This window comes from Ambystoma mexicanum, chromosome 4q, assembly GCF_040938575.1.
Source record: "Ambystoma mexicanum isolate Mex_15411 chromosome 4q, UKY_AmexF1_1, whole genome shotgun sequence".
In the NCBI taxonomy this organism is placed as follows: Eukaryota; Metazoa; Chordata; class Amphibia; order Caudata; family Ambystomatidae; genus Ambystoma; species Ambystoma mexicanum.
In genome coordinates this window covers 781721673-781793761 of record NC_090928.1, presented here as the reverse complement: position 1 = coordinate 781793761, position 72089 = coordinate 781721673, and positions in this window count along the sequence as shown.

The window sequence follows — 72089 nt, the reverse complement described above, 5'->3', positions numbered from 1 at the left end:
GAGCCAAGATGCAGTGGCTGCGGCTGCCCCTCAACAACCGGCTGCTCCTGCACCACAGCCACCACCCATCCTGCCGCCAAAGCCGTTGCTGAAGCCACCTGGGGTCCTACAACCAATGCCTGAGTTTGATGTCTCAGGCACGCCATCAAGTCTGGGACCGAGGTGGAGGATGTGGATAGACTCGAGATGTACTTCAGGGCCACAATGGAGACTAGTGATGACAGTAAGTTGGCCACCCTCCTGTACTCTGCAGGCCCTGCGGTACATGAGATATTCTTATCCCTGCAACCTGCGGATGGGTCCTTTGCGGCGGCGAAGGATGCGCTCCACAACCATTTTCTGCCGATGGCAAATGCAGATTATGAACGTTTCCTCATGGGGGCGGCGCGTCAAAAGGATGATGAGACCCTTGATGTCTTCTATGGGAGGTTGCGCAGACTGGCGGTGCCGTGTGCGTGGAATGACCCAGACACCATGATTCACAACCAACTCATACAAGGGTGTGTGTCTGGCAAACTGCGGTGCCAAATCCTGCGAGAGCTTGGCATCACCCTTCCCCGCATCCTAGAACTTGGCAGATGCCATGAGCTATCCGAACTGCGAACAACCAGAATGGAGGCCGGACTGCGCCCCAGCAAGTCGGATGACATCTGCGCGGTCGGCAGAGGCCGTGGGCTTAGACGCCCCGCAAGTGGCCAAGGACCTAGAGTGCCAGCAGGGAATAACTCCTGCATGAAATGCGGATGCAATCTTCCGCACCCAGCCATGGGTGTGAAGTGTGGCCGGTGTGGGGGTGCGGACCACTACACCAGGATGTGTAGGACCACAGCTCCGAAGGTGGTTCCCAGAGGACCTGTCCGGGCTGGTTTCTTCCGCCCCCAGAGGTCGTCGAATGTCGCCCAGCTGGACCAGGGTGATGATGGTGCCCCTCAGGAGGGTGACGAGGAGGAGGAGGACGAGGAAAACATGTTTTTTGTGTCCAGCATTGGCGTCCTGAGAAACCACTCCAAGAGACAGCCCAGGTGCAACGTGCTGGTCAACGGGGACTCAATACCAATGTTAGTAGACACTGGGGCATCCGTGAATGTGATGGCCAGACAACACTATGACTCGATGCAGAGCCCTCTGGCTCTGACGAGGCCGAAGGCACGTATCTTCACTTTTGGGGGCGACCAGCCAATCCCCCTGGACGGCGTGTTTGTGGCAGGAGTCAAGTACGGCAACACATCACTCCGAGCCAGGTTCTACGTCACACTGGTAAGCAACAACACACTGCTATGCTGTGCGGCGGCCGAGGCCCTTGGAATTGTGACATTTGCATACTCAGTATACCTGGACGACATACAGGTATTGCTGGGCAAGCACGCTTCCCTGTTTGAAGGAATTGGACAGATGTTGGGTGAACCTGTAAGGCTACACATAGATGATCCAGCCAGTGGTGCTCAAGCATCGACGGGTGCCATTCCACCTTAGAGAGCTGGTGGACCAGGAGCTGGACAACCTTGTCGGTTTGGGCATCATTGAAAAGGTGGAAGGCCCCAACCCGTGGGTGTCCCCCATTGTAATCGCCCGCAAGCCCAAACAACCAGATGCGGTGAGAATCTGCGTGGACATGTGTCTCCCCAACAAGGCCATAAAGAGGGAGCGGCACCTGACCCCCACCATTGATGACATCATAACGGAACTGCAAGGGGCAAGGTTCTTCTCTAAGCTGGATCTAAGAGCAGGATATCATCAGGTGGCCCTGCACCCCGAGCCCCGCTATATAACAACATTCACCACTCATCGGGGGTTGTACAGATATAAAAGGCTGAGCTTTGGGGTCTCATCGGCGGCGGAGGTGTTCCAGAACATCATCAGAGGGGCGTTGGCAGACCTGGATGGAGTCCTTAACATCAGCGTCGACATCCTGGTGTACGCCAAGTCTGAGGCGGAACATCTGGCGTTCCTCGCCAAGACATTTGGTCGCCTTCGCTTACTGGGACTCACGCTGCATAGACACAAATGCGAGTTTCTCAAAACGACCATTGAGTTTTTCGGATTTGTTTTCAAGGCGGACAGCGTGTCCCCTGACCCCCGCAAGGTGAGGGACATAAAGGAGGCCAGACCACCGGAGAACGTAGCTGATGTGAGGAGTTTTCTGGGCATGGTCACGTATTGTGGCCGTTTCATCCGGAACTTGGCATCCCGCTCAGAGCCATTGAGGGCACTAATGAAGAAGGACACCGTCTGGCAGTGGGGGCCGCTTGAACAGGCAGCCTTCGATGACATCAAAAGCGCTCTGGCTGCCGAGGACACCATGGCGTTTTTCGATCCGAGCCTACAGACTGAGATCGTTGTGGATGCCAGCCCCTATGGGTCCTCACCCAAGTCGGGAGTGATCAGGAGATCCGCCCGATATCATACACCAGCAAGGCGCTCTCCGACACCGAGCAACGGTATTCACAAATCGAGCGAGAGGCCCTGGCGGTGCTGTGGGGCTGCAGACATTTTCCCCTGTACATCTTGGGGCGAGCAGTGACTGTGGTTACGGACCACAAGCCTTTATTGCCCATCATAGCTGGGTCCTCATCGAAGCCACCAGTGAGGATAGAGCGCTGGATGCTCGCGCTACTCGAGTATGGAGTTTCGCTGATCTATCGTCCGGGAAGTAACAACGCTGCTGACTATCTCTCCAGACATCCAAGAGGGGGCTCCCAGGTGTCCACGTCGGCAGAGGAAGCAGATGAACATGTTCGGCTTGTCATTGAAACGGCAACCCCAAACTTGATGCAGGTGGAGGAGTTGGAGCAGGTGTCTAAAAATGATGAGTGTTTTGAAATACTGAAGACGGCCATGGGGCAAGGTGCCTGGAAGACTGTGTTGGAAGTTTTGGGCCGAAGAACAAATGAGGCCAAAGTAGCGCTGGAGCAACTCTGGCGGGTGCGCGAAGAATTGACATTCTCGGAGTCTGGGCTCCTGCTGAGAGGAGACAGGATTGTGGTCCCCAGGCCAAGGTTCAGCAAATCATCGCCTTGGCGCACCAGGGTCATCAAGGCGCCCCCAAAACAAAGGCTTGTCTCTGCCAAAAGGTGTGGTTCCCGGAGCTGGAAAGGAGAGTGGAGGAGTTTGTGTCGTCTTGTGTGTGGTGCCAGGCTGCTTCACCAGCCCAGCGCGAACCATCCATCGAAACGATGCCCCGAGGGACCAGGCCATGGGAAGTGGTTCATGCTGACTGTGGGTCCATGACCAGGGGCACTCACTTCATAGTGGTGGTGGACGAGTGGTCTCGGTACCCCGAGGTCGAGTTTGTGGAGTCGGTGGCGTTCGACAAGGTGGTGATAGCACTGGAGAAAATCTTTGCCACCCACGGCCTACCCACTGTCCTGTGCTCCGACAATGGGGCGCCCTTCCAAGGAGAGAGCTTTGCAGACCTCATGAGGGACTATGGCATCCATTATAGAAAGGTCACTCCACTCTGGCCTCGGGCCAACGGGGAGGCAGAGCTCATGATGCGCACACTGAACAAAGTGTTTAGGATCGCTCAAGGAAAGGGCGAGTGCCTGCAAAGGGCGCTGTATGTGTTCCTACGAGGATACCGGACGACACCCCACTTCTCTACGGGAGGCACTGTTCCAGCGTTGCCCGAGAGACATTATACCTGAAGTGGGGGTGCGAGAGCCGGCTGTCATTGACAATGATCAGGTGGAAGAGGAGAGAAGGGCAAGGACTGAAATGGAAAACAACAGAAGAGGTCTGAGACCCCCACGGATTGCTCCTGGAGATGAAGTGCTGGTGCGGAATCGTCACCCACAGGGCAAATTGTCTCTCACGTATGAACCAGCTCCTTTGGACGTGGTGGCGGTCAAGGGGTGCACGGTGACTGCATCCGATGGAACAGCATCAGTGACTAGGAATGTCAGCTTCTTTAAGAGACTGGGTGAGCCGAGGGCAGAGGCCATGGAGGACATGGACCTCGAAGAAGCACCGGACGAAGGAGGGGGTCGAGCCCCCACAGTGGACTCTCCGGCCCATGGGGGGCCAAGCGAAGGGACACCGACCAGAGAGGCTGGCAGGAGGTACCCCCTGAGAACAGGGCATGGGAAACCTGCCCGCCTTTCAGACTATGTGACAGACTGAGATGGGAAGGCTGGTCGGTAGATATGCCCAGGCCTTTGGGCAAAGTGCCATCGGGGGATCCAGGGTGGCTGCCAATAAACGGGGGACGTGTGGGTGTTCTAATGTATGCTGTTAAATGTGTGATAGTTTAGACCATCCTTTTTCAAGTTTTGTTGTTATGGAAAAGGAGGAGTGTGGTGCTGGCCCTTTAAGGGCGCGCACGTGACGCGGTGATGTTCACTCCGTCGCGTGCGCTGTATAAATAAAAGGGGCATTCCCGGCGGCCGCAGAGCCACCGAGGAGCCCACACGAAGCACATCCAGTCTCCGTGTCATGGTGTATGCGAGTGGGGGGCTCACGGGCGGGCACTCTGGGTAACTCCTAACACTGGGCACCATATTTTGATGTACCTTGGACATTAACAGAAGACAGCCACAATGCTCTGTAAAATGATATTATCAGTAAGTTGAATACTATAGACATTTCAAGAGTAAATAAAAAGCACTGTTGCTGCGATATGAATACAGAACGGCACTGTTTCTAATCGTGTTTCAATAATGGTGCATATTGTGCTTAATTTTATCTTATGCATATATGATTCACAATTTGGGGATACAGCTGTGTTTTCAAACAACATATAATTGCTGGGAAAGAATTATTGCACAGAAGTTTCACTGTCTGTATCATTCCAAGATGGCCGATGCTTTTGTAGCTTGTAGGTCAGCTTGTTTTCTGGAGTTAGCGTTACCGTGGTAACTAACAAACATTGGTAAACATTGGCATGACAGCACCGACTTTCATTGCTGTGACTGTCATGTAACATGCAGAGATGCTCCCTCTAACATGGTAAGCAAAGATATACCATAGTTTCAAGGATTTGACTAGACACAGTGATGACTCTGATCATCATGTTGTTTTACAGATTTACAGAGGGACACACGGTAACTTCTAGCGAGAATGCTCTCCACAGGTCAGTGTCTTGCGGTACCTTAATTGTAAGCCTTCTAGACACCATAGTTGATCAATAATATAATTTACTGTATCACAATTGTCATATACACACAGCATGTATTTGAACTTTTCTGAACATAATGTTCAGCAATATACATCACGAGTTGATATATAATAATTATGCACACATCACGATCTCACATGGATCACGGGACTAACTTTAGATAAATATCACTAACTACACAGGATTCTCTATCAGTGGCGTATATACATTGTGGTGGTGCTTTTTGAAACAGTATTCACTTGAGATATAAATATGGTGAGTTAACCAACAAATGAAAAAAACAGCAGGAGCCACACTCTCCCGTCCCCTGCACACCCAATTTATGTTGTGTATGCAACCAAACATTCAGTTACTTGCATACTCAATTTTGTAACAATTTTCACACTAGATCTTTCCTAAAAAACAGTTTTATATAAACATAGAATCAATTTGTACTTCAAAGTGTAAAGCACCTTACAACTTGATCCTGTGTCAATTTTCTCATTTTATATCAGCATTGAGTTTGTAGCATAAACCAATACATGTAAGTTTTCAAGTTTCAATATTACAACATTGGTAGACAATTTTAACTCCAAGGATTTCCAACAGTCACTAAGTGCCCGATTTAACAAAATACTTGTTATATAGGTGGAATGTTCAATCCTTGTATGTTTTCTCTACACGTTTCAGGGTCTGTATTCCCCTTCTTCAGGAGCTGTCTACCCAGTTTTCTGATATCTACAAAGGATGATCAATAATCAAACTTTAGTAATCCTTAAATAAATAATTCCATTAATACTCTGTCATTATTCTGTATTTTATAATCACCTGTATGTATCTCATCCACATGTCACCTCCAACAGTGTTTATCATCTTCTCTTCTATCTGTGTCCTATGGGTTTGGTGTCTGATTCTCCCTAAAAAGATCCAAAAAAGATCCAAAATAGATGTTTAAACACCTCTACCTCCTAATCAGGTAATAGATATTCTAAAGATTCATATCTTTAGCATTTAGTTCTATTGTGGCAAAAGTATTTTATTACCTGAACAATCTTTCTGAGAATTCTTCACTCCCCAACCGTGCGGAGTGGTTTGTGCATCCAACTCCCTCAATTATTTTCGGGCCTTTGTGAGAGTAACCTCACTAGTGGAACAGCGCCTGTAGATGTAAATATGCTTTCATGAGTTGTTATCATATCCCCTCTATGGGTACATTCTATCATATATGTTGATACAACTACCAATATTTCAGATCTTACCCTTATGTTGTATTGGTGGTCAGGCTTCAAGCAGCAAAATATTTCCTACGGTATTCTAGGTGGGTCTCCTTTCATTCGCCTGTAGGTTTGGCAAAAAGGTTTATCAGAGTCTATATGCTATTTGTTAGTTACATGCATGTTTGAGCTAAAACATTAGTGCAATATTCGGGGGTCCCTGCTCTGGATGTGTGGTGCTATCCTGAGTAGGCCCTAACAAAGACATAATGCCCACAAGTTTGGAAATATTTACCTGACTGTATCTATCTGTTCTCTCTAATTTTATGTTATATGTGATGATGTGTGGGCGCCCTGTTAATTCATGTTAACTTATGTGGATATCTAAAATGAAAACTACACGTGTTTTGGGACATGTAATGACGATGGAATACTTCATATTATATGGATGGTATTTTCAGTTTATTTGTGTATATTATCCAGATGTTGAAAAGCATGGGCATGTGGCCCTGTTGAAGGACAGTCAGTCCCAAATGCATAGGCCTATCCTTGCCCTGTGCTAGGAGATGAGTACCTAGGTTTGGTACTTTTAAAGGATTAAATATCAGTTAATCACAACAAATGAGATCGAATGCTTTTTCTTCGACTTTGCATCATTGAAGTGTTACAAAAAAGAAAGAAAGAAAAACTAACCTCTTCTTTCTGGGCACCAGGGTGTGAGGCCCACACCGAAGGCTCATTAGCCTTGGTCTCCTTTTTCGCTAGCACTTATAAGTACCCTGCACGGTGGTACTTGCTAGTGGGCTGCACCCCACGGAAATCAACACCTTAACTACATAACAGATATTTGTTGAAAATAAAACAGCAGTGCCAGCTCACTGGTATAAATCATATTTCCACTCTCACCCATCACCCCGTCCCCATTTCCAATAAGTACTGGGGTGAGGAAGAAGCGACCAGGAGCAATAAAGATTACCCATAGAAACAACTTAGGGATACAAAGGGAGGCCTACCATCTAACACCTTTGAATTGTCCCACTAATAGAGTCAGGCAAGGTCAAGCACATTTCCCCAATTGGCTCTCACATGCAATATAAAAAGGGTGGTTCTGGCAGAGTCAGAAAGCGAGCTGGGGAAGCTGACTGCAACAGAGGAGCCAAGGAGAAGAAGGCTGAGGAAAGGGCAGCCCAGTTGGACTGGTGGAGTGCGGGACACCAAGACGATGGTCCAGTGTTTGTAAGGGGCTGCAGTGTAGCGTGGGCGCTGTGTCTCCAAGAAGCCGGAGTGGGACGAAAGGCAGTCTGTTGGCCTTGTTCAGACCAGTGCTCGTTTGCTCGTTCCCCTGGGATGTGTGCCGGTCCGGGTGCTGTCCGACGGGTAAGTGGTGAGACCCTGACCTCGACCCAAGAACAAGTTTACCTGCTCGCCATAGCCGTGCTACTATTGGTGAGTTTTGTGAGCCAGAATGCGGGTGGCTGGAGCAGGAGCGTTGAGAAACCGAACAGCCCGTGAGTGAAAGCAGGCTGAGAACAGTGAACAGCCCAGTGAGTGAAAGCGGGAAAAAGAAAAGCAAAGCCAGAAAAGGGAAAAAGGCTAAGCAAAGTAAGCGAAGAAAGCACAGCAAGCGAAAGCTGAAAAGTGGGAAAAAAGCAAAGCAGAGTAATAGAAATGGGTGCCAGAGGCACAGAAACAGGGAGGGACAAAACAAGTGCGCTGGTGGCACGGAAACATCAAAGAGTGGGTGCGAATGACCCAAAAGTGAGGAAAAGGGATGCAAGTGACCTGAAACCGCAAAAGACAGTAAAGAAACAGAGAGAAAGAAACCGGACAGCTAAAAGAGGGTGCAAGCAAACTAAAATAAATGCAGAGAGCGCAAGAGGCACGTAAATGAAAAACTGAAGGTGCAAGAGAGCACAATGAGAAAATGAAGGTGCAAGAGAACATGACGAAAAACAAAGAGAAGTGTGCAAGAGGCACAAGAAGGTGAAAAATAAGTAGGAGTGTGTAAAAGGCCCGGAAAGGTGAAAAGAAGGTGCAAGTGTGCACAAAAGGAAAGAAGGTGTGCTGGAAGCACAGTAAAGAGGAAAAGGACAGAGTGGAAGAGGCACAGAAGAAGAAGAGGTGCCAAAGAATGAGAGTGGTTGGAGGTCGCGCATGGGAAGATAAAAGAACCCGGTGCTCTCGAAAGTCTCTGATACTACCCCATGAAAGAACTGTACAGTGAAAGGTACATCCTTACAAAAGGAACGTGTTATTTGTTTGTTGAACTGCATAAAGAGGGGCCTCGGCTTGGCGAAGGGAACCCTAAAAGGCCCACTGAAGACATTTCTGAACTTTGTGAAAAGAGGCCTAGACTTGGGCAAGACTTGGGCAAGGGAAACCTGAGAGGCCTAACATGAACTGTGTTTTTGTGTTTGTAACTGAAAGGATCAAAGCTTGGGGAATGGAACCCAAAGAGAGCCAGAGACTTTGTGAACTATATTGACTTGCTGCAAGAGCCCTCTGTGGAAGGTTACATGGGCACCCTGTTGAATTGAACTAATTGGAACTGGCAGAACTATGCCTATGGGTAAGGCTACCTGAAACCAGCTGCGTTTTACATTCCTTTCGGATGACCATTTTTCCTTTAGCAATTTTTGTCACATTTAATTTAAGAGTGAGGGCGAGTATAGGTTTCGACACAGATGAACTTTGGTTTTGGATTTACGGATATCGAGGACCCTTAGAAGCATCAGTTGAGAGATCAATCCTCTTAGAGGTAGGGCAGGTAGGCATTACACAAACCCCACAAAGTCTGATTATAAAGGTTTCCAAACTGTTATTTTTGAGTTTGTGCCTTTCTTGATACCGTGCCTGTCTCACAGCTGTCTAATGTTTTTTTATTTCCAAAGATATCACTCCCAATAAATGGAGTGAACAGTCTAGTCTCTCACCGTACTTGACTGTCCCAGATAAACACAAAACTGCAAAGGGAAACTGAAAGAGAGAGAGACATTTTCCTGCAAGGACGTCTGGGAGACCCCTACTCGGCTTGCAGGAAACCGCAGCAGGGGACACCGAACACAGAGGCGAATGGGAGCAGGAAAGCAGTCAGAGGTCAGAGGAGCTCCTATGCACGCTGCCCGAACAAACCACTTAGCGTCCCCAAGCCTGTGCAGTTGCCGGGAGCAAAGCCCCATTCCGAGAAGGCAAAAGAGACTGGCGGGGCGACCACCAACGAGAAGGGATAATCAAACGAAGATTGATTGGTGGCTACACCGCTGACCGCAGAGAATGCCCAACCGCTGCCAGAGCCTAAGAGGAAAGCACCGCTGCCCGAAAACTGCTCACCAGAGAAGCAGGTGCGGGCAGAGCAAAAGGTGCTGGAGGTCTGGGAAGTCTCAGGGAGGACCCTTAGAAGAGGAATAAGAGGGTCTGGGACCCTGAAAGAAGTGGAAAGAGTGCATAAGGGAGCATATGCTTCTTAGAAGGAGTGTAAACCAAGCTATTGCACCAGAATACTGCGAGTCTGGGCCCCTCACCCAAATGAAAAAAGAGAACAAGATTATCTGGGACCATAAAAGAAGCAGAGAGAGTGCAGGAGGAAGAATATGCTTGTCAGGAAGGTAAACCAAGCTATTGCAACAGAACAGTGTGAGTCTGGGATCCGCACCATTATGACAACTAGCGAATAAGAGGGTCTGGGAAACTGAATAAAATAGAGACAATACAGAAGGGAGCATATGTTTGGCAGGAGGATAGATCAAGTCATTGCAACAGGGCATTGCGAGCCTGGAACCCGCACCCACATACAAGTCGAAGAATAAGAGCGTCTGGGACCCTGAGAGAAACAGAGATAGTCCACTAGAGGATATACGCTTGGCAGAAGAGTAAACCAAGCTATTGCAATCACACATCACAAGTCTGGGACCCGCACCCAAACGAGAGCCAAAGAATAAGAGGGTCTGGGACCCTGAGAGAAACAGAGATAGTCCACTAGAGGATATACGCTTGCCAGAACAGTAAACCAAGCTATTGCAATCACACATCACAAGTCTGGGACTCGCACCCACATGAGAGTTTAAGAATAGGAGGGTCAAGGACCCTGGAAGTAAAAGTGACTAATCAGAAGAAAAGCCACGCTTGGCAGGGAAGTATGCCAAGCTGGTATGATAAAGAACTGCAAGTCTGGGACTTGCACCCTTCTGAAAATATAAAAGCACAGTGACATTTACCTAAGAATGTACAGGGTCTGGAACCCAAAGAAAGGAAAGTAGAACCAGAAGGAATCCAGGGGAAAGGAGCAAAAACCCTAATACTTAGAGTTATACATTGTGGGGCATTTCTTTTGTCATTTTGATTAACCCAAGACTTTTCTGTTGGCCAGAGTTATCATGAACACTTTACTTTGGGAAGAGAACACCCTTGCACAGTTTATTTAGGTTATTAATATCAGGGACAGAAGAAGGCTTTTGAGGACACAACAGTAAATTACTTTTTATGTTGACATCCTGACGTATTCACTTTGAGGCAGGGAAATCCCTCCTATCTTTAGGAACAGCAAGACATTTTCTCAACCCTTTACTGGTTAATAAAAGATTATATCCAAACACTTACCACGTTCGTGTCTGAGCCTTACTTCTGCACCCTTACACTTCACAAAAGAACATTGCCTTTGGCCTTGTTCCTGTATATTGTTGCAGAACTCTTCAATGGATTGAAATGTAACGGAGTAAGTAGATTTCATCCCTTGCACATATCCATGTGCTGTTTATTGAGAGAGAGAGAGAGAGAGAGAGAGAGAGAGAGAGAGAGAGAGAGAGAGAGAGAGAGAGAGAGAGAGAGAGAGAGAGAGACACCAAGGGCCCGATTTACAAAAAAGATTTCTATGGGAATTGCCCATGTTAAACATTTTTGTAAATCAGGCCCTGATATTCTCATCAATCAAATGAAGCTCTGATTCATTATTAATGTATTTCCAGTGGAACAGGTTTACCATTCTGAACCGAACTATCTTTCATTGAGCTAACATTAGACTGTGCATTCATTGAATTCAGAAAGATGTGCTGGTGTGCCAAAGCAGAAAACCAAGTTAATATGCATGAATGATCAGCACTCAGTTATTTGCAAGTCGAAATCTGCCCCTGTAAGAGCAGAGCTGCTTCATAATATTTGGTTCACCCTGGAGGAGTTCCTTAACCGGAGAGAGCCCCACTGTTTGCCAATCCCTTTTTAAAGCTTGCTCAGCCATTAAAATATGTTCTTCCAATTTACCTGAGACCTCTTCTAAATGTGCATTAAGTGAATAGTTATGAGACGTTATTACTCTATCCTGGGTGGACTTCCTAGATTTGCTACCCAACACAGACTTGCATAAAGTAGTAGCTTTCCTTTTACCCATCTTGAAGGTAAAAGAATAGAAGCCATGTTTACAATATTGAATTTATCGTAGGGAGGTAAACATTCTCACACTCGTGTTCTCAATACAATCCTACAATCTTGCAATCATATAATTTAATGCCATTCATCAAATTCAATAGATTCATCCAAATCCACATTCATAAATATGCACAAAAAATTAATGAAACATTCTTAGAGGTTCTTAGAGGCCATGCGATATTTAACAATATTTAAAAGTGAAATGAATTTAAAAAATCCACACTATATACAGTTCTAAGATCAGGCAATCAGTAATAAAGCAATGGCTCAGTCACCAAGCCCACAGTCACCGTTGCGACATGTCATGCAGCACGCATTGCGGAACGATGGCTCAGAAGCAAAATGCCGGCAGGCACCACCATAAAATGTAAATGATATGGTAGACTTAAAGGTTCGAAGAAAATTTCCAAAGAAGAACCCAAAAAGAAAAAAACGATAGTCTTACTTCAAATAGAAAAAAGTAGACAGTGGTGAGACCCAGAGGGCACTAATTGAAAGGGTGTCTTGCGCTACCTTGAGCACTATTAGCCTCACAACCCAGAGCCTGACTGCCCGACTTCCCTTAGGCCATGCTTTCCTGTGCCTTCACTGGTCCTAGGACTTTATAAGGAAGAACAGGGGTGCAGCACATGGCCGCTCTCAGGCTCCTCTCCGGGTCTTACATCCAGCAAGACAGCCTCCAATGGGACAAGAGTCTTATGCCCTCCACTATCCAACTGCTCTTAGGCTGCAGTTTATCATGCAATGTTGAGACTATTGTCTAACGACTTCCCAGACAACCAACAGAGTTTTTAGGCCATAACAACAGCAATTATTCACTTCACAAATGTCACATAACATAAGATGGCAATATGTGATATGATATTACTAACTGGGCATGTGAGAAAAGCACCAAGCAAATGGTGGTGATCAATGGTATATGATGTATGCACCTGGCAATATTATTGCAATTTTGGGAAGATTACTGTGATGATTGGTGCTTAAATATCAAAACATGCCATAGGGCTTATGTACCTGGGCATATGATGGTAACACCTGGGAAATAGAGTACCTCTGCATATGATGTCAATACTTTGTCAATGGTGTCAGTGCCTGGCCAGCTAATAGCAATACATTGTATATGATATCAACACCTTCCATATCATTAGATTATCTAAACATATTGTGGCTATACTAGTTGTATGATGGCAGAAAAGGACTGTGAGACTTGTCCTTGTGCTCAAGCCCAGCAATCGTATATCTCCAGCACTGAAATCTCTGCATTGGCTCCCAGTGGCTGCTGCAAGCATTCAGTTCAAGCCCCTCTGCATTGTCCACAAGGACTTCTGGGGCCTGGGTCCTCAAAACCTCCAACTCTCTCTTCGTAAATACCTTCCTACTCGAGCTCTTCGCTCCTCCACCCCCCAACTCCCTCAGGGGCAGTCGCTTCTCCAAGCAACAAGTTGGTGGTAGATCTCTTTCTTCGGCTGGGGCCTCCCACTGGGACAGCCTCCCTGCCTCTCTGAAACTCGAGGAGAACCATCACCGGTACCCGAAGCACCTTAAGATCTTCCTCTTTGCTTTTGCCTTCTCTCTTCATCTCCCCTGCTGATTTCCTGTCTGATACTGCACTAGTAACTTGGCACCCTCCGATTTCAGGCCCAGGTCCCTACCCACCCAGTTGCACAACCGCACTGACTCCTGGTAACCGTTGCACTTGGGTCTGTATCTGTAACCCTGCAGTCCCCCTACCTGCACTTTTGGACACCTGCTGTTTGCACTTAACCACCTGTCACCTGCTGGCCGCACTTCTTGTTATTGTTTTGATCCCATGTACAGCACTGCTCCCTACCCTTTCCCCTGGCACTTTTCCAGTTCCCCCTCCCCTGCATTTACGCGATCTCAATGTCACTTGGCCTAGTAAGATCTTTGTCTCTGCCCTCCCTCTGTTCCCCCTTCCTTGCCTAGTCGCGCCTTGAAACACTTGTGTATAGGCGTGTACAAATGCCATATTATTTCATACCCAAGTGGTTTTTTTATGCTGTAAAGACAGATGTATTTTGCATTATGATGTTGGCCTAAGCACATACACATTGAACCACACCATCGCGGTTTTCCGAAAATGCCATCTTGGCTGCTTTGCTCTCATTTCCGAGTTTTCATTCTGAAACGTAGCTAATCTGTAAATTAGGTGCCATCCTGTCTTCATTGACAGTCTTGTTTTCCGCATCTAATTGTGAATATGAAATCCAGACAAATAAAGCGAAGCACAATTCAAATAAAGCGAAGCACAATTCACAGCAAATTCTGTTTCTGAATGGTCAAGCTACTGAGTAGAAATACAGACCTACCTTTTAGTCTATCAATAACATAGATAAAGTAGCGCGAGGAATGTTACCTTTTGCTGGAGAACACAATATCCTCCTACACCCCTCTCTGCTTTGCTTCCCAGACAGTAAATAGTCTGCAGGGTGACATGGAGTGTTCGAGCACATGTTATCATGGTAAGATGCCCACGTCCATAGGTCTGTAGGTCACAAGCCATTATCACGTGATGAGCTAACCCAAATCAGTCATGGTATTCAATAGGTGCATAAAACACATGTACTCCCACATGTTTTTGCTCACCTTTCCAATGCCTGTATGCCATGCATTGTCAAAGTCCAGTCCGCTCAAGTGTGAATAAACTGCTGTTTATGTATTTGTTCCTCGTGACTGGTGTGTCTTAATTTCTTTGCAGTAGCCTCCTATTTTTGGACTAACAGGATGGCCCCTGGAACATGGACTCTTACGATCAGGACCCATCGCTTGGCGGGGACGGCGTGGACGGACTGAGATCGGAGTATCGGGGGACCCTGCACATCTTGAGATGCGACTCTTTAGCAAATTGCTGCTTGCGATCTCTGGATGCCATGCTTCACCCAGAGGTCCTGACGGTAAGATACCCGGAGTAGAGGCTTTTTGGGAAGACGGCCATTCACGACGATTGATTGCATTGATGGGAGGAGATCTCTCTTTTTGATTGGAATCAGGTGAGTCTGTTTCAAACCGACAGTGCTGACTGATGTTGATTTGAAATATTTGAACGCGTGCAAATATTGGCCTGGTAGAACTGTTTGTTCAGACATGCCAGACTTCAGTAAGTTGTCATCCTGTTGGGCAACACTTTGTTGAAGGGGAAGACAACTGAATGATTTGGAACATAGTCAACCGGCGCCACCGCCAGGGTCACCAGCGTATGATATGTTTAAGTATGGTGTAGGAGCTGTAGTATTCAATAGTATTTGGCATCGTCAATCCAAACATGAACCAGAATTTCAGTGGCTGAAATTGGAGAGTTTTGAGATAGCGAAAATTGGTCATTTGGAAATTGTACTGTTGCAAAAGAAAGCGAGACTGGCAGCATTTGACGCAGTCAGGGATTGACGGAAGGAAGCCACCCAATGTCTCAGAAGCAGAGAGAAACATGCACGTAGACACATTAGACAAGCTGGTAAAGCCTTAGCATATGAGCAGCAAAAAGCGGAAGAGGCCATGAGAAAAATGGATAGGGTTTTCCAATTAGAAGTACAGAAAATATACCCGTCAAAAGATTTGCATGAATCTGATGAATTGATAAATTGTTAAATGAAAGGAGAATGTCTCCTACCGCACCGCCTCCATATGTACAGCCACAGCCACAAGCACCACAAGTGCAACCAGCATTCTGATAGTTTTCCTGGTGCACAGGACTAAGTCTTACTTTCATTACCGGCTACTTCTAGCACTCCACTACTGACAGATGATGATAGTGCTAGCGATCAAAGGATTGTAACTCGTAGCACCATGTCGCCTGCGCGATAGAGGTAATTACAAGATTTGGCATAAAAGTATATAGAAGGGGGTGATGAAGCAGCGACTTCGCATTTGCTATCAGACCATGGGGTTATTGCTGAACAAAATATATTGATAGAACAAATGGGTCTATACTTAGCAGAGATTTGGGGTGATTTAACTGATTCGACAGTACCACAGGAATTGCGGGATTTGAATTTTTTGTCTCATACTAGAGATACTGCACTAAAATTGTGTAACCATGTGTTGAAACTGTTTTTCTTAAACATGAATTAGATCGTTTACACCAAATATCATTAGACGAAGGCACACGAATGCCATCGTATGTGCAGAAAAGGTTTTTACCGCCGCCATCAAAAACAGCAAAGAAACGCGCATATGTACAAGAGACGCTCTTAGATGGATTTGAGACGTCTCTATTGCACCTATTGAAGTACATGACACGTTTAGCCGTCTATCCAGAGAAAGGTATTACAAGTTATGGTAGAGTATTTACAGGATTAATGTTTGAAAAAGAATTTGTGTTGTCCTGCCGACATTATGGTAATTTATAATCATGCGTTTTCTGCTGACACCACACTAACTTCATCGTCACTCGATTTGGCTTTACTCCTTAATAAACGTTCGGATTTTCCCACTATGCAATTGCCTAAGAGACAGGTTCCTCCAACCCTTGTCCCGAAGGTAGAGATCCCTGCTGTAGGGGGAGCACCTGCCACAACTATTCCATCCCATTATATTTCACAATTTGTTCATGTTCCTTTTTCACAACAGGAAGTAAATACCCTTAAGCAATTGATTCCAGATATTAGAAAGAATCCTACAAAATTCTACAAAGAAATAGAGTCAGTCCTGAATTTGTCGGTTTTCACTTTAGATGACATCGATTTACTGTTCCCAGTAATTTTACAGACAGATTCATGGAAGCAAATTAGGACCATAGACGATCAAACTGCCTTGGGAGATACTTGAGTTGCTCTGGAATTAGCTGATAGATCTAGAAACGCTCGAGAAAAACCGCTGCAGAGTATATTAATGTCACCAAACCATATAGTAACTACACTTAAAACCTTAGTGCCTGAAAAGAGAATCATTTGGTACAAATTGACTGTGTGTATGCAAGAAAAGACAGAGGGAGCAACTGGGTTTTTTAATAGGTTTGAACAAGTTTTTTCAGACTTTAGTGGTCAAGACGGAACCTGGGAAGAGATTATTTGTTGACAAGTTTGTGCGACGATTATTGCCAGACATTCATTCGCAGATCACTGCTTCTGAAATTGCATGGCAGGCAAAATCCCAATCAGAAGTTTTACCTATGGCTCAGAGCTATGAGAATAGAGTAAATAATGAGAAAGAGAAAATAAAGAAGAAGAAAGGGGATTTGAAAACTAGGGTACTTCTACAACAGATTGCGAGACGAGCATGGGGTGGGAATAATGAGAATACACAATCAAGAAGCCAGTTCATGCCACAAACAGGGTCAGTGCATGCAAACCAATGTGCCTATTGTAGGCAAGAAGGTGGGCACAAGAAGGAGGGCACAGTGTCCAAACCTCCAGCAGAGAGCAGCAAATGGAGCAATCAGTAGAAGATCGAGAGCACGGAATGGCATGCCCAATCTGAGTAGGAATCAGTTTACTCAGAATCATCAGAACCAGCCACAGGATAATAATGCAGGTAATCAGGGAGGTCAACAACAGAATACTGGCAATGCAAACATTTTTGACACCAATTCACACTCCTATTTCACTAAAGATTTCACATCTGATGATGTTTTATTTCGCTAGGACAGCCCGAAGCAGAGTCTGGAACCTATTTCTATTCGCGTAGATCAGAAAGGACCCTACATAGAAATTAAAGTTGGGAATAGAGAGCATGTTTTTCTAGTAGAGACCGGAGCACAGAAGTGTTCCATTGACCATCTGCAGGTTCCAGATATCCCACTGTCAGGGCAAAATAATGTTTCCACAGGGTTCTCTTGTACTCCAGTAGTAAGTCTGGTTTCTCGTTTGGTACTTATAGCTTTGGGTCCATTCACTGACTCATGTCCATTTCTATTGACTACGAATTGTGGTGAGAATCTTCTGGGATTAAATCTGTTGAAGAAATTGAATGCAGTGATTTACTGCTCGCCAGATGGAGCGTATTTGACCAGTTCAACCCAGCTGAATTCCACTTCACAGTTTGTGACTTTGCCTTTACCGAGTGAATTACAACAAGCGCCTACGCATTTATGGGCAGTAAATGACAATGATGTAGAGATACTGAATGTTGAACCTGTATAGATAGTATCAAAATCCGGTATTACATTGCCAGGTGCTTAAACATATTGTTTCCGATTTAATACATCAAGGTGTTACTGTAGAGATTTCTGGTAGTACATGTAATAGTCCGGTTCTGCCTGTCTCTATGAAAGGTGATAATGCTTTACCCTACCATTTTGTCATTGATCTTCGCGCAATTAACAAGGTAGTAGCACCACAGTTTCCTATTGTACCTGACATCACCACCACCTTAACTATGATTCCTGCTATGGCTACACATTTTTCTGTAATCGATTTGAAAAATGTATTTTTTAGCATACCTATTCATCCAGACAGTAGATACTTGTTTGCATTTTCTCTGGGAGGATGCTCCTTTACTTTTACACGCATACCACTGGGATACACTGAGAGTCCTAGTATTTATAGCAGAGCACTTAAAGAACAACTCAATATGCTTAAATTGCCTTCCACTTGCATATTGATACAGCACATTGATGACCTACTTATAGCTGCAGATTCCGAGGACGTTTGCAAGGAGGGCACTGTCTTATTGTTGAAGCATCTAGCTGAGCATGGTCATAAAGCATCCTTAAAAAAGTTCCAATATTGTCAACATGAGGTCGCCTATTTAGGCTACCTCCTGTCGAAGGAGGGTAGAAGGCTTCCACCTGAACGCATACAAAGCATCTCTGATATGACTGTTCCAAATACTCAGAAAGAAGTCAGGGCTTTTTGTCTGCATGGCTTTGTATTGCAGACAATGGATTCTGAATTTTTCACTTTTTATTTAGCCAATGTTGGATTTAACTAGAAATTATGTAGCTGTACCATTACCTTGGGATACGGATTGTCAGGAAGCTTTTGATCTGCTCAAGACCGCGTTATGTTCAACGTCAGTTCTGGACAGATCGTGCAGGTATTTTTCCTCCGCGTTGGGCCCTGTCGCATGTGCTTTGCCGAAATGTCTCAGGGCTGCAGCTGCTGCTGCCGCCTCAGTGAAACAAAGTGAGGGTATGGTCTTGGGTCACTCCTTGACTGTAAAGGTACCCGACTCAGTAGATGTTCTGTTAAATAGAACACAGACTCAGCATCTCACATCTGCTTGACTGACGAGTTATGAATTGATTATATTTGCACCTCATATCAAAATTAAGAGATGCTGTTCTTTGAATCCAACTGAACTATAGCCTCCTTTGAACGAGGTTTGCACTGATAATGCATCCCATGACTGTCTGTACATTACTGAACAGGATACGAAAGGCAGAATCGATCTAAGCTATATACCATTGACATCGAAAGAAGGAGAGCTGTTTTGTGACAGCTCTTGTTTTAAACTACCTAATGGTACCTCTACTGCTGCCTATGCAATCACTACTTTAGATAACATTATTGAAAGTAAAAGAATTCCACACAACTCCGCCCAGGCTGTGGAGATAGCTGCCCTGACTAGAGCTTGTGAGATATCCCGAGGGCTTAGCGTTAACATATACACTGACAGTCAGTATGCCTTTGGAGTCGCTCACAATTTTGGTAGATTGTGGGCTGAAAGGGGATTTTTAACATCTGATGGTACAAAAATTCAGCATGGTCCCATGATAGTGCAGCTGTTGTCTGCATAAGCTCTTCCCAAACAACTAGCTATAATGAAATGGGCAGCACACCAGAGGGTGACTGACGACATTGGAAAAGGAAATGCATTTGCCAATAAAATAGCTAAACAAACTGCTACTGACCCACACTCACAAATGTATGTGTTACATTCTGCTAAATGGTTTGCTGAAACTGGGATGATGGAGGAGGGTGTTAGTAGTGTGAAAGAGATCCAGGCGGAGGCCCACAAGGAGGAGATTGAATCTTGTGCTTCAGGACCTGCAGTGTTAGACAAGGAGGGATGTTGGGTACATCGTGAAGAACAAAGATGGATGCTGCCCAATGCTTACGTAACAGCGATAGTTACTATGGCACAGGAGCCAGCACACATTAATGCAAAGAGCATTTGTAAGCACTTAGACGCAGTTTGGTATACCAATAACATTCCCAAAGCTGCAGAGCAATTAGTTCAGAATTGTATGATTTGTTTACAACATAACATTGGTAAGGGTACACCAGCAACCAGAGGTAGTTTTGGACCTCCTGCCATGCCATTTGAAGTGATGCACTTTGACTTCATTGAGATGGAGCGGTGCCAAAACTACAAGTATGTGTTGATGGAAATATGTGCCTTTAGTAAATGGGTCGAAGCATTCCCTCTGAAGGATAACACTGCCATGTCAACTGCAAACGTAATGCTAAAAGAGTGTTTCCCTAGATTTGGACTACCCAGAGTAATTTGGTCCGATAATGGACCGCATTTTGTAGCGGATATCATACTACAGGTATGCAAGGCGCTACAAATAGATAAGAGATTTTATTCAGCGAGGCATCCACAGAGAGCCGGCTTTGTGAAACGTCATAACGGTATCCTTAAGAATAAACTAGCAAAAGTATGGTCGCACTTAGGGACTGTTTCTATATCCCTACAGTCCCACTACCAGCACTTGACATCTAATGTCTGCACTTACCCTTGCACTTGCCACCTGCTGGCCGTAATTTTACCTATTGTTATTTGTTCCTTTATCCCATGTACTACACTGTCCCCCCGCCCCCTCGCACTTACCCACTTCCCCTTCCCATGCACTTGCGTGATCAGATTGATACCTGGCCTACTAGTATCGTTGTCTGTCTTCCCTCTGTTCCCCCTCCCTTGCCTCATCACGCCTTGAAACAATTGTGTATAGGCGCGTTATAAATGCCATATCATATCATATATCATGTGCACATACCAAATGGAAATGGTCCGATGCTTTACCGTTAGCCTTACTGTCAATGAGGACAGTGGCACAGTCTAGAATAAGACTGTCTCTTTATGACATTGTCATGGGGAGACCTGCTAATATATGGAATGCACCTAGACCTAATAAATTAAGTGAAATAGAGTATGCGCTATTAACAGATTACTGTGACCAATTTACCCCAAACCTGCATTTGATTCACCAACAGGTTTGAGCTGCTTTTCCTGAGAAAAACGAAGGACCTGATCATCACATTCGACCTGGAGACTTATTTTTGGGTAAGGACTTCGAGAGGAAGTCCTGCCTTGCAGCTTGTTGGAAAGGACCATATCAGGTGTTACTGGCTACTCAGACGGCTGTTCGAGTTGAAGGAAAACGCCATTGGATTCATGCAGCGTACCTGAAATGAATGCCTTGCCTTTACCATGCGACAAATGGATTAAGGAGGGTTTGATGATCCCGACTGCAAAGATGTGCCTGTGAACAAGGGCACCCATTCTGATCATGGACAGATTTTTGAGCCCAAAGAACTCGAGAATTCTTCACTTTTTTCAGATCATGTTTCTCTATTCATTGATCAGACTGTACCTGGAGTTACGAGGTATAACCTTCGACCACGGAAATAGTTAGGGAATTACATTTTGATAGATTAGGAAAGTGTAGTTTGTATACTGCACCCACAAGAAACCAATGGCCTCCCTCCAATCCCCCTAAAGACGGTCCAAGGAGTTCCAGAGGGGGACAGGGCAAGAAGAAGACTACAAGCAAGATCGGCCACGTGGTCAAGTGCCACCTACGGATGAACTTATAGAGCCTGCTTCAGTGAGGCTTCTTAATAGACACTGAAAACTATGCCTATCTTTGGGGCACGTAGAAATGAGGACATGGATAGCATTGCCACTGGAAAGCCCATATCTAGAGGGCTATGGTCAACGAAAGAGAGATTAATAATACTCACACTTACAGCCTGTGTTGTGATCATATTAATACCTGTATTATAGAACTTGGAGAATTCACATCCACTTAGTACACTACTGCCTACTGCTAGCACCACTTTGTCTCCTCAATATGTGCATTCTCACACTCTTCGTCCGCTTGATTTACAACATCAAGGAGGATACCATTATAACATGCTAATACAGATTATGAATGCTACACATGCGATCTTGAACAAGACTAATTGCTGGGTATGTTCTCACTTACCACAACACAGTGAGAAAGGGTTGGGATGGTATATCTATCCGCTTCCACTATCGACTTCTTCCTATGCATCCTTTAGAGCCCTTTTCTTTGGGAAATGGAACAATGGTGCCACTGGTAACTTCGATGGGACAAACATCAATGAATTTGATTGATTAGTATTGCTACCCTTAGGATGTACTGTCTTCGCAAATAAGAGTACGACAAATATTGCCTCCACTGGAAACACTGATAAACATGCTAGACCCCACCAATCCATGATTTAATTTAAAATGGCACTAGTAGGAAACAGAGAAGCAATTCCTCCATCTTACACCATTAATCATGAACCAGATATTGTCATGATGCCTACCCCCGGAGCACCAGGCCAGGCCCAGCACCCCAGGAAGCAGGCATCATGCCCTCGGGTAAAAGCCCAGCGGCCCCTTATAGGGGCTCTTTGGACTCAGTCCTGGCGCCTTTGGCGCCAGGCTCATGTTGGACATCAGTCCTGGTGCCATAGGTGCCAGGCTCATAAAGGGAGGTGTTTTGTGCACTTACCTGATGCAGACCATGCTGCACGCTTCAGGCCTCCCTCAGACCTGAAAGGGACTATTTTCTCATAGGGACTATTTTTTCACTCGGGCGTGGCCAGGGAAGGATACATACCTAGTTGGGGAAGGATACATACCTGGGACTTCTTTGGAGGCTATTTAAGCCACGCCCAGACAGCAGCTCATGCTTCGCGTTGTTCTGCTTCCTGCAGCTTAACGCTCACCGTGTCTGCTCCTGCTCCTGGACTCCAGCCACGCCCGCCTCGAACCTGGAAGACCTGCAAGGAAGGAAGAGAAGAGAAAGGTGAAAACCAAGGACTATTTCAAACTTCTTACCTGCATCCGGAATCTTATCGCCAGCATCCCTGAAGATCTCCCGGCTCCATCGCAGCTGTCAGCATCTGACGCCACATCTCTGCACCTAGGGGAGAGAGAAAGAAACAAAAGGTGAGCAGAAGGAACACAGAAGGAAAGCCTGATTAACAGCCATAATACTTACCGGCTTTTCTTCCACATTTCGGGTCGGCGCCGCCCCGTTGGCAGGTACCATACCCCGGCCCCTATGGGGAAAGGACAAGAGACATTTCTGGGGAATGATAAGGACATTTAGAGGGATCGCCCTCATCACTACTCACCTCGGCAGTTTAACCCCTCGGCGCATCACCTTCATTCTGCACCTGAAATAAAAGACAGATCACAGGTTAGAAAGACAACATAAAGGGGGCCTCACTTGAACTTTGAACTTTCATACTTACGGCGCATCGCTCAGGAAAGTCAAGTGGATTTTGCCAGCGCCATTCTGAAAACCAGTGAAGTAACTGGACGAACATGCGCCCCTGCACCAGAAGCAGGATGGAGAGTTCATCCTTCCAAACCATAAGGTGAGCTTAAACCGGGGTTTGGAGGAAGTTAGAGAGGAACAAAGGGGGAAGGGGAGAGCTAGCACACTATTCTGCAGACTGTTAATCCCCTTTCTCATCTGCAGAAGGATATTCCTACGGGCCAGGCAAGTACGATTTGGAGGTCCTGTCCAATCGGTGTTCCGGGTCCTGCGCATCACGCTAGAAGAGGCCACAGCAATCCAGACTAGACCAGCGCCCCCGTGGGAACCAGGTGAGCGTTACAGAACGCGAAGCCTTCCTACAAATTCCCACCCAGGTGCTATGGAAACTTCAGAAACTGACCAGTTGGCCCAATTACTGGGGGAATTACGTGCCGAAGTACACACCGCTCATCAAGAGACTAGTGCCCTCAGGAGGGAAGTGATTGTAATAATGGATAGAGCTGATGACCTGGCTAGACAGCTTTTGCAAGGTCAAGCTGGACAAACTCCTTTACCCGGTTCCGGGGGGAACCCCGCTCCTGTGGTTTCCAGTAACCCGGTGCAGATTAATCTACCTGGAAACATGCCGCTGGCCCCACCTGAACGCTTTGCTGGGGACCCCAAACGATTCGCCGTATTCATGAATCAGTGTCGTTTGCACTTCCTATGCAGACCTGGGGCCTTCCCTAATGATCAGACCAAGGTAGCCTTTGTGTTGTCATATCTCAGAGGCTGTGCTGCCGATTGGTCAGTCCCACTGTAACTCAAGATGACCCGATTCTTCGTGATTTTCAAGGATTTCAAAAAAGCATGGAAAGGTTATTTGCTCAACACTCCCAGGGACAGGCTCTGGATGACGAACTTCTATCTCTGCGACAGGGCAATCAAGACCTTCTATCCTACATTGCAACCTTCAATAGACTAATTGTGGAAACTGGTTAGCCAGAGGATAAAAGAATCACGTTATTCTATCGAGGTCTACGCGGAGAACTTAAAGATGTCCTGGCACAAGTTGAAAATCCGCCCCAAGAATGCAATGAATATATAGACTTAGTGGTCCAATTGGATCACAGGCTGCAAAACAGAAAAGCAGATTGGTCCAAGTTTGAAACCCGGGTGTTGGCCAAGACCCACGCTAACCCCAAGGGGGCTGATGCCTCGGAGCCTATGCAAATCGGAGGTGTTAAAGGACCCCTAACTCAAAAAGAACGGGAAAGAAGACGACAGATGCAATTATGCCTTTATTGTGGGTCCTCTGGACACTTTCTACGAGATTGCCCGGTTAAGCCGCCCAAGAAGGTGGTAGGAGCCGCTGATAAAATCCATGGAAACTCTGTATCGGGAAACGACCACGCCCGGCAAGCGTAGGGGTTCGCTTGCCGATCTTGAAAACTAACTCTCAGACCTCGCATTTCATTGTGCCAATGGTCCTCGTAGATCCGGAACAGCCTAAACGGTTGCATGCTATAAAGGCATACATCGATAGCGGGGCTATAGGAAACTATGTGGATCGAGAATTGGTCTCTAGGATAAACCTCCCTCTGCGTCCTAAAACCAACAAAGAAGTCATCACCACAGTAGATGGAACCGAAATTGCCTCTGGACCGATAACACATTCCACTGCTGAGGTGACACTTGTAGGTCCGGATGGCCATTGGGAGGCAGTTGTGTTTGATGTAATCAAGGCTCCACAGTTTCAGCTTATTCTCGGAATCCCTTGGTTAGAGACACATAATCCTCGAATTGATTGGCGAGCGAAGAGAATAACCTTCCCGGATTGTGCACAAACTTGCTACCCAGAAAATCCAAAGATTAATCTAGCATCAGTAACCTCTGTCCCCGTGCAACTACCTCCAGAGTACCAAGACTTTCAGGACGTCTTCCAAAAGGAACAGGCCAACACGTTACCTCCCCACAGACCGTACGATTGCCAAATCGATTTGGTACCCGGTGCACAACCCCCTTGTAGCAGGATTTACGCCCTTACTGAACCAGAGAATCTGCATTTGAGACAATATTTAGATCAATACCTCGCCAATGCTTTCATTCGCCCATCAAAGTCCCCGGCATCCTCAGCTTTGTTCTTCGTGCCTAAAAAAGAAGGCGACCTTAGAACTTGTATCGATTACCGCGCATTGAACCAGATAACTGTTAAAAATTGTTACCCTCTGCCTCTGATCCCTGAACTCCTTGACCAGGTGAAGGACGCTTGCGTATACACCAAGTTAGATCTCCGGGGGGCTTATCATCTGGTACGAGTAAAAGAAGGCGACGAATGGAAAACGGCCTTCCGTACAAAATGTGGACTATTCGAATAGCAGGTGATGCCTTTCGGGTTGTGCAACGCGCCTGCAGCCTTCCAATTCTTCATGAACGATGTCCTTCGGGAACTCATCGATGTCTGTGTTGTCGTGTATATCGATGACATTCTTGTGTACTCCTCTTCGGAATCTGATCACAGAAAGCATGTCGGGGCCGTCCTAGAGAAACTGCGCCAGCACAAACTGTTTGCCAAGCTGGAAAAATGTGTTTTCCATACCACCGAGGTTGAGTTTCTCGGATTCATCCTGACACCTAAAGGGGTCCGAATGGATTCACGGAAAGTGGATGCCATCCTCAAATGGCCATCACCTAGTTCGTGAAAGGTGTCCAAAGCATGCTTGGTTTTGCCAACTTTTATCGCAGGTTTATCCCGGAGTTTTCACGTGTGGTGCAACCCATCACTGCACTCTTGCGAAAAAATAAACGTTTTGAATGGACCGAGGAAGCCGAACAGGCCTTTCAGGAGTTGAAAGCTAAGTTCACGTCCGCACCTATTTTGAAGCACCCGCGTCCCGATCTCCCATATATAGTCGAAACCGACGCGTCCAGCTTAGCCATGGGAGCTGTCCTGTCTCAGAGAGACCCTGAAACCAACCAACTGCACCCCGTAGCATTTTGGTCCAGAAAGTTCTCGCCGCCGGAGATAAATTATGCGATCACTGATAAGGAACTATTAGCCATTAAGTCCGCCTTCAAGGCTTGGCGGCATTATCTCCTCGGCGCCCGGCATACCATCACCGTGATCACTGATCACCGAAATTTACAATATTTAAAAACTGCCAAGGCTCAATCGTCTCGACAGCTCCGATGGGCTTTGTTCTTTGCTGAGTTCGATTTTGTAATCACCTACCGCCCCGGCTATACGAATGGTAAGGCGGACGCTCTATCCCGAATTGGAATGGAAGAAATAGACACAAACTCAGAACCTGTGCCGATAATTCCCGAACAAAGAATTTTGGGCATAACCACTTTACAAACCCTTGAAGACATTCAAGCACGAGTGAAACAATTCTGGACTCTTCAGCCTTGCAGGATTGGATCAAAAGGGGGTCTAACTTTTCAGTCAAGGATGGCTTACCTTACTTCCAAGGACGCTTATTTTTGCCAGAAAAGGAATTGCAAGAACTGGTTATTTCCCGTCATCATGATACCCTGATGGAAGGACATCCTGGCATTGCCAAAACAGAGGAAAAGGTTAAACGACAATTCTGGTGGCCTTCCTGGCGAAAGGATATTATGAGGGTAATTCATAGAATTTCGCAGAAAAGTGTCGCAAGCGGCTGGCGCAGAGTGTCCGCGTGCGATTGTCTGCGCCAGGCACGTGCGCTAAAACCGATTTCCGCGCACAGCGTATTCATGGATTTTAGGCTCCCAAACCAGCCGTGGCGCAGAGTATCGCAGCGACCCTGCAGCAGCGCCAGTAACGCCCCCAAGAACGCCCTCGCGCAAGGAAAAGCCATCAAAATCGCTAACTCATCGCAAAGGGCTGCGCTAACCCTGGACCAGTTTACAGGGCTGCCAAACAAGGAACGCAAAGCGGGTAACGTACATATCAGGGGTACGCGGGAAGTTGTACACGCGATTAGCCAGGGTACGTGTATTACAGGGGTACGCGGGAAGTTTAACACGCGATTGGCCAGGGTACGTGTATTAGAGGGGTACGCGTGAAGTTTTACACGCGATTTGCCAGGGCACGTCTATTACAGGGGTACGCGGGAAGTTTAACACGCGATTGGCCAGGGTACGTGTATTAGAGGGGTACGCGTGAAGTTTTACACGTGATTAGCCAGGGCACGTGTATTACAGGGGTACGCGGGAATAATCACACGCGATTTGGCTGGGTAGGTGTATTACAGGGGTACACGGGAAGTTTTACACGCGATTTGGCTGGGTACGTGTATTACAGGGGTGCGCGGGAATTATCACACGCGATTTGGCTGGGTACGTGTATTACAGGGGTGCGTGGGAAGTTACACACGCGATTAGGCTGGGTGGGTCCTCACAGGTGTTCCCTGTACACCCTCCACGGCCCCTGCAGGCAGCCCACAAAACAGGGGACTACCCTGCACACCTGCTCATGTCCCCCTGCACCTCCACCCCCCAGCCACCAGGGGCAGCCTCCACCAGGCCCCCACCCATGTCTACCACCACCCCCACCCCCCAGCCACCAGGGGCAGCCTCCACCAGGCCCCCACTCATGTCCCCCTGCACCCCCACCCCCCAGCCACCAGGGGCAGCCTCCACCAGGCCCCCACTCATGTCCCCCTGCACCCCCACCCCCCAGCCACCAGGGGCACCCTCCACCAGGCCCCCACTCATGTCCCCCTGCACCCCCACCCCCCAGCCACCAGGGGCACCCTCCACCAGGCCCCCACTCATGTCCCCCTGCACTCCCACCCCCCAGCCACCAGGGGCACCCTCCACCAGGCCCCCACTCATGTCCCCCTGCACCCCCACCCCCCAGCCACCAGGGGCACCCTCCACCAGGCCCCCACTCATGTCCCCCTGCACCCCCACCCCCCAGCCACCAGGGGCAGCCTCCACCAGGCCCCCACCCATGTCTACCACCCCACCCCCACCCCCCAGCCACCAGGGGAAGCCTCCACCAGGCCCCCACCCATGTCTACCACCACCCCCACCCCCCAGCCACCAGGGGCAGCCTCCACCAGGCCCCCACCCATGTCTACCACCACCCCCGCCCCCCAGCCGCCAGGGGCACCCTCCACCAGGCCCCCACTCATGTCTACCACCCCACCCCCACCCCCCAGCCACCAGGGGAAGCCTCCACCAGGCGCCCACCCATGTCCCCCTGCACCCCCACCCCCCAGCCACCAGGGGAAGCCTCCACCAGGCCCCCACCCATGTCTACCACCACCCCAGCCCCCCAGCCACCAGGGGCAGCCTCCACCAGGCCCCCACCCATGTCTACCACCACCCCCGCCCCCCAGCCACCAGGGGCAGCCTCCACCAGGCCCCCACCCATGTCTACCACCACCCCCGCCCCCCAGCCACCAGGGGCAGCCTCCACCAGGCCCCCACCCATGTCTACCACCCCACCCCCACCCCCCAGCAGTGCAGGGGCACCCTCCACCAGGCCCCCACTCATGTCCCCCTGCACCCCCACCCCCCAGCCACCAGGGGCAGCCTCCACCAGGCCCCCACCCATGTCTACCACCCCACCCCCACCCCCCAGCCACCAGGGGAAGCCTCCACCAGGCCCCCACCCATGTCTACCACCACCCCCACCCCCCAGCCACCAGGGGCAGCCTCCACCAAGCCCCCACCCATGTCTACCACCACCCCCGCCCCCCAGCCACCAGGGGCACCCTCCACCAGGCCCCCACTCATGTCTACCACCCCACCCCCACCCCCCAGCCACCAGGGGAAGCCTCCACCAGGCGCCCACCCATGTCCCCCTGCACCCCCACCCCCCAGCCACCAGGGGAAGCCTCCACCAGGCCCCCACTCATGTCCCCTATCACCCCCAACCCCCAGCCACCAGGGGCAGCCTCCACTAGGCCCCCACTCATGTCCCCTATCACCCCCACCCCCCAGCAGTGCAGGGGCAGCAGGCAGTCAGGCAGCAGCAGGTGGGAGCGTGCTCGGGCTCTGGGGGGCAGTAGTTCGGCCTTCCGGGCAGGAGCGTGGTATTCCGTGTGCGTACGCGTGGCCAGCTTGGTACGGAGTGATTTTGCACGTGAAAATCCTGCACGTCAGCGTGAAAACTGAGGAAAGGCCCTCAGCGCGTAAGCGCGTCTGTGACGTGACCCGCACAGGTGTTTCCCACACAGCACGTGATGACAGAGCACACGTGGAAAGACTGCACGTCAGAGTGTAATCGCGTGTGATTGGTGGAAATGGCCCTACACGCAGAAGTGACAAAGCGTGTGATTGGTGGAAATGGCCCTACACGCAGAAGTGACAAAGCGTGTAATTGGTGGAAATGGCCCTACACGCAGAAGTGACAAAGCATGTAATAGGTGGAAATGGCCCTAGCGCGTACACGCCGCGTAAGTGACGCTGGACGTGTGGGCCTGTATAAAAGGTACGTGTAGAACACGTTTTCCTTGTACGTGCTTTTCGTGGAGAGCGAGTGGGTGAATTCTGTACTTCTTGTCGTTTCACACGCGATTTACTTCACGGCGTTTCTAGTTCGTATTCCCTGTTACCTCTGACAGCTTTTCCTCTTTTTTCTCTTTTACTGGTTTACCTGGGCCTGTTCCCTCAAACAGTGTTCCCTTCTACTGTTGTCCTGTCTCCTCAGACAGCGGACAAATCTTCTTTTGGCGGGGGTGTTGCCAACCAAACGTGCTCCTTTTACACGCTCGTTTACCTGGCAGACGGTGAGTCACGCACGTATCTAACATCTGTGCTAGCCCCGTGTGTAGCCTACCCCTTCAGAGGTCATTCTAGGCTGCGTGTGACACGCATACGTTCATTCTTGTGTTTCTGGGTGCCACAGCGTAGTGCAGGTTTTTCTTTCTGCACACGTGGTCTAGGAGGGGTTGCGTGCACGTCATCTCCCTTTTTTGGGCCTCCTGTGCGTTGCGTGACCCGTCATCTTTCCCCAGGGGTTACATTCAGCCTTGCTAGAGCACTAGGGTACAATTACCATCTGGTACCCAACCCCTTTGACCCCCAATTGCCCAGGACAATAGTCTACATCCACTCCCATACGCACATTAACATCAGTGCCATGGCTGGGAGGCGAGGATTCCGTAAGGGTGGCAAAGGTGGAAGAGCCACAAGTGGTGGCCGTGGTGGATCCGGTAGGGGACGTGGTCGTAACTTGCAGGGTGAGCCTGTCCCCCCATGTGTGGAGGACCAGTCACGGGCACCCATAATCCCCCCCCCTCCCATTGAGGCTGATGTGGCTGACACCATCCATGCTCAGCCCTTGTTGGACCAGCCCATTGTGGCACCAGACCTGGCTGACTCCATGGCTGACTTCCAGGTCAGCAGGGCTACGACACGTGCGCTGGTGCACGTTGATGCCATCATGCCACGTGGATCTGGGGCAGCAAGGTCATCTGCTGCACCAAGGAGGCAGGGCGGAGAGGCTGCAGGGGCAGCTGCGGCTCCATCCACCCCAGCCCTCACACACCCAGCCAGGACAGTGTCGGTCCTAGTCCATGCTGCTGACATTCCCCCTGACACCATCACACTAGAGCTAATGCCTGCACCAACTCCCATGCTGAGTGTGCAATCCCACACTCCTGATACAGAGTCCACCAGGGCTCCTGCCCCTAGTGTCCAGAGCGGCGCAGGACACTCAGGATCACCACCACCTTCCAAGCGGAAGAGGAAGAGTGCTCGTCCGGCACAGGCTGATGCCCCAGACACGGCTACACAGTCCGGCCCGTCCAGGAAGCCCAGCTTCACGGATGACGAACTGAATGCACTTTTCGAGTATGTGTCCGGACATGACAACGAGATGGTCATTGTTGCAGGATCCAAGACCACACCTGCACAACGCCAGGCACACTGGCAGACCGTTGCGGACATCGTAAGTGCCCTTGGAATTGTGAGGCGCACAGCCAATGATTGCTATAAGCGCTGGAATGACCTAAAGCGCAGGGCAAAGAGTAAGCTGGCCTCAAGTCATGCCGCAACTCTAGTGACTGGAGGTGGGTCTCCAGTAGTAGACATGGAACTCACTCCACATGAGTCAGTCGCTGGGACCTACGTCACGGAGGAACAGATCCAAGGCGTGGGAGATCTGGCTGATTACGAGGCATTGTCCGGTGAGTGCACATGCATGTGTGTGTCATCCATGTGCATGGTGTGTGTGTGAGGGCTTCTGTTCGGGTGCCAGGTGAGAGTGTGTGCGCCTGAGTCGTATGGGTCAGCCATGTGCTTCATGCAATCCTTCCTGCGCAGCTGCATTTGGCCATAGCAGTATCCCTTCTGCCAACAGTAGACATCTAGCCCAACTGCACGCCAGTTGCCCTTGAAGTGTCACCTTGCCACAACATATTTGCTTCTTTTTCACTGTTCATTCAGTCAGTTTGTTTGCATTCCACCACTTTCACTAGGCATGTCGCTGTCCACTAGTCACATGTCTGACATGGGTATGGTAAAGTGGAGTGACTTTGTTACCTGGATATCATTTGTACACACATGTCCCTGTGCAATTGGACCATTTCAGACTGGCAGCTCCAGGTGAAAAATCTGACCTGTTAGAATTAGAAAAGCTATTACATGCGGGAACTGGACTGAATGAATAGGTGCTGCCCTCCTCTCCATCTTCACTCAATAGCAATGGTACATGCCATCTGTGTGATGGCATGTGTGTTTCACCTGCCAATCACAGGCCAATGTGTGATGCCACTGCCAGGCAGCATGCAGAAAATGTGTTCATCTTCCATCTTGGTGTCATCAGTGTGTGCCATTTGCCTGGACTTCATACGCAGTGAGGGTGCATGCATGGGAGGGTTTTAGTCATGTGGGACATGTGTCAATCAAGTACTGGTTCTCTTGCTTCTCAGCCCTCAATGTGTGCCATGGTGCTAATGCCTGTTTCCATTTCTTTGTTTTCATGTCTTTGCAGGGGAAGACGCACCTGATACTGCTGGGGTTGTGGAGATGGTGCAGACCCAGGAGGGGTCCGAGGGCCGACCAACCACCAGTGAGGGACGTGGTGTGGTGGTGGGGGAGAACCCACAAGTGCTGCAGGTCGTGCTCTCAAGGGGTGTCTCTGGCTGCACCTCCCCCGAGCTGTACTCAGGTGTTGATTCGGATGAGACCTACGTGCCGTCGCAGGTGAGTGTTCCAGGGAGGGATTCTGTTCTGTCTCACCCACCTGCACCAGGGTCAGAACCCTCCATGGGGATGTCAGTGTTGGCAGCTACGCCTTCGGTGGTTACGGATGCAGGGTCACACTCCGCGACATCTGATCCTGTTCCTGGGCCAGCAGATCAGAGGGGGAATGCAGTCCTGCAGCCTCAGGCAGTGCCGGCACAGCAAGGCGCAGTTCGCCTTGCCCCAGACAGGTGTGGTGCCCGCCGACGTGGTGGCCGTACGCCACCCAGCAATACCGCATGGGAGCAATCCATTTACGGTATGGCAACCCAACAGGCTGCATCATCCGAGATGATGGCTCAGGCCATGGATAGGGTGGCCATTTCCATTGTCCCCCCAGAAAGGCTGATGGAGCGACTAGAGCAGGCAACCGACTCCATCTGCCAGTCACACAGGGAGGACATGTTGGGGTCCAACAGGGACAGGCGGGCGGCACTGGCGACTCTGCAGGAGGCCATCTCCATTGAGTCCCAGGGCCACAGGGAAGCCCTGAGGCAGGAGCTCCTTCACCTCAGGACGACTCTTGTTGAGCTTGAGGCTTCAACACACCAAAGGACAGAACAGCAGCTGGAGCGTCTCACCCGTACGCTCTCAGCTGAGATGCAGGCAACGAGGGCGGAGGTCCGGGCATCCCGTGAGTTGTTGCATGGGGACCTCCGCACACTCATCCTCCAGAACCAGACCTACCACACCCGCATGCTTGCAGCCATGGAGGAGCAGACTAGGGCCTTGCGTGGGCTGCCTCCCATAGTGCAACCACCTCCGGATGCAGCTGCACAGGGTGATAATAGCGACAGCAGTGATACTCCCACAATAGGGTAGCCGTGTGGGCCATGAGCCCATGGAGGTGTTTTATCTTCCCAGGATCCACGCAGGTGGGTTCTGGTGTGCATCCTGTCCTCGGACCTCCTGGGTGGCCTCCCCAACCCCCCCGGGCTCATCAATGGCCATTTTTGATTGTTTCTTATTTTTATTTTTATTTTGATTTCTTTTATTCCCAATTTTTTTGGGACGATCTGTTGGCTTCCGTGGTTCCTGTGGGCATACGCTGCATTGTGGCTGGGCACATGCAGGCTTGTAATGTATTTGGTTCAGATGCTTGGGTTTGAGTCACACACACCCCTCCTGCTTCCCGTTTCCATGGGCTTGTAAAGGGTGTGCCCAAGTGACAGTGAATTACACAGTGACGTTGGACTCCCATGAGCTGTGTGGGCAGTCTGTAGTCAATACTGTGTATACATTCCTAGTGCATATTGCTGTTGTGTTGTACACTGCATGTTGCATTGATGTGTAACTCTGCTTCTGTGTCTACCTCCCAATTTGCAGGTCCCTTCCTCATGTCCACACAAGGACCTCTAGTCTGGAGATGGGGTCCATGTTGGCAGCAGTGCACCTACAACTCTACATGGCGACAACACTGCACAGTTGGTAGTGGTGGGAGTGCAGGCATTTCCAGGTGGTGAGACTACTAATATGTAACATTTGTGATGTCATGTTAATGGTACTACGTGCTCAAGTATGTTGTTGCTCCGGCATTGCTGTGAGCATTTCAGGTGTTGCAGGTTTCTAATAGTGCCACTGTACATAGTGAGACTGATGTCATGTTGTGGGGATTACTTTGTTTACCTGCAATTAGCATGACATGGCACGGTGTGTCGTGTGGCGGTGCTGGGGTTGGGTTGGCTGACATGGCACTGTCCTCTTGTTGCATTTTGCAAGTGGGTATTCATTTTAGCTGCTTCAATGTGTAACTTCACAAAACTGCATTGGTGGTGTCTGTGTGGGTAGGGATGCACACATTGTGACACTTCCAGGTGAACAATCTCAGGCTGATATGGTTTTGACGGTTCATTCTCCAGACATTCAGGATCAGTGTCAGGTTGAGTCATCATTGATTGTCAGATGGAATGTGCCAGGGCAGTGTGCACTCCACAGGGGTGTGATTTCTATGTGAAGTAATTAGCCACTAGCTGTGTACGGGCTGCCTCCCCCCGTGCCCTTTCCCCTCCCATGCGCAGCGGCTGTGCATGTGGTTGGGGATGTGGGGCCACCACCATGTCCACGGCCAGGCCCCGGCGTGTTGCAACGTTGTGCAGGACACATGCTGCCACTATGATCCTGCACACTACTGGGGGAGCATATAACAGCTGCCCGCCAGAACGGTCAAGGGAGCGAAAGTGTGACTTTAGCACTCCGAATGTGCGCTCCACTATGCCCCTGGTTGTAATGTGGGCTGTGTTATATCTTACCTGGGGTGGCGTGGTGGGGTTCCGAATTGGCGTCATCATGTGGGGGCTGAGAGGGTAGGCACTGTCCCCTGTGGAGGTGGTGATTGGTATCATTGGTGGGGTTGTGACCTTGCTCAGTATCCAACATGCATGCATGTGCAGTGGCATACATACTCACCAAGCAGCCATGTATCACCATGCCGCCCAGCTTCTAGGTCCCGGCTTAGGGTGGACATTCGGTAAATGAAGCTGTCGTGGGTGGAGCCGGGATAGTTGGCATATACTGAGGTGATGATTCCCTTGGCATTACATGCTACCTGCACGTTGATGGAATGCCAGTGCTTGCGGTTCCTATAGATGTGCTCAGATGCCCTGGGGGGACGTAGAGCCACATGGGTGCAGTCGATGGCACCTAGCACTTTGGGGAATCGTGCCACAGCGTAAAAATCCAGGGCGGCAGCATGCCTTTCTGCAGGTGTTCTGGGCAGGTATATGTGCCTGCGGACTGATGGGCGTGCAGTCATGATGTTCACGACCTGGTGTAGGCAGCGTGACTGGGTGGCCTGTGACACCCCACCCACTATGGCACTTGTCCGCTGAAATGATCCAGTGGCTAAGAAGTGCAGTACATTGAGGACCTTCTCCAGGGGGCTGAGTGCTTGGGAGCACAGGGTGGGTGATGTGAGGTCATCCTCCCACTCACTCACCAGGTCCAGTATAATGTGTGGTGGAAACCTGTACCTCCCATACACCTGGTCATCAGGCATCCCGAAAAGGCTGGTTCTGGGTGTGAATATTCTGGCCCTGACTATCCTCCTCCTCCTCCTTTGGTAGCCCACTGCCACTGCTGCTAGGAACGGTATGTTCATCCTGGCGTCTGAGCTTGTTATTGTTAAAGTCCGCAAATTTATGCTTTGCGCGTGTTCTAGGCGAGCGTGTGACCCGCGCACCCCTGGAATCCAGTTCCCAGTCCAATAGCGTGTGGAAATTCACACGCACCACGGGATACAGCGTGTGACCCGCGCACCCCTGGAATCCAGTTCCCAGTCCAATAGCGTGTGGAAATTCACACGCACCACGGGATACAGCGTGTGACCCGCGCACCCCTGGAATCCAGTTCCCAGTCCAATAGCGTGTGGAAATTCACACGCACCACGGGATACAGCGTGTGACCCGCGCACCCCTGGAATCCAGTTCCCAGTCCAATAGCGTGTGGAAATTCACACGCACCACGGGATACAGGTTCGCTGACGTACTTGCGTGTGTAAGTGCCCGCGCACCCATTAAATACACGTACATAGGCCAATCGCGTGTACGCGCACTTTTGTCCAATTACACGCGATGACACTCTGACGTGCAGTATCTCCACGTGTGCCCCGTCATCACGTGCTGAGTGGGGAACACCCGTGCGGGTCACGTCACAGACGCGCTTACGCGCTGAGGGACTCTGGTCCAATAGAATCGCGTATGCGTGCTGACGCGCTTACGCGCTAAGGGCCTTTCCTCGGATTTCACGCTGACGTGCAGGATTTTCACGTGCCAAATCACTCCGTATCAAGCTGGCCACGCGAAAACACACGGAAGACCACGCTCCTGCCCAGAAGGCCGAGTTACTGCCCCCCAGTGCCCCGAGCAGCCTCCCACGTGCCATCTGCTGCTGCCTGCCTGCCTGCCTGCCTGCTGCCACCGTGCCCTGCCATTTGGTGCCTGCACATCAGCCATCTGCAGGGGTCCAGTTGCTGTGTCCACCCCTGCTGGAACTGAAGACTCCCGACTGGGATTACATCGCTCCACAGCCCAGCCCCAGGACCCAGTTGCCCACCCACACCTGCCTCTGGGGTTGCCATGTCGGGCACTTCCACATCTGGCACCAGTGGCAACCCCAGGCCAGAGGGGCAGAGGGGCACCAGCTTCACTGTCACCGAAGTTGGTGTCCTGGTGGAGCATGTCCTGGGGCAGTATGATGCCCTCTTTGGATCGTCCCGCGCCAGCAAGGAAGGACGGCAGAGGATCTGGGCCGACTGTGTGGTTGCCATCAACGCGGAGGGGGTGGCAACCCGCGACGTCCTGAAGATCAAGAAGCGCTGGGAGGACTTGAGGTCCAGGACCCTTGTGAAGGCCCGGCGCCTCGTGGAGGGGGGCCGGGGCCTCATGAGTTCCATCCAGATGAGGGTCCTGGAACGCGTACGCCCAGCGCTCCACGCCCAGATCCTTGAGAGGGAGGCCCGTCTGGAGTTGAGCGGTAAGTGTCCATGCATTACTGTGTGAGACAGGGCATGTTGCGGTGTGCTGGTTCTATGATACTTGCCTGTATGTGTGCCATAGGCCATGTATGCATGTATGTGTGCAGGGACATCATGGTAATGCATGTGCGACCAGTGATGTGTGACCCACATGGTTGTTGCATGTGTTGAAATGCCGCATGGGGAGCCCTATGCAGATTTAGAACATGAGAGCATGCCAGTCTCTGTACCTGGACATGGGTGGGGGTGAGGGATGGGTGCTGATGCCAGGTACATATATGGTAGCCATGTCTGTGTGCCTGACCTGCGTGTCTGTGACTTGTGCATGCCATGGATGCATGACACATGTGTGTGACAATGCACAGATTCAGTAAAGCAGCCAAATTACCCTTGTATCCGCTGTGTTTGGTGTGTTTGGGGCCAGATGGATGTGACTGAGGTGAAGTGTGTGCATGTGATAGGCATGAGCCATGATGCATGTGAGTTACATATCATTGAATGTTTCAAGAGTCCATTGGACATGCATGGAAATGTCCATGGCATGCACCATGCCTGTTACTGTGTGTGTTTTGCCTGGACTGACCCATGTGTTGTGGAGGGACATGATGGAAGTGTACTTTGACAGTGGTGCTCATCTGCTATTGCTTCCTGTCTAGGGGACCATTGTACAGTGCCCTGATGCTTGTGTTCTTTGTCTCCCTCTACGCAGCGGCTAGTGAAGAGGAGGGCGGAGACGGCGCTGTGGAGCAAGGCGGCGGGGATGCCCCCACGGCTGCAGCGGAAGGGGTGGGTGAGCCCCCACAGGGGCCTGCTACGGTGGGAGACGGTGAGGAGCCATCCAGGTTGGTGGTTTGCACAGAGGAGGAGGAGGCCGCCACTGGGGCACACATGGGGCCTGGTGGGGGCATCCCTGCTGGTGCAAGTGGTGCAGTCCAGGGCCAGGGGCAGGAGGCAGCACAGGTCACCGTGGAGGGGCCTGTGCATGTCGCTGTCCCTGACCCTGTGAGTGCACCACCATGCACCAGCAGGGATGCCCCGTCCCAGGCCTGTCCGCAGGTAGAGGGGATGTCCATGTCACCTGACTCCCCTCCACCTGCGGACGTGGGAACCCCTGGCCGTGCGGAGAAGGTCCTGATTGGGGTCGCGATGCGCACGGCTGTGATTCGTGATGCCGTGCGTGCTTCCCGGGAGGAGCACGCACGTCATCACGAAGTGCACCGTGCCGACGTGGCCCAATTGGGATCGGCCATGTTCGGGGGTTTCCTGCATGTGTTGGCCAATGTGGCGGCCCTCTCCTCCTCTGTGCAGGCTATCCACCAGTCGTTCTCCTTGCCGTCTTCCAGCCCAGATGCCACCAGGGCCCCCTGTGGACCTGCCCCGACCAATGCAGCCAGCTCGGTGGGGATCCCATCCCTGCCACAGTCGGGAGTCAGAGATCCAGCAGGGGTGGACACCAGAGCAACTGGACCCCAGCAGATGGAGGATGTGACGGCATCATCGGGCAGGGCACGTGCACGACGGCGTCGGTGGTTTCCATCAGCCTGGATGCCGTCGTGCTGGCACAGGCAGTTGCGTCGGAGGCAGCAGCAGGCTCAACGTGGGAGGCATCATGGCTCAGGGCCATCAACATCAGGGGTGCAGGCATCGGCCGGAGGGCAGGAGAACCCTGGAATGGGAGTGGCTTCCGTGTGGGAGCGGTTGTGCCAGCGGATAGGTGCGGAGCGGCAGCGGGCAGAGGAGGAACGGCTCACGATGGTCAGGGCGGAGGACTCCATGCGGAGGGCACTGAGGCGGGCTGAGTGCCTCGAGGGTCTTCGCAGGGAGTTTGAGCTTGACACTGCGTTATCCCTGCGGGACCTCGGGGCCAGGGAACATGCCCGCCTCCAAGCCATTGACCAGGAGTTCGATGATGCCCTGGCCCATGACAACAACCAGTGAGCCGTCCGAATAGCCCGCTGCCTTTGTATATAGTTGTATTGTTAGGGTTAGGTTTCCTTTGTTTTTTTTATTTTTTTTGGTAGCGATTGGACAATGCACCACTTTTTTGTATATAGTTCAGTTTTTAGTTAGTAGTCATAGTTAGGTTTAATTTGGTTGGGCTCATGGACCCAGGATGATCTTCTTCATGGTTCTTCGTTGGCTTATTTTAATTTTTCAGATTATTTTCTTGGACATTCATCTTGTTTTGTTTGATTTGCTTTGTGTTTTTTCTTATTTCATTTCCATTCTACTTGCTGTTCAATACATTATTTTTTTTATTCTTCAATGTGTCGTATCATCTCATTGCTTTCAGGCATGTCATGTTGGGTGTTTTGTCATTCACTTGCAGCCATTGTGTGTGACAGACATGTGTTCAATTGCATTATTTAAATTGGGGGTGTAACATGTAATTGCCTTTGATATGTGGGTGGGTGTGATAGTTGGTTGGGCCTTTTGGCAGGGGAGGATGGGCATTACGGACATGATTGGGGAATGTTGGGACCCAGGTGCAGGGGGGCATGGATTGGACATGGGTGGGGGCCTGCTGGCAGGTGCCCCACAGTGCTGGGGGGGTGGGGGTGGTGGGAGACATGAGTGGGGGCCTGGTGGAGGGTGCCCCTGGTGGCTGGGGTGTGGAGGTGCAGGGGGACATGAGTGGGGGCCTGGTGGAGGGTGCCCCTGGTGGCTGGGGGGTGGGGGTGGTGGGAGACATGAGTTGGACATGGGTGGGGGCCTGCTGGCAGGTGCCTCACAGTGCTGGGGGGTGGGGGTGGTGGGAGACATGAGTGGGGGCCTGGTGGAGGCTGCCCCTGCACTGCTGGGGTGTGGGGGTGGTGGGTGACATGAGTGGGGGCCTGGTGGAGGGTGCCCCTGGTGGCTGGGGTGTGGGGGTGGTGGGAGACATGAGTGGGGGCCTGGTGGAGGGTGCCCCTGGTGGCTGGGGGGTGGGGGTGGTGGGAGACATGAGTGGGGGCCTGGTGGAGGGTGCCCCTGGTGGCTGGGGTGTGGGGGTGGTGGGAGACATGAGTGGGGGCCTGGTGGAGGGTGCCCCTGGTGGCTGGGGGGTGGGGGTGGTGGGAGACATGAGTGGGGGCCTGGTGGAGGCTGCCCCTGCACTGCTGGGGGGTGGGGGTGCAAGGGGACATGAGTTGGTGTTCATTAGTTCAAGGAGACATGTGCCTTTGCTGGGGGGCATGCCCATGGTGGGTGGGCTGCCTGCGGGACATGACCAGGGATGCAGGGTAGTCCCCTGTGGTGTGGGCTGCCTGCAGGGGCCGTGGAGGGTGTACAGGGTACACCTGGGAGGACCCACACTGTCAAATCACATGTGGAACTTCCCGCGCACCCCTGAAATACACGCGCCCAGGCTATTCGCGTGTGGGACTTCCCGCGCACCCCTGAAATACACGCGCCCAGGCTATTCGCGTGTGGAACTTCCCGCGCACCCCTGAAATACACGCGCCCCCAGGCTATTCGCGTGTGGAACTTCCCGCGCACCCCTGAAATACACGCGCCCCCAGGCTATTCGCGTGTGGAACTTCCCGCGCACCCCTGAAATACACGCGCCCAGGCTATTCGCGTGTGGAACTTCACGCGCACCCCTGAAATACACGCGCCCTGGCTATTCGCGTGTGGAACTTCCCGCGCACCCCTGAAATACACGCGCCCTGGCTATTCGCGTGTGGAACTTCACTCGCACCCCTGGAATACACGCGCCCCCAGGCTATTCGCGTGTGGAACTTCCCGCGCACCCCTGAAATACACGCGCCCAGGCTATTCGCGTGTGGAACTTCACGCGCACCCCTGAAATACACGCGCCCAGGCTATTCGCGTGTGGAACTTCCCGCGCACCCCTGAAATACACGCGCCCAGGCTATTCGCGTGTGGAACTTCACTCGCACCCCTGGAATACACGCGCCCCCAGGCTATTCGCGTGTGGAACTTCCCGCGCACCCCTGAAATACACGCGCCCAGGCTATTCGCGTGTGGAACTTCACGCGCACCCCTGAAATACACGCGCCCAGGCTATTCGCGTGTGGAACTTCACACGCACCCCTGAAATACACGCGCCCAGGCTATTCGCGTGTGGAACTTCCCGCGCACCCCTGAAATACACGCGCCCAGGCTATTCGCGTGTGGAACTTCACTCGCACCCCTGGAATACACGCGCCCCCAGGCTATTCGCGTGTGGAACTTCCCGCGCACCCCTGAAATCCACGCGCCCAGGCTATTCGCGTGTGGAACTTCACGCGCACCCCTGGAATACACGTAGCCCGCTCCCCCAGGCCCGATCGCGTGAGGAACTTCACGTGAATCCCTGTAATACACGTAGCCCGCTCCCCCAGACCCGATCGCGTGTGAAACTTCACGCGAACCCCTGAAATACACGTAGCCCGCTCCCCCAGGCCCGATCGCGTGAGGAACTTCACGCGAACCCCTGTAATACACGTACCCTGCTGAAATCGCGTGTTAGACTTCCCGCGCACCCCGGTATACACGCACACGTATTTTTTGTCAGCGGGTGTCCGTGTTTGTGGGTACCCCTTTGCACGTCATTTTTCCTGGAGGGCCACAGTATGGGACATTCATCATGGCAGTATATAGGTGCTATTTGTTGGCGCACCTTTTGGCGCACATTTCTTACAGCCGCAGAGACGCTACCGCCTGCTTTCTTGTGGCGGTCGTGTTTGTGCCTGTGCGCTGGTTTGAGCGTGCGCTTTTTTGCACTATTCTATTCCATGAATACGTGTTGTAGGCGAGCGTGTGGGCGTTCTGCGCACTTGTGCCCTGTACTTCCCCCGTGACGCCCACGTTTTGGCAAGTTGTTCCCCATTCCGAGTGTTACGCCCGTGTTCCGCCTACTTTTGTTGCGTGCGCCGCGCTATGTGCGAATTTCGCTGTGGCCTGTGCAATTTTCGCTGTGACCTGGCGCACGCTGTTAGATGGCCTGTGCGCCAACGTGCGCCGCGCACTTTTTTATCGCACATCCGCTGGTTTTCTCGCGCACGGCCTTCCATGAATCGACGTGCGCTGCTTTTCGTGCGATTTTCGCAATTGCACTGCGATTTTCGCTATTCCACTGCGATTCGCACGTTTTTGCCCACTTGCGCCGCGCTAATTATTCCATGAATCGGCCTGTAAATCTTTTGTGATGTCCTGTGGAGTTTGTGCCCAAAACAAAGGTCAAAAGACAAGACCCGCCGGTCTTCTTCAGCCCTTAGACATTCCCCCAGCACCTTGGCACACCCTGTCACTAGATTTGATCACGGACCTGCCCTCTTGTAATGGTTACAATACTATTCTGGTCGTGGTGGATTTATTTTCCAAAATGGCCCACTTTATTCCGTTGAAAGGATTACCTTCAGCCTTTGTTCTTGCCAAAGAATTCCTCGAAAATATCATCCGTTTGCATGGTTTCCCGTCCATACTAGTCTCCGAACGGGGAAGCCAGTTTATTTCTCATTTTTGGAAAAAGTGTTGTCAACTGGCACAAATCGACGTAAGACTCTCGACCAGCCACCACCCACAGACCGATGGTCTGACGGAGAGAACGAACCAGACCCTTGAACAATATCTACGATGTATGTTGCACCAATCGGAGGGTAATTGGAAGGACATTTTATGGGTGGCAGAATATGCATACAATAACTCGATACACTCTGTAACTGGTCAGAGCCCCTTTTATACCCTATATGGACATCACCCTCGTACTTCAGACTTGGACTCACCTCTGAGCCTTGAAATGCCCGCAGTGGACCATTTGCATTCTACGATTACTCAAGCCTTCAAGGATGCAACTGCACATTTGCAACATGCGAAAGGGAAATACAAAAAGAATGCGGATCTGCATCGAAGAGAGGCGCCTCCATACCAAATAGGGGATCAAGTATGGTTGGCTACCAAACACCTATCACTCAAGGGGCCTCGAACTTTTAATCCAAGGTATTTAGGCCCTTACTCGATCAAAGCTATAATCAACCCAGTGGCAGTCAAGCTCGATCTACCAGCTAACATGCGGATTCACCCCGTTTTTCACGTGTCACTTTTGAAACCAGTGCACCCAGGAACCAGATTAACAAAGCCACCAGAACCGATTCAGATAGATGGGGAGCCTGAATTCGAGGTGAAGAACATTTTGGATTCTAAGATCTCAAAATCAAAACTTTTCTATCTAATTGATTGGAAAGGTTACGGGCCTCAGGAAAGGTCTTGGGAACCCAGTGATCACGTACCTGCACCTCGGCTGGTAAAGAGGTTCCATCGAAATTTCCCAAACAAACCGAAACCTCCAGAAGGAACGACCTTGGGAGGGGCCTGGGGGGGGAGTGCTGTCATGATGCCTACCCCCGGAGCACCAGGCCAGGCCCAGCACCCCCGGAAGCAGGCATCATGCCCTCGGGTAAAAGCCCAGCGGCCCCTTATAGGGGCTCTTTGGACTCAGTCCTGGCGCCTTTGGCGCCAGGCTCATGTTGGACATCAGTCCTGGTGCCATAGGCGCCAGGCTCATAAAGGGAGGTGTTTTGTGCACTTACCTGATGCAGACCATGCTGCACGCTTCAGGCCTCCTTCAGACCTGAAAGGGACTATTTTTTCATAGGGACTATTTTTTCACTCGGGCGTGGCCAGGGAAGGATACATACCTAGTTGGGGAAGGATACATACCTGGGACTTCTTTGGAAGCTATTTAAGCCACACCCAGACAGCAGCTCATGCTTCGCGTTGTTCTGCTTCCTGCAGCTTAACGCTCACCGTGTCTGCTCCTGCTCCTGGACTCCAGCCACGCCCGCCTCGAACCTGGAAGACCTGCAAGGAAGGAAGAGAACAGAAAGGTGAAAACCAAGGACTATTTCAAACTTCTTACCTGCATCCGGAATCTTCTCGCCAGCATCCCTGAAGATCTCCCGGCTCCATCGCAGCTGTCAGCATCAGACGCCACATCTCTGCACCTAGGGGAGAGAGGAAGAAACAAAAGATGAGCAGAAGGAACACAGAAGGAAAGCCTGATTAACAGCCATAATACTTACCGGCTTTTCTTCCACATTTCGGGTCGGCGCCGCCCCGTTGGCAGGTACCGTACCCCGGCCCCTATGGGGAAAGGACAAGAGACATTTCTGGGGAATGATAAGGACATTTAGAGGGATCGCCCTCATCACTACTCACCTCGGCAGTTTAACCCCTCGACGCATCACCTTCATTCTGCACCTGAAATAAAGGACAGATCACAGGTTAGAAAGACAACATAAAGGGGGCCTCACTTGAACTTTGAACTTTCATACTTACGGCGCATCGCTCAGGAAAGTCAAGTGGATTTTGCCAGCGCCATTCTGAAAACCAGTGAAGTAACTGGACGAACACGCGCCCCTGCACCAGAAGCAGGATGGAGAGTTCATCCTTCCAAACCATAAGGTGAGCTTAAACCGGGGTTTGGAGGAAGTTAGAGAGGAACAAAGGGGGAAGGGGGGAGCTAGCACACTATTCTGCAGACTGTTAATCCCCTTTCTCATCTGCAGAAGGATATTCCTACGGGCCAGGCAAGCACGATTTGGAGGTCCTGTCCAATCGGTGTTCCGGGTCCTGCGCATCACGCTAGAAGAGGCCACAGCAATCCAGACTAGACCAGCGCCCCCGTGGGAACCAGGTGAGCATTACAGATATAGTACCATTTTGTTTAAGAAAAGAAGGTTCCCGGTATATGTGCACGTATGATAAATGTGTAAACACTGCTATGTTGATGAACGAGTATAGGCCCTTATACATTGGAGGACCCATTTACTTTGTTTGTGGAAAAGAGGCCTATCCATGGTTACCTAAAGATTGGAAGGGGACTTGTTATCTGTGTATATTGCTGCCAGAGGTTTATGTCACATCCACTGCAGACATACTAAAACATCGCCCTAGGAGGGGAATAGATGATGATACCCCCCTCCAGATATTGGTTGATGTAGCAAAAGCCATGGTTCCTTTTTGCGGCCAAATCATTAATTCACAGGATATTAGGAGATTGGCTAGAGCATTAGAGAACACTATCAATGAGACTACTGACATATTGATCAACATGACGTTGGAGCAAAGGGCAATTAGGTTAGTGGCTCTTAAGAATAGAATGGTTTTAGATGTCATGTTGGCTGAACGTGGTGGTGTATGCAAAAGGGTTGGGTCTGCATGTTGTGTGTACGTACCTGACTCCTCCCCCATGGTGTTCCCAGCGATAAAATGACTACACGTACTTAGTACTGAAGTTCATGTTCCCGAAGGGGATTGGGACATAGAAACATGGGCCTGGAATCTGCTAAAAACCTGGGGTTGCAAAATCTTCTCGGCGCTTGATATTATCATTGGGGTAATACTATTTTACTGCTGCTGTAGCCAATGTCTGCCCATCTTAGATTCTCCACTAGGTAGTTGTTCTAAATCCCTAATGAAACTCAGACCTGGTCCTCATCCTCCTGTAAATGTAACTAATGTCTTGATAATGCAAGAGCCCACTATCAAACAGTTCATGTCTAACAATATAGATGACAGTGAGGACTCTGGTTGTTCTGATGATGATGATGATACATGGTCACACGATTCTAGCAATATGTTGGCTAAGGCCAAAAAGAGGGTTTGTAAAAGTAGATGTATTTTGCATTATGATGTTGGCCTAAGCACATACACATTGAACCACGCCATCACGGTTTCCCGAAAACGCCATCTTGGCTGCCTTGCTCTCATTTCTGAATTTTCATTCTGAACACGGTGAGAGCTCATAAAGTCAATGCTTCCGAAGCTTCCCTAAACCATGTCCCTACACAGGGATACTGAAACCGCTGAGCACGCTGAATTTTGTAATGGGAAACCTTGAAGCACTGGCACGAATGTAGCTAATCCTTAAATTAGTTGCCATCCTGTCTTCCTTGACTGTCTTGTTTTCTGCAGTCAATTGTGAACGTGCAATCCAGGCCAATAAAGCAAAGCACAGCATATTCTGTGTCTGAATGATCAAGCTACTGAGTAGAAATACAGACTGACCTTTTAGTCTAGTAATAACATAGATAAAGTAGCGCAAGGAACAACCTTGTGTTGTGCAGGAGAACATGATATCCTCCTACACCCCTCTCTGCTTTGCTTCCCAGACAGTAAATAGTCTACAGGGTGACATGGAGTGCTCGAGCACATGTTGCCATGGTAAAATGCCCACATCCATAGGTCTGTAGGTCACAAGCCATTATCATGTGGTGAGCTAGCCCGCATGCTTCATGGTATTCCGAAGGTGCATAAAACAAATCTACACCCACACGTTTTTGCTCACTTTTCCTATGCCTGTATGCCATGCATTGTCAAAGTCCAGTCCGCTCAAGTGTGAATAAACTGTTGTTTATATATTTGTTCCTCGTGACCGGTGTGTCTTCATTTCTTTGCAGTAGCCTCTTATTTTTGGACTCACAGCATGGTGAAGTAATTTATGAAAGTGGACAACATTGGCCTAAAAAGGGCCCATGTTTGCCAAAAGACCTTGCCCACACTAGTATTTTGCGTTTTTGTTTCAGGCATTGCCCAATTTCCCTATAGGCCAGTCCGAACCTGCTATTACCAGGGGGGTGGGCGCGGGTTCTTATGTGAGCATCTACCCAGCAATGCAGGTATTTCAGACTGTACCATCATTAGTATGAAATGCAAGGAACATAGGTAACTGCTAGAGAAGTAAAGCTGTGTCTGAAGTGCATTCCATGCATCTGTGCCTGTACTTCAGATGCTAATTTAGTCCGACACTTGTTTTCCAGGAAAGACAGGAGTTGTCGGTGGCTTACCAGACGCAGTGTCAAGACAGTATACGCAGTTAACCAATGTGTCATGTAGTAACTGCATTATCATGTGAGAAATAATCATCTAGTGACAGAGAACATGACATGCTCAGTAAGTGAGGGGACAAGAAGGGAGGGAAATGAAGCACAGGAAATGCACAGTAGTATTTGTTGACATGATGACACTGTATTCATTCATAACAAGGCAGACACCAAAACTGGCGATTGGGGCTGATACTGCCACTCCTGCAGTACTACTCTTGCTGTGGTGTGGGCTGCTTGCCCGGCTGCTTGTTTGTCTTGCTGACGGGCGTGATGGCCGAGCTGGCAGATTGTGATCCAAATCTGGGGTGATTGTGGTGAAAGGCCGATCACGCTGATCAATGCACTGTATGCTTCCAGGGACTGGCTGTGGGTTGTATCTCCCTCCCGTTAGCAAGGGGAAAAGGCAGGCACCCCATTGGTCAATTTGTTTCAAATAGATTCCTATTGTAGTAATCCTTTGTGGAATGTATAGGAGCTATCTGGATTTAACTGATCTTATGACACAGGGATCCAGAGATACTGACAGACGAAAACCCAGGTGTATCGACCCAAAGAGCAGTTTGTGAGCATCTGGCATTACTGGGTAAATACGCCTGGTTTTTTGTCTGTTTGTGTCTCCTTCCCAAAATATGTTGTATAGGCAGTGATTTCCTACTGCGGCTCCATATATAATAGTGGTCTGAAACATCACTCTCCTGGCCTGCTTAACATGAACAATGCAACTATGAAACAAGCATTGGTAATCCCAAGAGTTTTGGCTTTTGTGTAGATATGGGAAAGGTATTTGCCAGGCATGCTGTAATGGGTACTGACTGGCCATTAATGGTATCAGATTGAAAATGGTGCAGTACCTGGGCATATGATAGCAGTGCCTGGCAAATGCCTGTCCACTACCTATACACAAGCCTAAACTGTTGGCTTTGATAATGCTTGTTTTTAACAGGACACACCACACATACTGCTCATAAATCAAGTGGCTAAAGGCTGACCTGGTTAAGACATTTTTTTCTACACCAGTGGCACGTTTAGAGCACCAATTAAACTCTCAGAAGACGGCTTTGAAAAAAGACCGGAAAGCACTTCGAGTCCAAGGTTTGATTTTAAAGCTTGATAAAGTTAGTGCAAATAGATCCCAGGAGGATATGTTTTGGGCGTGATGGGGCAATGAGAGTGGGAATGGCCATAGGGATTTGCATGGCCATAGGAACAGGCCTGTACTGGCTTGGTGGGATACCGGGACTTTTCCCATTGGGCCTCTGACACAGGGCCTTTTTTTGTGGGGTGTGATGCGCATGTGTGCTGGTCCTCATAGCACACCATAACGGTTCGTCTGTGTCGTGTCAGATTAATGTATTATAGCTGCGGTGAACTGGAAGCAAGCAGTGCACTATAAAAAACTTGAGGAACTTCGCACCCTGGCTGACCAGGCTGGCCGTAAGACCGTTCTCTGAGAGAGCCTTCTGCGTTTTGCTACCTGACATTGACCACCTCATTATTACTAGGTGTCTTCCCCCTCCCTTTCCTTTCCTACAATTCCTTACACTTTCCGACCCCCGCCATCCCTTCCTCACATGTTTCCTATCTCTACCTTTAAACGTTGGTGGGTGGTCGAGTCACTTGACTCCCCAGACATCCTGAGACCTTCCCCGTCATAACCTGTGACAGAAAATAAAGCTTTGTGTACAGCAGCGGAACGTGCTCTGGAAGCGGGCGTGGTAATAGAGCAACAGTGTGTTTATGCACTTCTTGCAGAGATTTTGCAGTACCCTGCAAATCCGAGGTTCACTTTTTGTTGAGATGGCTCAGTGTGTTCATGTGCCTGCAGCACGTATCTATGAAACTTGCAGTTCACAGGTTACACTCACTTGGAGGTATGTCAAAGGAAAAAATGGCTTATGCAGATATGTTTGTGAATCCTTCAGGTCACATGTTTGAATACGGAAAGGTCATACGACAGATCATCCTGCTGCAGCCCCCACCATCGACAGAAGCCCAAAGGTTAAGTGACTTTGCCTTTCATCCTCTTAAGAGTAATAAAGAAAGCGTAATATGTTCACATATTTTTGAGCAGAAAGATACAATTCCGTCTATTATTGTACAGTTTTGACCATACTGGACCTGTTCACTTAATTGCAGCCATGAAGGAGAATGAGTTTGTTAATTCCCATTAGCACCCGGCGTGTGCTGTACACCGGGAATACTACGTGTGGATTGGCTCTTTTCCAAGCCATACCACACGGTATTGCCATGTACGTTAGTGACATCCCCTTAGCCAATGAGGAGGCTCAAAACAGGGAAATCCCCGCTCCGAGCCTCCCCATGGCTGGAGGCTGCCTTCGTCCCCCGCCAGGGACTCAAGTACGTTTTTTTTCCTCCAGCCTCCACCCCGCAAACTATCCCCTCCCTTCCCTCCCAACCCCACTTACCTTCTTTTTCTACTTTTCTTGGGAGCGAACGCGCTGGAAACACTTCTGTTCCCAGCGCATCTGCTCCTGATGGCAGCCATGGAAAGGGAAAATGGACTACGGTAATGTCGTGCCGCTATGCTCGGGCCTGTAACTACGGCCCCAGGGGCATTACCTGGGGCGGTATTGGCCCGCCGCCTCGAGTCTTATAGTACAATAGTATACAAAGGGCTCGGGGGCTGCAAGCTGGCGAGAGTCTAGAAAGCACATTCACACACAGCCACCTGCTCCTTAGGATGAAGTGCAAACTATCAATATGAACAAGAATCAGGGGGGAGGAGTTGGGGGTTTCTGGTTAACATCATCTTCCTGCAAAGGAGAAATATAAGAGGCAGGCAGGGTTGGACTGGCCGTACGGTCGATTGGCCACTGGCCAATGACTTTTGAGACCGGGGAGCCAGTTTTTTTCCTGAGATGGGCCATTTTTTAAAAAAATTGTGTTTTTATTTTTATTGTCTTTATACAGGTCGGCGCCACGCTGCCCAAGCTTAGATGGGCTTTTCTTTTTTTTAGATCAGAGTGCGCAGTCCGAGCAGCCAGCTCAACTCGGGCACCGGGCCTGAAAAGGAAAGAAAGAAAACTGACACGCCTCAGTCACTGGCGCCCCCTCCACTGTCTATTTGCAAGTTGCTTTCAACTTTGCAGGTGCCAACAACAAATTGTTGTTGTACTTGAAAAGTTGAAAGAAACTTTGGTGTAGTGTTGGGCCGGGGAAATTGCCAGGCAGCACTGTCTACAGCCTGCAACTAGCCAATGAAATTTGGAGGGAGCCTCCATGGAGGATTCAGTGCCGGGAGTGGAGCAGGAGACTGAGAGGTCAGGTGGGTCAATCAACACGCCTGGCAGTCACAAGTGGGGGTCGATGGATGGGCTGGGCCTGGGGCCCTTGGCATTTCATTTTAATTTGGGAGAGGCTCACACACACATACAAACACACACAGGGGCAGTGCAGCTCTCACATACAAAGTCCCATCACCCCCAATATCGTGGCCGGGTGATTAACGGAGCATTTCCACAACATTTACAACTTTTTTAAATCAAGGGATAAGCCGCCATGGCAGCCTCCAGCAGTGTCATGGCGATATGAAGTGACGTGGAGCCCCAGAAGCTGAAGCGGCCACGTGAGCAGATTTGAGGAAGGAGGTCCGAGGAAGTGCTGGCGACATTGCCGAGCAAGCACTGAGCAAGCCTCAAAGCACGCACAAGGTAAGGTGCAGAAAGTGATTTCACCCGCGTTGTGTGGTCATTTATGTGAAATCTGCGCTCTTGTTCATGTGTGTTCTGCATTTAAGAGTATACTCTTGTTTTTGAAAACACGTGCACATTTATGTAGACAATGCAGGGAATTAATACTCAGAAACCCGAGAAAGGGCGTTAGCTGAGCTTTGCAACCTCTTGCAAAGGCTGGAGAGCTGCTCATGGTTAATGCGATTAATACCCGACCCAATGGAGGGCGAGGCAGCGGGTAAAACACTGGACACACCCCTAATCAGCTGACCCCCCATTCGTGCCTGGGAGTGTGGCAATGTGTGTCCCACAACCCTATGGGTATTTAACCCAAGAAATGAACTTGTTCCCAAGAACCACGAAATTACGAGTATCCGTTAATTCTCAGAAATCAATGTATACAAAAAATCACGCTGGAATTCAATCACATGTTTAGTTTGAATACAACACGGACGCACATTTCCTTTATCTCCAGAGCTTTCATTTATTTCCAATATAAAACACACACACACACAAATTACACAAGCCCCTCACACACAATTGATGTAGCGCCACACCAGGGCACCCTGCTTCCCTCTTTTTGGGTTTTCTTTAAAATGCCAACACAATGTACACGTCGTCTCACAGTTTGTGGCATTAAAATTAAAATCACCATCAGATCGTTGTGAATAACCACGAGAAAATCAATGAGATGTATACAAGGCCAAAACACAGCGTTAATGCCTCCTGCGGTTTTATAGTGATTGTGTTACAAGCACAACACGCACTTACCCCGTACACACACATGCTATTGATAGGGACGTTTCTAGACAATATAGCGCCTAGAGTGACATAGTAGCATGTGTCCCAATAAGGCAAACAAACCTGCACTTAAACCATGCCCCAATGGTATAAAATCACTGAACTATAAAAAAAAGACATTTTATTGAATATATTATTGAATCATTTAACAGTAATAAGCAAACGCTACAAAATTGACTATTTAAAAAAAAATAACTTCCATTATCATATACGCATTGGATGGGCTTTCTTTTGATAGTGTATGTACACTGCACACGCAATCACTTCTAGAGACTCACAATTTTTACCAGACAGAATTTTAAGCACAGTGAGATTACATGAGTCGGCCAGGATCACACCATGTTATTAAGCGGTGGGGCTCGAATTTGAGTCCATTCTGCAATGTAAGCAGTAAAAGGAAATTCAATAATGATTTCTTGCCATGAGTAATAAACTTCGATTGCTAGAGCAGAAAATGATTATTGCATCATGTGGGTGATTATTGTTCCTAAAAAGATGTGTCCGATTCATTATATTTTTTACATTGTCTGCTCTGTTTCAGCCCCCTCGCCCCCACCATTGTCGATAGTTTATGGCCATTTGCTGTCTTATGTAGTGACACGTTGCTATATATTCTGCCATTTTTGCTACTGTCTCACTATTTTCACCCATCCTCATCTTTTATTTTTGGGAAGTTTGTGAGCTTCTTTTCAATGTCTCCAAATTAGCGACTTCTCGTGTCTTGAAGACACTTGACAACATATTTTCTCATCTACAGTTAGTACAGATAAATCTTAATGTTTGGCTTTCCATGACAAAATAATAATATGTATTATACATGTGACTTTAAGAGTATGCAGATAACATAATAAACCAACCTGGCAAAGTATGAATCGTTATTGGAAACATGGTCAGCCTGTACACAATCCACCAAGCATTAAAGTAATGTCACCTGCTGGTAGTCATAGTTTAACACAGCAGTTAGCTCCTCATGCACCTTTCCCATTTTTAGGCAATCATCATTAAGGACATCCCACTAACAATAGATGCCCCCAATTACCCATTCATGGCTGTGTCTGCAGCCCTGTGCTGCAAATGTCGGTGTAAGTGTTCTGCTGGAACAAAGAGAGCGAAGAAAAAGCAGTTGATAGACATTGTGCGGGCCAGTTTCTTTCTTTGTGCATGAAATGCAAAATGAATAAAAACAGACAACTGTAACAGAGGTCTTCCAGCTTGCGCTTGGAAGTTAGACTCAGAGCGCTAGCTGGGTAGACAGCTGATCTTGTCCTGTCAAATCATTTGCACCCTGAGCAGCCAGTCCCGTCGCGCCTCCTCTCCTCCTCCCACTAAGAAACGTCCCTTGCTGTTGATATTTAAGAATCTGGTTCATAATACAACCATGGTATTTTGACAGTTGCCCAGAGATGTATAGCTGCCTCAGAGATAATGTTTTTGCTGAAGTGGGGGCTCGGCAAACATGTTTATACTCAAAGGGTGGGCTCAGTACAACAAAGTTTGAATAGCCCTGCCTTCGGAAAAAAACCAACCATTACAGAGCACCCGGGGATGTGCGTGCATTTAGTATAATGGCCCTCCCGGGTGTGCTGGAGGGTTCCTGGAGTGGTTTGTGCAGGCTGTACCCGACCAGTCACCTTAGATCCAGTTGTTACCCCATTCCCTCGTGTCGACTTCCATCTGTACCTTTTTATTTATTTGTAGTCCATTAAGTCCCGCTACCTGTGTGCGCCCACCTATTGAAGCGTTCTAAAGGTCAAAGCCGATGCATACCTCAGCGGGTCCTTTCACTTTCCAAGTGGACTCTGCAGATCACATCGCTATTTGCAGAAGGGCTATTCTTTTTCATCCAGTGGAGGAGTTTGTGCTAACTAACCCAAAACCGGACTGAAGATCTCCCCTCCCCGGCCCCTCCTCTACGCTCTAATCAGTTCCAGTGCACTCCAGTGAGATCTGCCGCTTTATAGGACGACCCCGGAGAAGATGGTGCACACAGCAGAAAAGTGAGGTGTACTGCCGCTAGGAGTAGAAGGTTGGCTCTGCTAAGGTGAACGGTCATTGGATGCCACCTGGATCTTGTAGGGCATTTCCTGCAGTTTCATTGGGCAAGGCAGCCTCACATTTTCACTTAAGCTCCCGCTCGCCATGCACACTTATTCTGGGGTAGGATTTCCAGAGAGTGAGGAAGGAAAGGAATATAGGGGAATGGGGAGAGACGAAAAAGAATGAGGGTAGAAGGATGGGAGTAGAAAGTTGAGAGGAAAGATGGTACAGAGACAGGAAGGAAACAATGTGAGAGAGGAAGGAAAGGAGAGGAAAGATTCCCATGAAAGAATGGGGAGTGAATGGAAGGTGAAGCAAGAAAAAAGGAAGAAACAGAAGAAATAAGAAAGAAGAAAATCAAGAGGAAGGGAGGGAGGGATAACCGAGTGATGAATGATGGGAGGGAAGAAGGAAGGAACTGCATGCTCCTCCTAGCTTACTCCAGTAATATAGACCAGCAGGTTGAGCGCTTGCAGACGCTGTTGCAATGTATACATGATCTGCAAGTCGCAGGTTCAAATCCTGGCAAGGCCTACTCAGCCTTTCATTAATCCGTGGTTCATAAATGAGTACCAAACTCATTTGGGAATATTCGTGTGTAAATATGTCCTATTTACCTATGTGATGAGGTTGTCTTTAAAAAAAAAAAGAAGGTAATCACTGGTTTTCTCATGAGTTTACACAAAACATTACATGTAACAATCACCATTAACCCTCCATATGTAGTATTTTCTGTAAAGTCGTGAATTGACCCAGTTCACGGATGATGGCTTGAGGGACACTTTTTCTAAGGCGAGAGGTGGGCCACTTTTTTTTGGGTGTCCGGGCCTATTTCTTGTCCCAGTTCGACGCTGGCAACGGGTGAATCTTAACAGGCAACAATTGAACGAATCAGCAAACTTTTAGGTGGGAAACGTGTTGCCAAGTTTGAAACCGATTTGAACTATTTGTTAACTCGAACATTGGAACTTTTCTATCCGGATTACCACAGAGCTGAGAGTGGGCGCTGAATGATAGCTGGAGTGAGGCTATCAACTTATAACCAGGCAGAAAGTGAGTCCGTACCACAAGCCAAGGTCACGTGTTTCCAAGACCATCAAGGGAGAGATCATAGCGGAAAGATGGCAGAAGCCTGCAGAGCCCTGCGAGGTACACATTTCATCCTCAAGTACCCATTCAGCACACAGCGGATTCAAGGTGTAGGGGCAAGAGCACAAGGAAAGTTAAAAAAAAAAAAAAAAAACTCCCATTGTCGTCACACGAAAACTGAGAAATTGCATATGATTTTTGTATAAAATACATTACATTTTACCTGCATACTTTATGGACATATTTGCAGATGTGCTCATGTTTTACTAAATGGTTCTGGCTAGTAGTATTTACGTTTTGCAGGTTTCTTTGTATAAAAGGCCGGGAGGCAAAGGCAGACCCATGGTTTGTCATTTGGTAATAAGTGTGGGTTTTTCCCCGTGGTTGGCGGGGCGTCAATTGTTATTTCACCCATGGCACTGTCTGGCTAAAGGCCGACCCTGCAGGAATTACCGCTAAACTCGGAATAAGGCCCAATGTGTGTAATTGACATCCATCCGCTTGCCTATGAACTATAAGGTCTTTAGGACAATTATGTTTTCTCCTGAAGAAACTAAGTCAATCTTCTCTTGTTCTGTTTTTATCTTGTTTTATTTAAAAGTATCGTTCAGGTTATTGCTGTACGATTTCACATATCTATGATTCCTTGCTGAAACCAAACATGCGCTAAGTAGATTTAAAAAACCTGTAGCCTTTTCACTCCTACCAAAACCACAAAGTCATTAGTGAGATGAATGTAGATAGAAACAAATCTGCACGAACAAGCAAACCACAAAAGCCACACTTGGAAACAAGCAACTTGAGAAACAGAACCATTCCGAGAGGCAGCACACGTCTCACAGCAAACTGGAAACATCGTGAGCACTCAAACACGGACCAACCTGAGCACTGTAAAGCAGGAGTGATGTAAGCGAGAAATATAAATTGAGCAGTGTAAAGTCACATGAGATTCTGCTAAACGAGAGATAAACAGGAAATTAGGACCAGACACTGTGATCAACAGTCAGCAAAGGATTAGGAAGAGCTTCCTGTCGCCAAACGATTTACAGAATTAGCTTCAAGGCAGGCAAAATGTGCCAGCTCTGTCTGACTGAATGAGCACTCATCACCAGTGAGGAGGACCAGTGTAAAAAAGCCCATCCAGCCTAACTTCCGGTGCTGCCCAACCTGCCATGGTGAGGGTATGGAAGAAACGAGATGCAGCTAGGCCTATAAAATGTAAATTGCTGACTTTCTCCACGCAGTGCATTCACGCCTTAAGCTTAAGGAAGTTCTCCCAGAAGGTGTAGCGTTCACTGTTTCGTGTCGAAGACAGTGACATACAAAGTCGTGAATACTGAGAGACCATGTTGAAGGAGAAGCAGTGACCTCGCCTTGGTTCCTTAGACGCTCGAGGACAGGGCCTGCATTTAGGTTCCAGGTGTCATTACATGTTTAGCAGCTATATTTCCCTGTTAGCATGGACCCACATAGGTCACCATGGCACCTTAGGTAGAGACCACCTCTAAGGAGCTATGCTGGCAAGCATCAATTAGGCCATGCTTCAGTTTGTTCCTCACCCAGCCCAGTAGTCATAGAGGAGCTACATTTTAAAGTTATTCTTTTTACCCCAAGCTAGAAAAGGAGGACCGTGTTTTCAGAGGTGGATAGCCGTACCCGGCAGAATGTCACTTCCATAAGGCTGTCTGATCTCAATGTCTGAGAGTGCCTATTCAGCGGCAGAGTGGCCTACAGGGAACTCTGGCGATTTCCTGGTGGGCCTCTACATTATGGGCCACCTTCCCGGTGGTGGCACTCTCAATCTAAAAAGCTGTACCCATGCTCGTCCCCATTTTTGAAAACACCCCCTTTCCTTGTTTTTTAACCTTAATTTTAGCCCCCCTCCCCTTATTTCGGAAAACAAGGAGCTGGTAACGTCCATTACACCACCCTTACACGTGAAAATGCAGAAGGGTGAAAACGCTACACAAGTTGTCATAGTGCATTATTTTAAGTGATCAGATCAGCACAGAGTTCATAACAAGAGACAGGCAGCGGAATCAGAGCCCGAGCAGAGCCTATACAAAATCACGGCTTATGGTATTTCTGTTTTATAGAAAATGTGCCCTGACTTCTTTTGATCAGCCAGTCAGGTGGGAACGCCTCACCACAGCGTCGGGGTCAGGGCACGTCTCTATTCTACTCTTTTATGAGTGAGGTTGCTGAAATGAAAGAAAATGTAAACCGCATATCACTACACAAGACAAAGGGCCTGATCACGAGTTGAGTGGTAGCCTTCAAATGCGCTGGTAATGGTGTTACAGCCTCATTTAGGGTCCGCCCAAGTTCAGGGCTGTGGGTAAACACACCGGAAAACGGCAATTTTCGGCACAATTACCTCCAGCGGTATTACTGCAAGGTAATTGCGCCGAAATGGCAACTAACAATTAGCACCCAACCCGTGATCCAGCGGTAATACCGCTGGATGGGTGGACACTAACGCTAATAAAGTTGGGTGGTATCCCAGCCAGGATACCGCCAACTCTTGACCAGGCCGAAATTATTGTTTTAAACATACTTAGATGCATGTCCCTTAGCTTGACCATGTTTGCCTGCATCCTTGCACCTGTGTACTTATCTATAGCTGCAGCACCTCAGGGGCCCCTGCTCTTATAGTAGGGTGGGCTCACGTGTACTGCCTGGAAGAGGTTAGCTTTTAGCTCTTTTGCAAGACTGTGTTGGATTTCAATCTTGTTGATCGATTTCAGGGCCAGAGAGATGACTTGTATCCCCCACACATAAGCACCAAACACACGGAGACAAGAAATAACGGCACCCTGTCCCTTGAAAAGTCAGAAAGTATATCTCCTCGATTTCAAGTGGAAAAAGCACCTCTTTTCTGCGCTTTTGGGGACCACCATCAGGGCCTCTTTTGTGTTGTTACTGAAATGTTCTGCTCCTCTTACTCACTTGCCCATGCACCCTGCCCCTTCCTTCCATCGCTTCACATCGCTTTGAAGTAATACATCTGTTTATAAAGATTGCAGTATGTTATTCCTCACTCTTAAACATAACAAAAAACAGACACAATATCTTCCTTCTCGAGCTCTTCACTCATCCGCCTCCAACTCCCTCGGGGTCAGTCTCTTCTCCAAGCAACGAGTTGGTGGTAGATCACTTTCTTCGGCTGGGGCCTCCCTCTGGAACAGCTTCCCTGCCCCTCTGAAACTTGAGGAGAACCATGTCCGGTTCCGGAAGCACCTCAAAACCGTTCTCTTTGCTTATGCCTTTTCTCCTCCTCTCCACTGCTGATTTCCTGGCTGATACTGAAACAGCACTGGTTTACCTGGCGACGCTTTGATCTTGGGCCCAGGTCCCATCCTCCACCAGTCGCACACCAGCGCTGCTCTCCTGGTAAACCCTGTACTTGGGGACTGTTTTCTGTATCCCTACAGTCGCACTACCAGCACTTGACACCGGATGCCTGCACTTACCCTTTACCCTTGCACTTGCTACCTGCTGGCCGTACTTTACTATTATTATTCATTCTATTATCCCATGTACAGTACTGTCCCCTCCCTTGACCTCTGCAATTTCCCCCTTGCCCCTTCCCATGCACTTGCGTGATCTGAATGGCACCTGGCCTAGTAGGATCGTTGTCTGTCCTCCCTGTGTTCCCCCTCCCTTGCCTCTTCGCGCCTTGAAACACTTTTGTATAGGCGCGTTATAAATGCCATATCATATCATATATCATATCACAATATTTGTCAACTACTTTTGTATCTTTACATCCCTACGCAGGGATAAATATGCTTTAAAATGGGCTATTAGGACCATGGGCGTAGGACATGGGGGGCACAGGGGGACAAATCCCCGCACAATTTTAAGTGGGGGGATGTAATGTCATTTATCCCCCCCAGAAAATGTGTTTGGTGTGTTGTGCAGGGATTTGTTTTTGAAGTGGGGGGAGGGGCTGCTTACTATGTAAGCCACCTTCTCCCCCCTGCCCCCAAAGAATGGGGGCAATACCCTGGGGGCAGATGGGTGATCATCTGCCCCCAGGGAAGGGGGGCAAACAAAACAAAAAGATTTCTTTTAAACGTCATTTTTATTGTGGGTGGGTCTTGTGGTTGCGGGTGGGACCACCAGCCACCAGGGATTTTCGCAGGGGGGGGCCCTCTTGCCCCCATCCTAAGTGGATGGGGGCACCTTATGTAGCCCTCCCTGGGGCAGATTTCTGCCCCTAGGAAGGGGTAGATGAGATGCCCTCCATCCATTTGGGGTGGGGGGGAGAGGCCACTGCAAATATTGGCAGAGCCACCCCTCCTAAGACTGGGGCAGTACGTTTTGACCCCCGGGGGGCAGATGGCCACACACACGTGCCCATCTGCTCCTAGGGAAGGGCAAATCAAATATATATATATTATAACTTGTTTTGGGTGGGAGCGGGGTGGGGCCCACTAGACCACGAAGATTTTTTGTATTTGAAAGGGGGGTGGCCCGCCCCCCCACCCTAAGTGGATGGGGGGCACCTTCTGTAGCCCTCCCTAGGGGCAGGTTTCTGCCCCTAGGAAGGGGTATATGAGATGCCCCCATCCATTTGGAGTGGGGAGGAGGCCACTGCAAATATTGGCAGGGCCACCCTGCCCCCTAAGCCTGGGGCAGTACGTTTTGCCACCCCCCTGGAGGCAGATGGTCACACACATGTGCGCATCTGCCCCTAGTGAATGCCAAAACAAAAATATATACATATATTAACTTGTGTTGGGTGGGGTGGCGGGGCCCACCATACCACCAGGATTTTATGTGTTTGAAAGGAGGGGTGGCCTTCTCCCCCCACCCTAAGTGGATGGGGGCACCTTATGTAACCTTCCCTGGGGGCAGATTCCTGACCCTAAGAAGGGGTACATGGGATGCCCCCATCCATTTGGGGTGGGGAGGAGGCCACTGCAAATATTGGCAGAGCCACCCCCCAAGCCTGGGGCAGTAGTTTGCCCCTCCCCGGTGGCAGATGGCCACACACATGTGCCCATCTGCCCCTAGGAAAGGGGCAAAACAAAAATAAAACACATTATAACTTGTTTTGGGTGGGTGTGGGGGGCCACTGAATCACCATGGATGTTTTTAGTGGAAAGGGGAGTGGCCCTCTCCCCCCACTCCAAATGGATGGGGGGCATCTCATGTAGTCCTCCCTGGTGGCAGATTGCTAGCACAATCTGCCCCTAGGAAAGAGGCAAAACAAAAACAAAAATAAAAAAAATGATAACTTGCTTTGGGTGTGTGTGGGGGTCACTAAACCATCATGAATGTTTTTAGTGGAAAGGGGGGTGCCCATGGTTGTCTTCTTTTCGTAAATGCATGGGGTTCTCTGTTTTTCTTGGTGGCTTCGACACCCTAGGCCCAAATCTGTAGGTTCTCCCCATGAGCAAAATCTGCTTTGCCAGTGGGTTAGCCTTTTCCCTTTTCGCCGAGGTAGGTGCAACCACACATGTGAGGTACCGTTTTCGTCGGGACACCTGTGGGAATGCGGGAAGGTAGGACATCTGTTGTTGGCGACGTGTTTCGGAGGGTGGGCAGAGTGGGCAGAGGAAAATGCCTCTGAAATTTGGTGGAAAAAAACACAAATTTCAGACATTTCACTCTGGCCCACCCACTGAAACACGCCGCCAATAACACATGTCCTAACATGGCTTCGACACCCTAGGCCCAAATCTGCAGGTTGTCCACATGAGCACAATTTCTGAAAATCTGCTGTGCAAAAAGACTTGGGGTTACCAGTGTTTTAGGCTTTTCCCTTTGCACCCAGGTAGGTGCACCCACACATGTGAGGGACCGTTTTCGTTGGGAAACCTGTGGAAGGTAGGCCATGTGTTGTTGGCTGCGTGTTTCGGTGGGTGACCAGAGTGAAATGTGCGGAAATTGTGGTTCTTTTTCAGTAATTTTCCTGATTTCCCCCCAAACTATGGAATCTTTCCCTACATAGTTGTTGCCTGACCTGTGCAAATAACCCCTTCCTAAACTTGGAATATAGTCTACTTTTCAGAAATGTATGCCTTTCTGGCTTCCCATTCATCTTTCCTACCCTTTTCTTCCATTCCGTCCACGCATGTCCTATTGGACAAAAAATGCCGAAATCGCCTACCTCTCACAAAACGGCTGATTAGCATATCAAAATATGTTATTTTGGTTTCCACTCAATCTGTTCTTGAAAGCCTGGAAAACGGTGAATCCAGCACAGGAAACCATTTGTTCCTAGCTCTTACAAGGAAAACACCACAGGCTTATTTGTACAACATTTTATTGGCATTTTCTGAAAAACCCCAAATATTCTCCTTTTTGGTAATTTTCTCTTACCCCCCCCCCCCTACAGCAAACTAGGATTCCTGGGTGGGGTTACGACCAGCTACATGTGGGAAAAAGGGGCCAACTTTGGGCAAGATATCTCATATAACAAAGAAGTTACAAGGAATTGAATGGCGACATACCGAAATCACCAAAAAAGGCCTTGGCACTTGGGGGTAATACCCATGGCAGTTAAGGGGTTAAGACGTAAAGCCCCAGAGGAGATATCATTTGTAAGGTAGCTCAGTTAGTTAATGCTCCAAATGCAGATTGTGCACAGGAATATGTAACACCTGTGTTCAGCACCTGGCTTAATCTTCCGGTAGGATAATAGGCAGAGTGAATGCATTCAGCTTCTGATGCAACTCAGCATTTTCCAGGTCAATTGGTTCAGAAAAAGTGGTGGAAAACACTACTACTGTTGCTTTTTCTGATTGGCCAGATTTTCGTGCATTTTCTGGGTGGAGTTCGGGAGCCGAGTGGACACACCAGGACCCCCTGTATTTCCCGCTCCACCAGACAAATGCGGCCTTACTGCCAGTATGGATTCTCATGCTGGAAATAAGGAAAGAGATTCCTCTGGATCTGCTTGGAAATAAAACCTGTTAAAAGCGGGCAGAGTCCATAGGAAGCCATTGTCAATTCCACCAGCAATCGCTAATTGACGAGGTATTTACACTCTTCCAAAGTGGAAAAGCAATGTGATTTCACCTGCCTTTTAAGCTAAAATCTTCCATTTTGTGGCAGAAAAGTAAAAATGTGCGCCAATGAAAATGGTCCACTCCATGCAGTTTACTTTGCGCCTTGATGCTTGGGGGTTTTGCGTGATGCTACACATGTAATAAATAAATAAATACATTTAACATGACCCCAGATAAATGGCAATTTGTGATCAGACTGAGTGAGCATGGCATGTCACTGGTAAGAGGGTGTCCTGTGCTTTTTGAGTACATTGGCAAATGCCCTTAATTGCCATCTCGCATTAAGCAGGGGCTTAAACCCATCAGTATGGATTGCGCAATAATAAGTCGACAGAGGTATTTCAAATGGCCAATTTCGCTCTTTGGTGACATTGTCAAAGTGGGAGAATGTTGCCCAGCATGTGCCACTTTCTCTGAGGAGTGAATTGTGCCACCCCGAGGGAGAAGTGTGAAAAACCCACAAGGGCACTGTGCCCTGCTCTTTCTGTATGTGTCTTCCCCACAGGGCGACAGATGCAGACTCAGACATGGGTAAGTCTCAGGTGGCAAACCTGTACCCTAGTTGATGTGGCAAAGGATTCCAGACTTCTGAGGCTGATAACATTAGAAGCATTGAGTTACATGCCACCTGACAGGTATGTGTAATAAAGTTGCAAAGCGGAGCTGTTAGTGGGCTAAAGCAGGAGGCAATGTCTGCCCACCCTCAAAGGGTACGTACGACCAAAAGTAATAGGCCCCTCCCCCCATCATGGCTGTGGGGGCCAGGCTCCAAACTGGGGCAAGAATGCCCTCCAATCATCCATGCCCACGAGTAGGGTACCCCTCATGCTCCAGGAACCCTGTTGAGCAACCTCTGTGCTTTCCAGGTGATACTAACGTTTTTTAAAGCCAGAAGTCTAAAAGGTAATCGCTTAATTGCAGCTGGAAATTAGCTCCTGGCGTGATCAAAATGTCTTAACCAAGTGTGACATCATCCCCTTCATTTATAAGCAATATGTGTGTTCTCGCGTTTCTTCATCCACTGAATTACTGTTAGCAACAAAAGCAAGAGTTGTGTCTCTTGTGTAGGCATTAGGAAGGCAGTTGCCAGCCTCTGGAATAATATGCCGATCTTCTTCCAATATTGGCTACCTGTTGCCCTCTTATGGCCAGGTAGAACCATCATGGCAGTGACTGGCAAATGGCTTTCCTCTGCAGACAGAAAAGCAGAAATAAGAGGCCAATTCAAGACACAGAACAAATAGAAGTTAAGACAGACTGCAGCTGCCATTGCTGTGTTAGGGAGAATATGTTGAGTGTTCAAGCAAGGAGGTATGTATTAAGCAAGCAAGCAGTGAGACAAGGGAGAGGCAATGAAAGGCCAGGAGGGCTCTTTGAATAATGTAACAGGGCAGAGGACCCATGCTCTGCCATCCTAGTAACATATGAGATAACCAAATAGATCAGGCTTTGCAGCAAATGTTAAACGAGAAAGGAACAGAGTCCAGCTCTGCATTCAGAATAACAAAGGCAAAGAAAGGCTAGGCTCAGAAGCTAGCATGAGATGGAATAAGAAGGACCAGACTCATCGTGAGAGGCTGGCCCGGCCCTCGCAGGGGTGCTAGAGGGGCAGCCCACATAGCAGGCTGATCCTCTGGCTGCGGACCTGGGGAGTGCTTATAAGAGGGTGGGCTTGCGATCGCTCATCCTCCTTGTTTGCTGTACCCTCTACCCCCAGAGGACAGTCAAAGCAGCAACATCACACACCTGGTCCCTCTGCTCCCATAACAGGGCTTACTCAGAGGTACAAACAAGATTTCCTCTTTCTTTGAAACCCCCATCCTTCCATTCCAAGAGACAGACATGTCTCCTTGCCCCACACAAAAAAAGTAGCAACTTGCAGTTGGTAGAAAAGGCTGCAACTCCTTTATTTGGCAGGAGTCCACTTACAGGTGATCTGCCTCTTAACGAACTGGCGTCCTAGCGGTGGCCCACTGGAAGTAATTGTTATTTCCTCTCTCTTACCATGAGCTCATAGTCAGATGAAAAATCCAGAAATGCAACATACAAAGACATGTTCTTTGCTGCTGCATCCTTAACTTTTCGTCTGTTTTCTTTTCTTCTTTTCTCTTGTTTTATACAGTGATATTTGTAATTTAATGCGTACTGCTATTTTAATTCTAATTTTGTGAAAAGTCCAGTTCTTTGACCAAAACACAATAAATAAATAAATAAATAAATAACTAAATAAATAAATAAAGCAAAGTACCCAAGATGTTCCCTGTCCCCCCCAGATTTTATGTGTCTCCTACGCCCCTGATTAGGACCAATTTGTTTACAAATATTTTCATGGGAGAATCCACCAGGCCCTACTTAGAGAGGTTGGGCTTGCTTGCCAAGAGTAATATAGGGCCACATTGAACAACTTTGCCATGGCCAATTTCATGTGGATATTGTGTCTATATCTGGAGTATTAAACCACAGCTTTTCCGAATGGGGGGTAGGGTATGGCATTGCTGTTATAGAGCCACACAAAAATGCCTGCAACCGAGGAGTTTGATGTGGTTTGTTTGTTTGTTTATTTATTTGGTTGCTCTGTGAGGAGTTTTTCAGCCCAAGGTCTGTTCGAGGGAGGTGTGGAATTCTCTATTGTTGAGTCACACACCCAAAGCCTTTTGAAGATGGCCATATTTCCAAGGCTTTGTGAGATACAGTGACCGTTTTTGGGGGAAGATGATTATTTTATTCTTTTCCAGGTAGATGCGCGTGACCTGATATAATAGGGCAGAATATGAACTTGTCCTCGGATAAAGGAGGGGATGGCACCATAGGCACCTTGTGTGCAGGGTCCAAAGAGGGAAGGAGCCCAATCTATTATTTAGCAACAGGAGTGACAACCAACCTCACTCTGCCCCGTAAAGATGTTTACAGTATTTGATTTCGGCTGACCATTTGAACGGCAGTTTGTAGAGTGTTGATATGGATGGAGATGAAGCACCCTTGGCAATAAAGTAATTTACAAGACCTGGATTGTTGATAAAGCAGTGATATTGACGTGTGTCCGTAGATCAGAAGCCAGTGTTGAATTCTTTGAAAGTGAGTTGTGAGTCCTGGGGCACATTGCTGGAAAGGCAGCTCAGTGGGTTGAGTGGATGTTCCTGAGACTTCATATGATCAGAACCAGCTGTATCCTAGAGCTGAATATAATTTATTTAGAAAAATGTGGTGTTTCAAGCATAATTATAAACAAATCTTGCAGAAGAACTCCCTTCCCCCATACACTCAAGGAATGGGTTGGGCTTATATTCTGTAGGTCTTGTGGTGCCTGCACTCATAGTGAAAATAAAAAGTTGGAACCCATGGATGCGTACACACGCTGTGAGTGTTCTGGGAAAGGGGGCTAAGAGCTGGGATGGATGCTCTGAGAAGGTCTGTTGAATCTTTGAGACAACCCTAAGGATCATGGAAGTGGGGATGTTCTGTAAAGTGGTATGGAGAGCCTTGAATGAAAAAGGATTGTAAGCTTGGAGAACAAGTGGACGGACATTGCAAGGGCTTGCTGTTTTTACATACAGCTTTCCTTTAACTCCTTATTTTTTCATCAGCCAACATGTTTTCTCGACTGCTTCCTTTATGACAAATCGGTTTAGAAGCCTTTCTAGTGTGGGCGTTGAGAGCTAGCATGGGCCCCGGGGCAATCAACCTAAGAGACGATAATGGACCTTCCGTCCCCCAAAATTAAATGGAGAAACACACACTGTTCTGGCTGTGCCCTTGCTAGGCTTCTAGAGGAACTGGCAGTCCAAAGGCAGCGAAACTGCCAGCCCACCAACATGAGCCAACACCCCAACTTCTTATGGATGTTATTGGTGAGAAGCAGGAGAAGGCGCTTTAACACCTGAGAAGGACATTTAACCAAGTTTGTAATCCGCCTTGTGGTCTGGCCAAGTATTAATATAGCAAATATGCCTGGAAAAATTGGTGAAATTACGGTCTGCCTTATATCATTCTGATGATGGAATTCAATAAATATGGACAAGATTGAACACATCTAGTGGGTCAGTGGCCCTATTTTGACCATGCAAGGTCACCTAAATGGCTTTCTGAGGAGGGGGCGTTTTGCACCACCATGAAGGGCTACTAAAGGACAATAAGCCACTGAGTTCCTTGCACCCCATTAGAAATCCATGACATTTCTGGCACCTGTATAAAAGGTAAGCAGGCATATATCAGTTCTGTGATGCATGTATGGGGGCCATGGCCATTACATGATGTAGAAAGGCACAGTCACTAGTAAGGATCACCCCTTGCCCCGCACACAACCAGGTCTTTGTCAGTCTTTCACTTTCAGGACTTTTTGAAATGGGGGTTGGGGCTGGCATACACCTTGGCAGGAATCCAGAAGGGAAACAAGCGAGAAGGGGCGTGGGGTTTTAAATACTCACCTCTCCCTTTTTCCAGCCTCTTTGCTTTGTTGGAAACTTGCTGCACCTCTGCCATTTTTGGAGGGCACTGATGTTTTTCTTGATAGAATCCATGGCCAGGTAACCATGTTGGATGGTAGTTGTAATGAGGGAGTGTTTACATGCTGGTAGGTGCCCCATACAGTGGCAGAAGTTATGGGGATTCCTTCTTAGAGTTTTTGGGAAGGTGAGGTAACAAACATGTATACTCTTCATGAATTCATCTCCCAAGCCTGTGTGAGGTGTTCATATTAACGTTACTGGCCATGAAACCCAGACTCATACCTCTTGATTGCTCACTGTGTGTCTGGTGAAGGTGGCCAGTGATGGCCTTTGTTACTCGCCATATAATCATTTGATTGTAAGCAGGATGGTATGTGTGCTCATGTGGTAGTTGCCATGCCCGGGCCCAGGTGTGGGCAAAATAATTCAATTTGTTTATTATACCTTGTCCGAGGCAAAGGTGTGACAGAATGTCATCTTTGCGCCCGCAAGACCTGGTGGCAGATTAAATAATAAATGTAAACCATATCTGGTTTGATATGATGGTCTATGTGGATATACATATACAAAAGCCAGAACCATTTGCTGTCATTTTATTGTCTGATTGGTGCAGTGACTCATTCAGCATACATGGGCTTATTTGTAGCGGTCGTCTGGGGCTAGGTTTAACCCAAAACAAACCATAACGGTCCAGCCCTGGAAACACCCTCACGTTCTCTCTTGGAAGGTTTGACACCTTCCCCAAAGGGCAGGAAATATCTGCAGGGGATTACCTGGGAACCATGCTTCAAATGTGAGCTATGCCAGGACAATGGCAAGCTCAAACCAGGGTGGTAATTGCTAGAGTCCCTTTAATGCAGAGCAGACAAAGGAGAGGGATGAACGACAGTAGCCCGGAGAGTAGTTGCAGCCAAGAGAGGGGGTTACATCATTTTGTGATTTCTTAGGCCAAACACATTTCCTGTGCCAACTCCCAACTTCCTACACACAAAGCACACTGGTACTTTTACCATCAGGCAATTACTCTTGTCACAGGTTTGGACCCTTGCAGAAGGCTTCAAATGGACCAATCTGCTATGGCAAATTGACTATTTAAGTGGATGAAACACATCCCACCCTTAGTTGAATCATATATGTAAATCATAAGAAGCTGGTTTCACCTGGAGCTTTACTGGGGCTCTGCCACAGAGGTGAAGATAAAGACTCTAAGGAGGGAGTAAGACACTCCCTTTACCCATCCCAGAGGACCATTTGTGTGAACTGCTGTAGCACAAGACCTGTGGCTGTTTGAACACTGGTAACCAGGCTCCTACTCACTGGCGGTAATAGCCCCTGCAAGTGTTCTCTGGTAAACCTCCTTGCTTGGAAGTGCAGACAAATGATTCATTGGGCCCCTGATAATCATGGTCTGGGCCTCTCAGCGACCACAGAGCAACGGAACAGCCCAGGGCTCTGATTCCTGCCTTGAACCACTTTTGAATCATTTTCGAACCCTAGTTATTATTTATCATTAGTATTATTATGATGGTATTTATTGAGCGCTGACCTAGCTGCGAGAAGTAATGGAGCACTTGACAGAGGAATACACCAATACAGATACATAACGGAGCTCTTTACAGAGGTGTACAACATTACAGATGCATAACAGAACACTTTGTAGTGGTAACAACAGAACAGATATACAGCAGGCATAGGATACAGAAGGGGACGGAGGAGGGGTACAGCTGTACCGGTTGGCGGGGAGGTGAGGGGTGGGCGGCGGCTAGCAAGTCAGGTTGTGGGAGGGCAAGGTGACCCCTAGCAGCTGTTTTTGACACTCACTGCTTTGAGCTGTCAATCTGCGAACTCAACCATCACTGCCTGCAAGCCACCTTGGAGATGATCATCGCTGCAGAGCCACATTGCATCGCTTGGGCCTTGTCAAAGCAACTCAACCGCACCGAGGCACTGGCTCAGCCATCGCCTGCCTGCTCTTCAGCTGCTTTCAGCTGATCACTGCTGCAGGACAGCATTGCATCTCTGAAGCTCGCCAGACCAAACTCGTAATTGGACAGTCTTTTAATTTGGTACCACACTACTATTGTTGTTTGGATGCTTCTTTGCAGCTCGCATCCCCTGTTGCAGAGGATAGTCTGCCCTCGGCCCAAGTTACCAATAGAGATGAAGGAGTTGTATCTGCGTTACCAACAGAGACGAAGGAGGTATATATGCCGAGCTGTGTCTGGTTCACCTGTATCATTTGGATAACTGCTGGGTTCATGTAGTGGGGGACTCAGTAAGAGTTTTATCCACTTCTCATCTCTCTATTCCTGCATTACAGCCGTCATATTGTCACAGAAAGGGTCCCATTGTATTGTATTTTTATTTATTCCTTCAGTACAGCCGTCATATTGTCACAGAAAAGGGTCCCATTGTATTGTTTTCGTTTTTGTATTTTGTTTATTTGTAGTGCGCACCTTGCCCGGGGGTATCTGGGCGCATGTTTAAAGGCAGTTACAGATTACGACAAAACATAACAGCAAACACAGCAGTATACAACATTTACATATTTTTACATATAGTTACAGACATTGCATAGTTAGGAGACAGAGAGGGCCTGGATAAACAGTACAACCGTCTATAGAAAGAGAGCAGGTGAGAAAGTGGGTGCTAAGAAAATTAACTCGAGGTGTCCAAGATATCCTGTTCATGTAGCCTCTGTTTGGTTTTAGTTTTAAAGGAGTGGACGGAGGGAACATTTCTAGGAGCATTAGGTAGAGTGTTCCACAGTTTAGCAGCAAGGACTGGGAAGCTTGAGCCTCTGGCAGTCTGTAGCTTGAAGCTGGGTATGGATAAGGTGTGCGCCTGAGCAGATCTCAGGGGTCTGGAAGATGTATGTTGAGTGAAGCGCGAGGATAAGTAAGTGGGGGCAGCATTGTTCTGTGATTTGTGAGCTAGGACAAGTGCTTTGAGAGATATGCGACGAGTGATAGGAAGCCAATGCAAGTTACGTCTAGTGTTGGAGATGTGAGAACGCCTAGGGACGTTGAGAGCTGCCCCTATGGCATTATTCTGTGTCACCTGGAGTTTATCAAGGTTTCTTTGACTAGTCCCTAAGTAGAGGGTGTTGCAGTAGTCGATTTTGGACATGATGAGGGTTCTAGCAAGGATCAGGCAGTTGGTAGTAGTCAAAAAGGGGCAGCATGCTGTGATCGGTTTACAGGTATAGGATGATGCTGAAACTACTGCGTATGTTTGTCTGTTGAGGGACAGAGTCTAGGTAGATACCCAGTGTTTTGGTGACGTTGGAGACTATAATATCGTTCCTGTCAATGACAAATGATTTGTATTTGGGGTCAAGCTTAGAGAGTTTGGAGTGCAAGCCGAGAATAAGTAGCTCCGTCTTTTCATCATTGAGGCATAACCCATGATGAGCCATCCAGGCCTGGATGACAGAGTAGACAGTATTGAGTGCTTTGGCGTCGGTTACATAATCGCCAGTGATAGGGATGAGTATCTGGGTGTCATCTGCATAATTTCTTTAGGTAACACCCAGATAGTCAAGTATATCAAAGAGCCGTTTAGTAAACACATTGTAAAGTGTGGGAGATACACACGATCCTTGTGGGACTCCGCATGGGACATGAGCTGGGTCGGCTGCGGCTAAGGCATGGATCTGTTTGCCAGGAAGGAGCTGATCCAAGATGAAGCTGCGTCAGAGAAGTGAGCAGCAATCTTGAGGTGGTGGCAAAGGTTTTGGTGATCGACCAAATCAAAGGCTGCTGAAAGATCAAGGAGGAGCAAGAGTGCCTGCTTGCCCTTGTCTTTCACGTCCTCGATTTGGGTTGAGCCCTAGTAGATTGTTGGTTTCGAGGTACTCCTGTATTTGGAGATAAGCCGCTCGATCCAGGATTTTAAGAAGGTAAGGTGCCATGGTGATGGGCCTATAGTTAGAGGGGTTACTGGGATCGAGATTAGGTTTTTTAATTAGGGAAATGACCCAAGCATCCTTGAGACTGTAAGGTACAGTGACAGATTTGAAGGAGGCATTCATGAATGAGGTAATGAGGTAATGAATGGGGCAAGGTCGTGTGCGGCTTCCTTTATGATAGGTGCAGGGCAAGCGTCACATTGGCACTTGGAAGGCTTGAGTTTTGAGATAATATTTCCGACTTCCTTAATGGTCAAGGCTTTAAAGCTAAACGGTTTGAAGGTGTGTTTAGGTGAGGGGGTTTTGTAGGATGGAGGGTTACCTGTTAAATCCGAAATGTGGTATTTTTTGGTGTTGATTTTGTCTTGGAGCATGGCAATTTTGTCTAGCAAAGCCTTTTGGATGTTGGAGCACCACTCCGTGTCAGGGATGCATGTAACAAGCGGTGCAACTGGAGACTCTAGTTCTTTGAGGATCTTGAACAGTCCCTTAGTATTGGATTGGGCTTGAGAGATCCTATTCTTGTACACTTCCTTTTTTGCAGCTAGGATGGCTTCTTTGTATGTGTGGAAGCCGTGGTAAGGTTATTTTTCTTAACTAGGGAAGGTGGGCTTTTCAAAAGGGCCTCAGCTTTATTTATTTATAATTTATATAGCGCAAATCCACTGACCCTAAGGCTTAAGGGTGCTAACAACATACAAAGGGACAGAACGTCACAGGAAATAAAGTAAAGTAGTACCAGAGGGAAGATCTCAGACCAGGGGAAGATGTTAATTAAACAGGTAGGTTTTCTTTTTTCTTTACGCAGGTTGCGAAGGTGAGGGGTGAACCAAGAATTAAGGTGGAGGCGAGGTTTTTGTTTGCACAATTTGATGGGGGCAATTGTGTTGAGAGCTTTTAACATAACATGATTGTAGGAGTCAACTAATACTGTGGGGTCCGAGCAGGAGGAAGATGCAGTGTTCAGTAGAGGGAGGATAAGATTGTAGGATTGTAAACACTATGCTATCAGTGTTGTGTTTTAGTTTTATTGGTTGACCGTATCTGATACGTTCTTGTTATAGTTAATTGTGTTGTGGTCCGTGGCCAGATTCTGGGGGGCATGGGTAAAAACACCACAGTAGTAATATGTGTATTGTAATTATAGGTAATGTAATAGGATCATGGCCAGAATAACCATAGTAGGAATATGTGTACAGTAATTGTACATAATGTAGTGGGAGTACAAAATGCTTGTAATATGGAGGAATTATATATTTGAATTGTATATAGTACTTATGATGGTAGTACAATTGAGGATAGTGCTCACAGAACATGCAGTTTATTAAAACTCCTGTGGCTACATAGTGTTGTAGCGTCATGCAGCTGCCTTCGGTGGTGTGTTTTCTGTGGAAAAAAAGTACAGTTGGTTAAGCATGATAGTTCAAAAGCTGAAGTGGTATACAGTTTTTAATATACATTTTCTTTTTTAGACCCTCAAAACAGTACATTTTACGTAATATGTTTGCTACAACCTTAGTGTATGACACACCGCCGTTGTTTTTACTTTATATAATCATTGGGTCATTGGGAAAAACAATCTGTACTGGATAAAAGAAACATTATTAGTTACGTGAGTATAAGGGTGACAGTATGTTCATTTGAAGTATGTTGTAATGGAGGAAATGCATGAAATAGTTAGATACCTGTTGGCATATTCTAACTACATTACTGGTTAGAAGATGTTTTGTTAAATAACAATTCAGATAGCGTATTTGATGTGCTTTGCAATGAAGAGTGTTTTTGAAGTAGTTAGATACCTGTTGGCGTATTCTAACTAGATTGACTTTGAAACGTGTTCTTGCAGTATTATGGATGTTGTTAGATATCTGCTGGCATATTCTAACTGTTAATTGTGCTATAGTTTAGTGGCTACATTTTGGGTGAAGGAATATTAAGTTCACACGCATTTGTTAAATCTACTGGTAACCTATGTTTTGGGGTAATGGAGGTATAGTTACATTCAAACCAACAACTTTTTTTCACATATGCAAAGTAATGCCCTGAAGTAGTTGTGGCACCAGTGTGGTATATTATACCTACTGTTGTGAAGGTTTTCTTTCCAAGAGATACTTGGCCGTGTGTGAAGCCTATTACAGCTATTTTTGGTACCATCTGCATTGCACCTCAGAAGCATTAGTATGCCATATTGGCTATGTGAGTTTATTTGTATGGTGGAACGATTGTCTGAATTGCAAAAAGGGCATAATATGCGATGATTTGCATTCTGAAGAAGCTGGTGAAATGGAATGGATTCACAATTTTGTATGGATACAAATAGAAATCGTTCATTAGGGATGTGGTCTTGTGAAACATGGTTGCAGAGAGTGCATTTATGTTTCCACATGCATGAAATCTGGAAGATTTCATTTATAGGGTGTTTTTGGTTTCCAATACTTGTGGTAAGTATTAAATGAATTCTTGTAGATCTTCTTATGTGTTTATGGTAAATGTTTCCATTAC